Source organism: Hordeum vulgare, chromosome 1H (assembly GCF_904849725.1).
Source record: "Hordeum vulgare subsp. vulgare chromosome 1H, MorexV3_pseudomolecules_assembly, whole genome shotgun sequence".
NCBI lineage: Eukaryota > Viridiplantae > Streptophyta > Magnoliopsida > Poales > Poaceae > Hordeum > Hordeum vulgare.
Genome location: NC_058518.1, coordinates 174553165 through 174625253, shown reverse-complemented (window position 1 = coordinate 174625253; position 72089 = coordinate 174553165). Strand labels below are relative to the sequence as shown.

Genomic DNA, 72089 nt, shown 5'->3' with positions numbered 1-72089 from the left:
AGTACAAAACTCTCTCCGAGTGTGCACTAAACGTCACACTCGGGGACTTAGCTGCGGTCCAGAATCGCCTAAGTACAAACTCCCTCCGAGTGTGCACTAAAACGTCGCACTCGGAGACTTAGGTGCGATCCAGAATCGCCTAAGTACAAACTTTCTCCGAGTGTGCACTAAACGTCGCACTCGGAGGCTTAGCTGCGGTCCAGAATCGCCTGAGTTCAAAATCTCTCTGAGTGTGCACTGAAGGTCGCACTCGGGGACTTAGCTGCGGTCCAGAATTGCCTAAGTACAAACTTTCTCCGACTGTGCACTAAACGTCACATGCGGGGACTTAGCTGCGATCCAGAATCCCCTGAGTACAAACTCACTCCGAGTGCGCTCTACAAAACGCACTCGGGGACTTAGCTGCGGTCCAGAATTGCCAAAGTACAAACTCACTCCGAGTGTGCTCTACAAAACGCACTCGGGGACTTAGCTGCGATCCAGAATCGCCTAAGTAAAAAAGCTTCCTTCGACTGTATCCTAGAGATCCACTCGGAGGCTTAGCAGACCCTCATTGAGACTCATGTAGAGGTGAAGACAACTGACAATTACATGAGTAGAAACTCGCTCCGAGTGTGACCTTACAGTCGCGCTCGGGGACTTAGCTGCGATCAAGAATTGCCTAAGTAAAAAGCTTCCTTTGAGTGTATCCTACAGATCCACTCGGAGGCTTAGCAGACCCTCATTGAGGCTCATGTGGATGTGAAGATAACTGACAACTACATGCTCCGCATGTTTTCCATTGGCTTCACCAAGAAACGCCAAACAGAAACCACGAGCCAAAATCGTGTCAAAAAAAATTGGCGAAAGAAGAGCAAAATATTCGATTCGAATTCAAAGTTGGTTCAACGATAGTCGGCTCGGTGTAGATCAAGCTTATCCACACCGAACCACGAATGTGACGGCCAACAGCAGTGGCCAAAGATTGATACAGATACCACTCGGCATACCGAGGTAAAGTTTTTCAAGCGTCGTCAGGACTGGCACCGGGACTGGCAGGCTCCACAAAAGTGTCAAGGTCGATCCCGTCTGCGATGCGAGTGGCGGTCTCAAGGAAGGTCCCCATGAAATCTTCGAATCGAAGCTTCTTGGTGTTGGCGACCTGCAACGCCTTCAGCTTCTCTTCGCGAGCTTCGTTGCAGTGCACTCGGACCAGCGATAGCGCCACGTCCGCACCACAACGAGCGGCAGACTTCTTCCACGCCTGCACTCGGTTCGGGACGTCCTCCACCCGAGTCATCAACCCTTCTATCTCCCGCCGGAAATCGTCTTCGGGCCACAGATCCTTGTCGATTCGGCCGACGACTTCTCTCAGCCGGCCGATGAAAGGTCCCACTCTGCCAAGGCGAATGTGCGCTCGGAGCATGTCTCGATTGGCTTCGTCGCCGAGTGGAACGTTCGGAATAACCGACCGCTCAATGTCAGCTGCTTCAGCCTCAGCGTCCATACAAAAATCTGCAAAGACAAGACGAGCAGAAAGTAAGCGCAGAATGAAATACAAAGTCAAGAAGCACTCGGAAAAAACTTACCACCGAGCAGCGCAATCATCTTCCTTGCCCAATCGCTGACGTACTTCTCCTGCGATATGCACCGACTGTTCATCAACTTCATCTGACCCATCAGCTCAGTTCTTTGCTTGCCCATTTTCTCAATTTCGGCCACCAATGCCTTGTTCGCCTCACGGGACTCCTCCAAAGACTTCTCTCGTTTAGCAAGAGCCCCCTTCACACCAGCTAAGTCATTCACAGCTGCCTCCAATTCCGCAGCAAGCTGAATCTTTTCAGCCTTTAGAGCATTGTACACTGATCCCATTTCGCAAGTCTTCTGCAAATCAGCGCGAAGAGAAGATCGGACACATTCAACAAGGAAAACAATAAAAGCTCAAAGTTCTTCAGACCCCTGCCGACGCAAGCAGTCGACAGCGGTCTCGGGGACTACACCCAGTGGGTTCACTGAGAGTGACCCTACTGGCATGAAGCTCGAACAGGTCCGCCCTATTGAGCTACATAACAAAAACAAGCCTATGAGGCTACTACTACCCGACCTGAGTAAAATTACTCTCGGGGACTACTTCCAGTGGGTCCACTCGGAGTGCCCCCACTGGTACCATTCGGGCAGATCAGTTCTGATCCGATCAAGTCACGGAAAATGTATATAAAGACAACTGTCGGTGCAAGCACTCGACAGAAGTCTCGGGGACTACACCCACTGGGTTCACTCGGAGTGAACCCACTGCAAAATAATCCTACTGTATCCGAGTATATCGCTTAAACCCCTAGTGGGTTACAAGAGGAAAGCAAATACTTACTAGCGCACTTACTCGGATATCGTCTCGGAGCTCCAAGCTTCTCTTGTACAAAGATGCGATGGAGTCGTACGCCCCCTTGCATCACCCACCATCAACTCCACCTGCACCATGGCCTCCTTGGCGGCTCCCACTTGATCTTCCGGGAGGTGTCAGGGTCGTACTGGACGGTCGACAGACCCGGCACGACAGGAGACTCCTTGGGCATCCCAAGTCCCGTTCCAGTCGGTTCAGCCGCGAGGGGCACCGTCTCAGTCGATGGCATCGTCTCGGTCGGCGGCGCGTCCATGGCCGGAGCGGCAGCAGATGGAACAACCTCAAGGACAGGTACCAAAGCTTGCCCGGACCTCTTCTGGTCATCCTCCTCCAGATGAATCACCTCTGAAGGAAGCCCAACTGAACGACATGAGATCACAGAAAAAGGGCAAGATTAAAGACAGAATTCGCGAAACAATCATGCAAACTCTCGGAGTCATCACAACGTACCTTGCTGGGATGTGGCAACGTTATCCATATCCATGGGATCGTCTTCCTGGCGTGGCAGAGAGGTGGCGGAGGTAGCAGCTCCGTCGAGTAAAATCCACTCGACCAATAAGCATGAGTTCAATCAAATACTGAAAGAAGATAGGAGAACAAGACACTTACGCTGAGGCAATGGGAACAACGATCCTCATCCGAGGCAGAGCTTTTCGAGGCTTGGATCCACTTGGTTTGGCCACCTTGGAAGGTTGGTCCGTGGGCTCGGCAGCAGCGTCCCTGGTCCTCTTCGTGCTCCGAGCACTCGGAGCCACGGGAGGAGCTGGCGAGGCACTTGGAGCCACGGGAGGAGCTGGCGAGGCACTCGGGGCCGCTGGAGGAGCCGACGGAGTCACGGGTTCGTGACAGCGCTTAGTTCGAGGCTCTGGTGGTGGGGTGGCGAGCTCTGCTCCCCAACTTCCCCCTCCTCCTCTTTGGTCTCCTCCTCCGTCTCCCCACTGTCGGAGACGTACTCGACGCTGTCCACGCTGCCCTCCTGGCTGCCTTCCTCTTCCTCAGCCGGATTCCCGTTCGAGACGGGAGAATACCAGTTGGTCCATGCCTGCACAAGATACAGTCGACAACATCAGACGTCAGATGGTGATACAAGAAAAAGCGATAAATCTAAGAGGATTGAAAGCACTCGACAAGATATGCTCACCTCATTCGGAGGAGGGTTGTCAGCGCGGAAGGGCTTCACTTGCCGGGCTCCTCTGGGGTTATCGCAGGCGCCTGTGATGCTGCGGACCCACGTCGTCACAACCTCCCCGGTCACGCATTCGTGATGAGTCCAAGTGGAGTCCCCAGCCCCGCGTAGTGCCACATGGCGTGGTGTCGAGCTTGCAGAGGCTGGATGCGCCGACCCAGAAAAGTCTCCAGCAAATTCGTGCCGGTGACTCCCTTGTGGACGACATCTATCAGCGCTTCGACCAAAGGTTGGATCTGGATCTTTTCCATCTTCGTGAGCGCAAGCTGCCTGGGCGGAGCCTGTCGGTCTAGGCTAAAAGGTGGCAGCCCAGTTGCAGCATTCGGACAAGCGACGTCCTGGCAATAGAACCAAGTCGACTGCCAGTTCCTAACGGACTCGGACAACTGAAGAGCGGGGTAGCTACTTTTGTTTTTATTCTGGAAGCCTAAGCCCCCGCAGAGCTAGAGGATATGAGTTTTGTCGTCTGACTGGCTAAGTTTTTTGACGGTTTGGGATCTAGCGGAGAAGATGTACTTAAAGAGCCCCCAATGGGGAGGACAACCGATAAAGCACTCGCAAAGCACGACGAATGCAGAAAGATGAGCTATCGCGTTGGGAGGAAAATGATGGAGCTGCGCCCCGAAGTGGTTCATGATACCTCTGAAGAAGGGATGAGGAGGCAGAGAGAAGCCCCGGTACACGTGACTGAGCAGCAAGACGTGCTCCCCCTCCTGGGGTGCCGGCTCCGTCTCGCCCTCCACCAGCAGCCTCCACGACTTGTTGGCAATCATACCTTGCTCCACCAGCTCCAGCAGGTCGTCCGTCGTCACCGTGGAGGGGAGGAAATCCCCCTGGATCCAACCCGCCGGCAGTGCCCGCTGTCGCCGCTGAGCAGGAGCCGCCGCCTTCTTATTTTTCTTCTACGACTCGAGCTTGCTCGTCTGCCCCTTCGTCATGGTGGAGACTGCAGATCCGCAGGGGAGGAGAGGAAGGAGGAGGCTTGGAGTGCGCAGGGAGCTACGGGAGAAGCGGGGAGAGTGCGAGTAATCAGGAGAGCACAACGAGAAACCCTCGCTGGGGAGGTTTAAATAAACTTCCGACTGGGTCACTAACAGGTGGCCCCGAAATCTTATCCCCCGACCGGCTGCTGCGATATTAGTGGAGGAGATGAAGGCGCGGTAATCGAGGCGGTAGAAACTACTCGATGACGATGTCGTCATCCCCGCGAAGCGTGCGGCAACCGAAATTTGAGGATCCCAGAAAATCCGCCGCTGTCAGTTGACCGGTCACATCAAAAGATTCCGCGGAAGCACTCGGTCTCTGACGGTTCATTTCACGGATATATCCACTCGGATCACTGGTCAAGAGGATAGAACGGATCGAGGCAAACAACGCCAAAGTCGCACCCATACCAGTCGGATCCGTACTCCAGGCATCACTTCGTCGTTCCAACCCCGATCCATTCGGGGACTAATGATGGGGTTATAGTCCCAGGGTAGGGTCATAGGCCTGCCCTATAGGTCCTAACCAAGGACTAACCTTCATAAGGGACAAGGCCCTTAGTCAGTTCTGACTGAATTAAGGACTTCCCATCATCCGGTCGGTGACGATTCCCCCATCATCCAGTCGGGGACGAGCATTCGGAGCGTATTAAACTTACTGACTGGATTCCACTCTGTATATCGTAACCTCCCTGGAGGGCAACGGTCATATGTTTTCATGTACCATTATTAGCATTCAAGGCATACGTTACCTGTAACGTAGGCATTTATTCGCCACTACTCCACCCCTGTGCACCGGACCGTTGTGAAGGGCAGCGCACTCTATATAAGCCGCCCTTCCCCACTGGTGCAGGGGTTGGCATTCACTGTAATTCATATTCCACTCGACATCAAGCTCCCAAGAGCACTGAGACATAGGGGTTTGACCTCCTCCGTAGAGGGGCCTGAACTCATACAACCTCGCCGTAGCTAAGGCTCTGCCCATCCTTTCGTACCCTACAAATCTACTGTCAGACTTATACCCATGACAAAGGCACTATAAAAATTTCATAAAATTTGGATAAATAAAATTTGTACTTCCTTCACAATGCTCTCTATTGAATAGAATATTGGGAAAAATATTGAGGGAAACTGGCTGAATTAAATGATCTAAAATTCGGTGGAGTGAGTTTATATGGTCAGTTTCATTCCGTGGTAAATTTTCATCAACTATAAAGCAATATAAAATGTAGTTGCTTCACAAACTGAAAATACTACCAGAAACAAAGATTGGAAGATGAGCTCACATGGATTGTTAGATGGGGATAAAAAATTTGTGGAGAGCTATGTTTTGGGAACATAGAAGATGTGGAAAAAGTTCAACTCATCACGATATTCCTATCTAGTACTTCCTTCACAAAGTTGTTAGCTGAACACAGACTTTGGAAATTTGCTTAGAAAGATTTACTAGTCAAATGGTTACGAAAGTTTTCATGAGGCAATGATTTGGATAGGAAAGAGTGCCCAAAAACTTTGAGGGTAATCAAAGAAATAGAAATAGCACTTCCTTCACAAAATCCTATTCTGGACAGAATAGAAAAATGAATTTGCTGAATTATTTTTGAACCATGGAAGGCAGGGTTTTCACATATTTGACGAATATATGATCCAAAGTATTTATGAGAATTTTTCAAGAATTTTTGGAATGACGTAATAGTAGGTTGCTTCACAAACTAGGCGGGTTTTGCGCGTGACATAGAATGGACCCACGAGTGACATGTCAACATAGTTAGAACATGTTACAACATTTTTATAATCGTCCTAAAAGTTATGACGATCTCATATTATGCGGTTACGACTTTTTGACTCACATCGTCGTAATTTATATGTAGATTTGATCCCCTCAAATGGCTTAAGACAATCTCGAATGAAATCGTCACAGATTTATGACCAATTCATCAACGACGTCTTAAAAACGTCATGTATGAGCATATTTCTTGTAGTGATACGTATCCATAGTATCTACTTTTCCAAACACTTTTTCTTTGGTTGTGACACCTAATTTGCATGATTTAAATTAAATTAACTTGGAATGTTGTTGTTTTCAGCAGAACTACCTTGGTGTTATTTTTGTGTAGAAATAAAAGTTCTCGGAAGTGGGCGAAAGTTTTTGTTAATGATTTATGGCATTTATGATGAATTATGGAGTAAACATTTGTCGGTGAGAGGTTGCCAGGAGGGCACAATCCAACAAGGCGCACCCCAGGCTGCACCCTGATGGTTTCTGGGGCCCAAGTGGCTCCTCTGGCCTGAATTCGAGTCCTATAAAATAAAATCTTCAGAGAAAAAATAGAGATAAGTTTTCATTGTGTTTTACGAGACGGAGCCGTCAAGACCTCTTGTTCTTCCTCCGGAGGGCTGATCTGGAGTCCGTTTAGGGCTCCAGAGAGGGGGATTCATCGCTGTCGCCATCACCAACACTTCTCCATCAACACCGCCATGATGCTCACCATCGGGAGTGAGTAATTCCTGTGTAGGCTTGCTCGACGGTGGTGGAATTGGATGAGATTGACCATGTAATTGAGTTAAGTTTGATAGCGCTTGATCCCTAGTATCCACTATGTTTTGAGATTGATGTTGCTATGACTTTGCTATGCTTAATGCTTGTCACTAGGGCCCGAGTGCCATGATTTCAGATCTGAACCTATTATGTTTTCATGAATATAAGATTGATTTGGATCCTTTCTAGCAAGTTGTAGTTACCTATTACATGTCTTGATCCGCATACCCCAAGGTGACAATAATTGGGATTCTTTCCGGTGATTGCAGTAGTTTGAGGAGTTCATGTGTTCACTATGTGTAAATTCTTTGTTTTGGTTCTCTATTAAAAGGAGGCCTTAATATCTCAAGTTTCCAATAGGACCCCGCTGCCACAGGAGGGTAGGACAGAAGATGTCATGCAAGTTTTTACCGCAAGCATGTATGACTATATATGGAATACATGCCTACATTATATTGATGAATTGGAGCTCGTTCAGTGTCGCCCTAGTGTGTAAATGTTACATGATCAATGTCATCTAAATCATTATCCATCACCGACCCACGTTCCTATGCTTTACATATACTAAATCTTGCTAAGTTACTACTATTGCTACTATTGTCACACCTGCTACTTAATTGCTACTATTACTACTTTACCAAAATTGTTGCTATCAGTGTTACTATTATTACTAGTTCTGCTACTAAATCCTTGTTGTGGAGAGATATCCCAGGTACTGTTGAATTGACAACTCAACTGTCAAGGCCAATAAATATTGTTTGGCTCCCCTTGTGTCGAATCAATAAATTAGGGTCAAATAATACCCGTGAAGAATGTTGCAATCCGTTATATTTGTGGGTTATCAAGACCTTTTTCTGATGTCGTTGCAGGGGAGCATAGCTTTATTTATTGAGTTTACTTGAGGATATCCAATTTCCACTATGAAGAATCTGAAAGATAATCGAACTAATATCGTCCCCTCTAGCACGAGAGGAGGTAAGGAGGTGCCATCGAGCTCTGATTTTGATGCACCTAATGTTTTGAATTAGCTTGTAACACCACCACTTGTTAATTGTCTTGATATGTCACATGAACTTGATGATGCTACTTCTAAAATTAATCATAATACTATTTCTACACATGTTGAAACTGAAACTGTGCCACTGAGTGAATTACTCGATGCTCATATTGCTAGAGCTAGCAAACTAGAAAATTTTGAAACTAATGAAGACTTTGAACCACCTTCTACACCTCCTCCACCTAATAGATATGAATTGCCTTATGTACCTGAAGGTTATGTTATGGATGGTGAGTTAGATAGGGGATTTCTTGCTTGTGAAAATGGAGATAATGTAAAGAGATTACTATGCAAACTAAACAAAAGATCTATATGATGGAGAAAATGAAACATGATACTAAATTTGCTACTTCTCATATATTTGTCATTGATAAGGATTATGAATTTGCTATAGACCCTAAACTAATTCCTATAGTACATTATGATCGTTTCCATATGAAACTGTGGTCAAACACCTTATGAAACTGAATGATATTTCTACCTTGTTTACCAATGATGAAAATATATGCTACTATTATATCCTTACGCTTTTTCCCTTACGCACTGGAAGGTGAGGCTAAGGAATGGTTCCTTTCTCTTACTCCTAATTGAATGCGTAGTTCCCAGGATATGCTTTATTACTTTTTGGAAAACTATTTTCCTACTCATAAGAAACAAGCAGCTTTACAGAAAATATTTAACTTTGTGCAAATGAAAGAAGAGAACCCCCTCAAGCTTGGGTGAGCCTTCTCCTCTTACTTAGAGCTCTGCCTGATTGTCTTCTTCAAAAGAATAAAATTATTTTTGTATTTTATAATGGACTAACATATGCTTCTAGGGATTTCCTAGATAGTTGTGTTGGTTATGTTTTCAGGGAAAGAACCATTGTACAAGCTGAAGAGTTATAAAATCATACATTGCAAAATGCCAATGACTGGACACTCCCTGAACCACTACCGAAACCTATTCAAAAGAAGAGAGGTATTCTATTACTCAACCCTAAATATATGCAAGAAGCAAAAATATCTATGAAAGATAAAGGTATTAAAATTGAGTAAGTCAAGAAATTACCACTGATTGAAGAAATACATGGACTTGATACCCTGACACGGGTAGCGGAGGTAAACTCTCTCTCTTCCTATAATGAAATGATATACATTATGCTAAGAATCCTGAACAATGCATGGATGAATTTGATAATTATGTTGTTAAGCGAGAGCACTTCAATAACTATTTTAAGGCTCAATTGAAAAATAATGCAATGATGATAGACCGCTAAAGTGGCTTGATGTTTAGAATTTCTAATTATGTGAAAGTTCTAGGTGAAGATGCCTCTAGGTTCACACCCAACGAGATCAAGTAGCTAACTCACAAAATGATTTGCTTGCTGAAGTGATTAATAGAGTAGTGACTAGAGGATGTAGAATGACTCAAGAACCTCTTTGTCGTGAAGGTCACCCTAAAAGAATTGAACAAGATTCTAAGAGGATAAATGATGACGCACCTATCCCACCTAATATGAAAAATAAAAATAAAGATGATCAGACTTTGCATGCTTCTAGTAAATCTCTTATAGAAAAACCTGTTGAGAATCACAATGATGTTTCTATTTCTGATGCTGAGACATGATCCGATAGCGAACATGCACCTAGTGATAATGACAAATAAGATGAAAGTAATAAGGTGGATGTAGATGTTCCACCTTATAGTAATAAATAACATGATAATGATGTGGAGATAGAACCTGCTGAGGGTCTTGATAACCCACCTCCTAAAACTAGACGTTATGATAAGAGAAACTTTGTTGCTAGAAAACATGGAAGGTAAAGAGAACCATGGGTTCAAAAACCCATGCCATTCGCTCAAAAGCCTTCTAAAAGTAGGGGTGATGAAGATTTTGAACACTTGCTGAAATGATTAGACCTGTCTTTTTGCACACTGGCTTGACTGATATATTGAAAATGCATCTGTATGCTAAGTACATGAAGTATATTATTACCAACAAAAGAAAGATACCCAAAATTGAAATAGCTACCATGCTTGCTAAATATTCTTTTGATGGTGGAGTACCTAAGAAGTTGGAAGATCTGGGTATACCCACAATACCTTGTTCTATTAAAAGAAATTATGTTAAAACTACTTTATGTGATTTAGGAGCTGGTGTTAGTGTTATGTATGTCTCCCTTTATGAAAAACTTGAATTGGATAAGCTTACACCCACTAAGATATCTTTTGAAATGGATGATAAATCCACTGCTTTACCTGTTGGAATTGGATAAGCTTACAACCACCAAGGACATTCCTGTTGTGGTTGCAAATGTTACTATCGTAAAAGACTTTGTTATTCTAGATATGCCTGAGGACGACAATATGTCGATCATCTTTGGTAGACCCTTTCTAAATAATACACGGGTTGTTATTGATTGCAACAAAAGCAAGGTCACTTTTCATGTTAATGGCAAGCAAAATATTGTGCATTTTCCGAAGAAGCAAACTTTGGCTAACAATATTAATGTCATTGTGCCTATTCCCACGGTCATCATTCGACATTTTACAATCCCTCTACCTACTGCCAAGAAAAAGAAATACAATAATCTTATTGGTGGGGAGATGCAAATCCCCATTGAGGTAACCTAGTGATATACACAATTTTTTTTGGTTTCATGTTAATTGGAAATGATTATTAATAAGACTTGATCAACCTTATTAATGAATCATTTTCAAAAGACATATGATTGAGGAATTGAGTATTCACCACTCTCACTATCACAAGTTTGTTCTTTGTTATTATTAGTTAAGAAAGAGAAATTAGTTTGACTTTTCCTATTTTTTGATTTTTCCCGTGCAATAAAAAAATGACCTAAAAATAAAAAGACTCAGATTACTAAAAAATTCAACATGAATTTATCTGGAATATATTAGTATATATGGTGTAAACATAACAACAGGGAGAAGCACCGGCGGGCCACAAGTCAACAGGGAGCCCCCCCCCCAGTCTGTGCCATGATAGCTTGTGGGGCCCAGAGGACCCCTTTGTCGGGACCCCGATTCTAAGCCATAGGAACCCAGCCTGTAACACATCACATCCCTTTGCGGTCTCACGCACGGTTATCCCCTCGGTTGCAGCCTTACCTTAGCCGGGACCATTTGCGCCTTTTGACTCGCGTATGCAATTGTGTCGCTAGCATTCCAATGTCAAAGAACCCGGATCGACATGTATAGTCATAAACTCAAGCGGCAGTTCCGTACAGGGACAGACATACATGACCCAGCAAAGCAGGTGTCGGTCATCAGCGAGTGTAGACGAGTCGTAGCAAGCTACAAGGACTCCATTACACCACGAGACATTTCCCCAAAGGGACAGACACAACAGCTAAGAAGGACACATGTCGGTCAACCAATGTGTCCGGAGCAGTAGCGAACTACCATGGCTTGGTGGAAACACAAAGGGGCATTTCCCTGTAAGGAGTGCTACTAAGGCATACGGCTAGGTATTTGAACCCCATACATATCAGATACAACACAGGTACGCATGGCATATTGATATGCATAGATACATCGATGGCATCACAACATAACCATAAACATACAAACTTTATTTAGAGAGCTCAGACGAGCCACGCACATAATATTACACAGATAGGGGTCTCACGACCCATCATCACAAGTCATACAAAAGTCTTACAAGCCAGCGGAAGATTAAAACTGTCTGATACAAACAGATGGAAAGATAAAGGCACATGGCGTGACTATCTACAGACCCAACCTAGGGCTAGATCGTAGCTGGGACACCAGCTACTCGTCGTCGTCAACGTCTAGGTAGAACCCTCCATTAGGGTCATTAACAACCTCTGCAACAATTTATTAAGAAAATGTGAGTACAAAAGTACTCGGCAAGACTTTAGGATAATCTATCTACTCATGCAATGTATCAACCACGAGTGGTGGGGTTTCATGCAGAAAGCCAGCATTTGAATCTTGGCTAGAGAACTTGCATTTTTAAATAGTTTTGACAACTAAGTTTCTCGCACACGAGTCCACTAACACCACAATAATACTCCATCGTGGAATCATTCCGTCTCCCTACGGAAATGCCATCCACGACACTCACACTTATCTTAACAATTTTATGAGCAGCCATTATAGTTATCTATGAACAACATATGCTTCGAAGTAGTCCATATCCGCGGACGCGGCTATTCGAATAGATCATAACCTTGCAGGGGTGTACTTCTTCACACACACTCTCGCCATTTATCGCCATGTGCACGTCATGCACCTCGGCAACCTTCAAGCGGAAGCCCAGCGAGGGAGTCGGCCACGACCGTTAACCATGCTAATACTTAGTCCAGGTCTATCGCCTATCTGAGGGTAACCCGCACAGAAGTCTGGCCGAGGTTTCCGCCACGACCCCAAACGATGTGCGCAGGGTTCCCAAGCCCACCATCCGGGTGCCACTTGGTACACCGTGCCACTGCCGACCGCATCATAGCCCACATCTAATGTCAGCACCATGCACGGCCTCTAGCAGGACTATAAACACCAGAAACTACTTACAACTCCTAGACCGAGTACTAAGCGATTAATAAGTCGAGCGGGGTCATATTTCAGGGCCTAGCATGTGGTAGTATCTCGTCTTGGATTACATACACGGAACTCAGTTCCTAAGGACGGTTCCAATGAAACAACCCGCCATGTACTCCTACATAGCCTTTCATCGGTACCTTTACCAAATCAGGTTCAACACACAACCGTTATTAACTGAACACATTCTCACAATTATGTTCATCACCCAGATGACAAACCATACACAACTCTAAGCATAGCATGCATAGTAGGATATGGCACATCAAGGCTCAAGCATCTACCAGGTATGCTAGGTTGCAAGGTTCAGCTATTTACTGTGACAAGGACAGGTCATGCAAAGGAAGTGGGTTCAACTAACGTGGTAAAAGCATTGAAAGCATTTTGACCTAATGCAATAAGTAAGAGCAGGAGCGAGAACATGGGATTTATCGGGATAATCAAAATGGTTGCTTGCCTTGTTGCTCGGCAGAGGGGTGATATCCGTCAGTCGGATAATCAGATGAATCCGGAGGGGCGGAGCCTACCGGAATAACAACAATCAATCAATATCAAACATATGCAACAAAATGATGCATGAAATGCAATGTAGCATGGTTTAAGATGACTAGAAGACCCCTTTGGGTTGATCTTGATTTGAAATCATAATTCAAATATCATTTGAATTATAATTTATCAAATTCTTTTAATTGATTTGACCTGATAATGTTTTATAACTTTGTTTTTCATGCAAGAACATAGCACCATTGGATTCCTTGAATTTTTCCGATCATTTTACATATATTATTTGTCAAATTTGGAGTTATATTCAATTTTCTATGAATTTCCAAAGTTTTGAACTTATTCTGGAATTGTTTTTAAACAGAAAAGGTTTTATTGCATCAGCATGACATCAGCAGGTCAATCTGGCCGTCGAAAGTCAAACCTGACCAGTGGGACCCACTCGTTAGTGACTCTGGCCAGTTTTAATTTAGATTTAACTTAATTAGTTAATTAACATAGTAGGAACCACCTGTTAGTGTCTGTTTAAGTTAATTGAACAAATTAATTTTATTTTTATTAAACTTAATTAGACAGGGGCTGGCCCCACCTGTCATAGGCTCATGGGGGAAGAACCGACCGGCGACGAGGTCGATCTCGCCGGCGGTGAGCCTCCGGCAGCACCAAAGACGGCGGAGGGCATCGGAAACGCATCTCCGATGACCAAAAGCATGGGAGAGACCTCAGGAAGAACGGCCATTCGACAGCGCGCACGATGGAGCAGACCCTCGGGGCTGGGGTGGCCGGAATCGACGCCGGCGACGAGCTTGGCGGCGGCCGAAGCTCGGCCATCGTCGAGGTCATCGAAACAGAGAGCATTTCGCGTGGGGCTGGGCACCTAGAGCATCTACGCGACGAGCTGGAGCCATTGCAGGCCTCGGATGGACCAACCGGTCACCATAGGGCCACCGGCGACGAGCTACCGCGGCGGTCTGCAGTGAAACTAGGCCTAGAGCTCGAAATCGAGAGGGCAAACAAGGGGGAAGGCACCCTGAGCTCACACGAAGTGCAGCAGCGTCGAAAGCGGGCTCGGGGACAGCCTGAGGAGGGATAACAGCGGTGGTGAACGTCGGCGATCCGAGGAAGAAGACGATGGAGATCCGGCGGTGCAGGGCTCGGGGGCTTCTTTCCTTTGGCAGAGATGACCAGCTCGACGAGGCGGAGCGAACGGCACTCTCAGGGACGGGGAAGGACGGCCGGAGCGATGGCTAGCTCGAGCTCGAGCTCGCGGTCATGGCGGCCGAGGAAGAAAGAGAGGAGAGAGATCGAATGGGGAGAGGATGAGGTCGGGAATGGATCCCGGAGGCCTAATCCCTCCTCTCCAGCGCATCAGGGAGGTCCACGCAGACGCACAGGTGCGTGTCCGTGCCGGAACGAGCGACGGCCACCTCCTGCTACTCGCTGGCATGAGGAAGACGACAGGCGTCGGGATGGGCTCGGCCTCAGGTAAGCGTTAGATAGGGTTTTCTTATTTCTTTTCTTTTATGTTTCTGTTTTATTCTTTCTGACATTTGTTTCATTTTATTTTTGGCTCCAAACTAATTCTAAAATAGTTTGAAAAATACTAGAGTGTTAGTTGGAATATTTCCAACCACATATAAAGTTTTCAACATTTTTGGAAACTTTGAAATATTTGAAATCAAATATATAATTGATTTCAGTAGCTTTTAACTTAAATTTAAAATGCCAAAAGTATTTTGAAAATATGTTTCACCTCTGATATCTTGTTTTCAACATTTAACAGAAAAGATGAACTTTTCTAATGGCCATTTTGGGTTCATTGATTTGGCACTACTTTGGTTTTCTTTTGAATATAGGGTTTGTTGAGGTTTTGCTTTGATTTCATTTCCTTCCTTGAGTGCAATTCAAATTCTTAAGATGCAATGGAAGAAAACATGAGCTCAAACTTGCTAAACCCTAATGGGGATCAGGGATGTGACAACTCACCCCCACTCAAAAGAATCTGGTCCCGAGATTTGGAAGTCGTCGGGAATAGCGCGGGATACTCAAGTCGGAGACGATCCTCTCTTTCCCATGTTGCTTCTTTTTCGGAATGATTTGACCATTGAACTTTAAGAAACTTGAGGTTTTGACGTCGAGTGGTACGCTCAGCTTGATCTAGAATACGCAGAGGGTATTCTCGGTATGAAAGGTTATCTTGGAGATCAAGCGTTTCGTGGTCCACTTCACGGATAGGATCCGAAAAGCAACGCGTGAGTTGCAAGACGTGGAATACATCATGAACCTTGGAAAGATGCGGAGGAAGTTCCAATTGGTAGGCAACTTCTCCTCGTTTGGCAAGAATGCGGAAAGGACCGATATAACAAGGAGCCAACTTGCCCTTGATACCGAAACGATGGGTTCCCTTCAAAGGTGTAACCCGAAGGTAAGCCTTCTCATCAACTTCAAAGGTCACAGCCTTATGATGACGATCATATTGGCTCTTTTGTCGAGACTGGGCTGTTTTCAACTTTTCACAAATAACGCGAACTTGCTCTTCTGCATCCTAGATCATATCCGGACCAAAGAGTTGCCTCTCTCCGGTTTCTGACCAATTAAGAGGTGTTCGACATCTTCGTCCATAGAGAACTTCAAAAGGAGCTTTGCCCAAGCTTGATTGGTAACTATTGTTATAAGCAAATTCGGTGAATGGAAGGCACTTCTCCCAATTGATATCGAACGATATAACAGAAGCTCGGAGCATATCTTCTAGGATTTGATTCACCCTTTCTACTTGACCACTTGATTGAGGATGGAAAGAAGTGCTAAAAGATAAGTGAGTGCCCATGGCATTCTGAAAACTCTCCCAGAAGCGAGAAGTAAAGATACTTCCACGGCCTGAGTTAATCTCCAGAGGAACACCATGAAGAGACACTATTCGAGAGATATATAACTCTGCTAGCTGGCTAGCTGTTATACTCTCACAAACTGGAAGAAAATGAGCTACTTTGGAAAGATGGTCAATGACCACAAAGATAGCATTATTTCCTTTCTTGGTCTTGGGAAATCCGGTGATGAAATCCATACTGACTTTATCCCATTTCCATTCAGGAATAGCTAAAGGTTGAAGGGTGCGAGCAGGCCTTTGATGTTCTGCATTAACTCGACGACAAACGTCGCAGTTAGCAACGAACTCAGCAATTTCTCTCTTCATCCTAGTCCACCAAAACCTCTGGCGTAGGTCCTTATACATCTTAGTACTACCAGGATGAATGGTGAGAGGAGAATCATGAGCCTCCTTAAGGATTAACTGCCTTAGATGTGGATTCTTAGGAAGCACTAGACGATTCTGGAAGAACACAACATCTTGATCATTCATGGAGAATTCCTTAGCGTTTCCGCTAATAGTATTCCCACTACGGGAATTAGCTTCTTTGCCGTCTGCCATCACAGACGGCAAAGACAAAATCCCGGACGGCAAAGACAAAATCACAGACGGCAAATATTCTCACGACTGGCAAAATTTCTGCGTCAGCCTTGACAGCATAGGACCTTCTTTGTCGTCTGCCCCCCCAAAGCGGACGACAAAGCTCTTTGCCGTCAGCTTTCCTTAGGAGCAGTCGGCAAAGTTCTCGAGACGGCAGCCGACAGGCGTTGCCTCCGTTAGGGGTTAACGGAGGCTTTGCCATCTGCCTCCCCCTCCATCTTTGTCGTCTGCCTCCCCCTCCATCTTTGCCGTCTGCCTACTCCTCCCCTCCCCCCCTCCATCGTTGCCGTCTGCCTCCCCCCCCCCCCTCCATCTTTGTCGTCTACCTACCCTGGGGGCTGATGGCAAAGAGACTATATAGACACCCCAGGATGCACAGCTGGGTGCCATGTGGCACCTTTGCCATCTCCCAGGTGATGGCACAGGTCTTTGCCATCAGCTGGCAGACGGCAAAGAGCCCATATAGTACCTGTTTTTTTTGTTTTATATTATTTCACAATACACACACACACACACATATATATATATATATATATTTGACAGCACATTTATATAATTCACCACACATATATGATATATAGTTCACCACACATATACTTGCCAACACATATATATAATTCACCACACATATATGATATACATATAAATCAATGTACATCCCCATATATCCAAAGAACCAACATACAAAGTATTGCACTGTTTATCCATATATACATATACATATAGTTCGACATTGTTCATCCACTCAAATGAAAACTAGATGATATACATATAAAGTTCATCCATCGACATTGTTCAACTCCATGAATGCCAGCTTCCATGCATGTAGTACATCCAATCTGCAAAAATGTGAATAATAAAGTCAGAAGAAGAACAAAATATGATGTTTTCAGCTAATTATGTCATTTTTAGCGGAAAACAAGCTAAGAATATAATATTCATGAGCTAACCAAGGTTCTTATGCCATTTTTAGATTATTATGGCATTTTTGAGCTAAATGGGTTAATTAAAGCAAGGATAATATGAAAGAGGAAAAGAAAGAGGAGGAGGAGGACAAGAAGAAGAAATCAAGAAGAAGGAGGAGAAGGAGGAGGAGGAGGAGGAGAAGGACTAGAAGGTCCTTGGCCTTCTCCTCCTCCTCCTCCTCCGTCTCCTTCTTCTCTTCTTCTTCTTCTTCTTCTTTCTTTTCATTTTGCCTATTTCTTCTCCTCTTCTCCTCTTGTTGGAGCTAAATTACCTAATTATGTCTTTTTGGAGCTAAATGGGTTAATTATCCCATTTTAGAGGAAAACAAGCTAAGTATATAATATTCATGAGCTAACCAAGGTTATTATGCCATTTTGAGCTTATTATGGCATTTTGGTACTAAATGGGCTAATTATGTCATTGTTGGGGAAATTAAAGCAAGGATAATATGAAATAGGATAAGAAAGAGGAGGAGGAGGAGAAGAAGAAGAAATCAAGAAGAAGAAGGAGAAGGAGGATAAGGAGGAGGAGGAGAAGGACTAGAAGGTCCTTGGCCTTCTCCTTCTCCTCCTCCTCCTCCTCCTTCTCCTTCTTCTCTTCTTCTTCTTCTTCTTCTTCTTCTTTCTTTTCATTTTGCCTATTTATTCTCCTCTTCTCCTCTTGTTGGAGCTAAATTACCTAATTATGTCTTTTTGGAGCTAAATGGGCTAATTATCCCATTTTAGAGCAAAACAAGCTAAGTATATAATATTCATGAGCTAACCAAGGTTCTTATGCCATTTTTGAGCTTATTATGGTATTTTGGAGCTAAATGGGCTAATTATGTCATTGTTGGGTTAATTAAAGCAAGGATAATATGAAAGAGGATAAGAAAGAGGAGGAGGAGGAGAAGAAGAAGAAATCAAGAAGAAGAAGGAGGAGGAGGAGGAGAAGAAGGACTAGAAGGTCCTTGGCCTTCTCCTCCTCCTCCTCCTCCTCCTTCTTCTCTTCTTCTTCTTCTTCTTCTTCTTCTTTCTTTTCATTTTGCCTATTTCTTCTCCTCTTCTCCTCTTGTTGGAGCTAAATTACCTAATTATGTCTTTTTTTTAGCTAAATGTGCTAATTATCCCATTTTAGAGGAAAACAAGCTAAGTATATCATATTCATGAACTAACCAAGGTTCTTATGCCATTTGGAGCTTATTATGGTATTTTGGAGCTAAATGGGCTAATTATGTCATTGTTGGGTTAATTAAAGCAAGGATAATATGAAAGAGGAGAAGAAAGAGGAGGAGGAGGAGAAGAAGAAGAAATCAAGAAGAAGGAGGAGAAGGAGGAGAAGGAGGAGGAGGAGAAGGACTAGAAGGTCCTTGGCCTTCTCCTCCTCCTCCTCCTCCTTCTCCTTCTTCTCTTCTTCTTCTTCTTCTTCGTTCTTTTCATTTTGCCTATTTCTTCTCCTCTTCTCCTCTTGTTGGAGCTAAATTACCTAATTATGTCTTTTTGGAGCTAAATGGGTTAATTATCCCATTTTAGAGGAAAACAAGCTAAGTATATAATATTCATGAGCTAACCAAGGTTCTTATGCCATTTTGAGCTTATTATGGCATTTTGGAGCTAAATGGGCTAATTATGTCATTGTTGGGGAAATTAAAGCAAAGATAATATGAAAGAGGATAAGAAAGAGGGGGAGGAGGAGAAGAAGAAGAAATCAAGAAGGAGGAGAAGGAGGAGGAGGAGAAGGACTAGAAGGTCCTTGGCCTTCTCCTTCTCCTCCTCCTCCTCCTCCTTCTCCTTCTTCTCTTCTTCTTCTTCTTCTTCTTCTTATTTCTTTTCATTTTGCCTATTTCTTCTCCTCTTATCCTCTTGTTGGAGCTAAATTACCTAATTATGTCTTTTTGGAGCTAAATGGGCTAATTATCCCATTTTAGAGGAAAACAAGCTAAGTATATAATATTCATGAGCTAACCAAGGTTCTTATGCCATTTTGAGCTTATTATAGTATTTTGGAGCTAAATGGGCTAAGTATGTCATTGTTGGGTTAATTAAAGCAAGGATAATATGAAAGAGGAGAAGAAAGAGGAGGAGGAGGAGAAGAAGAAGAAATCAAGAAGAAGGAGGAGAAGGAGGAGGAGAAGGACTAGAAGGTCCTTGGCCTTCTCCTCCTCCTCCTCATCCTCCTTCTCCTTCTTCTCTTCTTTTCCTTCTTCTTCTTATTTTCTTTTCTTCTCCTTTCTCCTTCTTCTTCTTCTTCTTCTTTCTCCTTCTTCTTCTTCTCCTTCCCTTCCTTTTCCTTCTTCTTCTTCTTCTTCTTCTTCTCCTTCCCTTCCTTTTCCTTCTTCTTCTTCTTCTTCTTTCTTCTCCTTCCCTTCCTTTTCCTTTTAACCCCCCCTGTTTGTGCGCCACCACAACATAAGCCCCCCTGATTGCCTGGCTCCCTTTTAACACCCCAGTTGTGCTAACGATGTTGCTAATGGCCATCCTTGAGTTGATTAGCTCTACATTAAGCAAATAATAGCACCGACTAGTCTAATTATTTTCTGAAATGACAAAACTTCCCTCCCTCATCTAGTATAAGTCACACGAGCTGGGCAGAAGCTGCTCCCTTCTCTGCTCGTTCCCCTCCCTGACTTAGCCGCCCCAAGCGCTGCTGCACCTCGCCTCCGCCGCAGCTACCCCAGCCGCCCCATCTCCATTGTTGCTCCAAGGTAAGGCAAGCCTCTTCCCTTCCCTAGCCGCCCCATTGCTCCCTTCCAAGGTAAGGTTAAAAGGGAGCCAGGCAAACAGGGGGGCTTATGTTGTGGTGGCGCACGAACAGGGGGTGATAATCAATTCTCCCCTTCTTCTTTTCCTTCTTCTTCTTATTTTTTTCTTCTCCTTTCTCCTTCTTCTTCTTCTCCTTTCTCCTTCTTCTTCTCCTCCTTTCTCCTTCTTCTTCTTCTCCTTTCTCCTTCTTCTTCTTCTCCTTTTCTCCTTTACTAAACAGGAAACTAACCTAACTAAGGCCATGTTTGATAGCTTAGTATTTTCTAAGTATTATGAGAATACCACAGTTTTTCTAATATTTACAGTTTTGATTACTATGAGCTGTTTGGCTACCCAGAAAAACTGCGGTATTAATACTACAGTATCTCCAAAACCATGGTATTTTCTCAGTATTTAAAAAAGAACCCCTCACCTCTTGTTTAAAACTGAGCCACTGGAAAAAGTGAATCCACTCCATGCACGGAGCAAGGTGCCAAGGCCGTTGTTCTTTCCTATCTAATTGTGCGTCCGGTTTATTAGTACCTTCTGTTTGGCGATTTTACTTTCCATTAGGATCCTCCAATTATGATTAGACTCAAACAAAACATCCAAAACTGAGGTTGGCTCCTAGTCCAGTACATGAATAAAAATTGACATGGCAGGCTGGAGGCAGAGAACTAGCGAAGTCCGTGGTAGCTAGTTGTTAGCTAGCGTAAAAAATGGGTGTGTTTGCAACAATTAATGGCTAGTCAGCAATTTTCACGTCGATGCACAGGGTAGAAACCAAACAGGTCCTTTGTATCATTGATACTCTAAAATACTTTGATATTTAAAAACCATGATATCTTATACCAACGGGTTAAAATACTATAGTTTACCGTTACACCGATTTTTACAATACTTTGTTGTCAAATGCAGCCTAAACCTAAACTACAACTAAACTTAAACTAAACTAATTTAACAACCTAACTAACTAGCCTAACTAACCTAATAAACTAAAAAACCAACCTAACTAATTTAACATAAATAAAAATAAGGAAAAACAAAAAAAATGGGGGGACTCACCGGCGGGGGCGGCTGGGGCGTCGGGGTTGCGAGGAGGACGGGTGCGACGGGGCAGTGGGGCGTCGCCGGGGGCAGTGCGGCGGCGTGGCGGCTGTGGAGGCGATAGGGGCGACAGGGACGGCGGCGCGACGGTGGTGGCAGCGGCAGCGGGGGCGAGGTGGGGAGAGAGAGAGGGGGGCGGCGGCGGGGGCGACACGGGCGACAGGGGCGGCAGTGGGGGCGACAGGGGGCGCGATGGTGGTGGCGGCGGCCGTTACGGAGAGAGGGGCGCGCGGGGTGGGGAGAGAGAGAGAGGGGCGCGTGGGGTGACCGTTACACAGAGAGAGAGGGGCGGGGTGGGGGGAAGGAGCCGTTAACGGTGTTAGAGTATTGTCGTGTGCCTCCGGACTCTTTGTCGTCCGCTAGCAGACGGCAAAGGGCCGACTCCAGTTTGACCTAGCCACCCCGCGGTCAGGTGGGCCTATCTATATCTTTGTCGTCTGCCTTTGGACTCTTTGCCGTCCGCTAGCAAACGGCAAAGAAGTGACAGATGGCAAAAAGGCTTTATGCCATCAGCCTGTGCTTTGCCGTCTGTTTTGCTGAAGCTGACGGCACAGACACTCTTTGCCATGAGCTAGCAGACGGCAAACACTAGGCAGATGGCAAAAAACTGTTTTCCAGTAGTGTCCCCTTGATCCGTGATATACCCTTATCACGCTTCTGGCCAGCTATGATTTGATCCTTAAGAGTAGGCTTCGCCACCAGGTTAGAAAGGAATCCTTGAGGAACAATGTGAAGATTTAACTTCCGAAATTCCTCATAGAGATGTCGTTGACCTCGTTGTAGCATCAAGTTGTTACAATAAGACTTACGACTTAGTGCATCAGCCATAACATTGGCCTTCCCCGGGGTGTAAGTTATCCCTAAGTCGTAATCCGTGGTCAACTCAACCCACCGTCTTTTCCTGAGATTCAAATCCGGCTGGGTGAAGACATATTTCAGACTTTGGTGATCAGTGAATATTTCGCAACGATTACCAAGAAGGTAATGTCGCCAGGTTTTAAGTGCATGGACTACTGCTGCAAGCTCAAGATCAAGTGTGGGATAATTATCGTCATGTGGACGCAACTATCGAGATGCGTATGCAATCACATGACGATCGTGCATGAGAATGCAACGTAATCCTTGTTGTGAGGCGTCGCAGTAGATAACAAAGTCCTTAGAGAAATCTGGTGGTAGCAACACAGGTGTGGAAGTCAGGCGTCTTTTCAGTTCCTGAATACTATGCTCACACTGTGGTGTCCACTCAAACTTTTTATCTTTCTTGAGGAATTAAGTTAGAGGCTTTGCACTTGGAGAAATTCTCAACAAAGCGGCGACAATAGCTCACTAGACCAAGAAAACTCCTAACTTGCTTAACTGATTCAGGTTGAGTCCAATCAAGGACAGCTTGAACTCTCTCGAGATTGACAGCAATACCCTTACCAGAGATTACGTGACCTAGATAGGTCACTTGTGGTAACCAAAATTCACATTTTGAAAACTTGGCATACAGGCGGTGCTCTCGAAGTTTCATCAATACCAGCCTTAGATGCTCGGCATGTCCTTGTTTGTTCTTCGAGTAGATGAGAATATCATCGAGGTATACTACGACGAATTTATCCAAATACTCCATGAAGATTGAATTCATCAAGCGAGTGAAGGTGGCTGGGGCATTGGTTAAACCGAAGGACATGACGGTGTACTCGTATTGGCCATAACGAGTAACAAAAGCCGTTTTTGGGATGTTCTCGGTCTTGATCTAGATTTGATGGTATCCCAACCTCAAATCCATTTTGGAGAAGACTCAGGATCCAGCGAGCTGATCATACAGGTCGTTGATCCTGGGGAGCGGATACTTGTTCTTTATGGTGACCAGGTTAACTGGTCGATAATCTACAACCATCCGATCCGTTCCGTCTTTCTTCTTGAGGAAGAGGACGGGCCAAGCCCAAGGAGAAGAGCTAGGATGAATAAAACCTTTATTCAAGGCCTCATCTAATTGCTTCTTAAGTTTTGCTAGCTCCAGGGGTGCCATCTTATAAGGTCTTCTGGCTATTGGAACGGTTCCCATAACAAGGTCTATCACAAACTCTACATCCCTGTCAGGTGGAATTCCTGGCAGTTCCTCTGGAAAAACATCCGGGAAGTCATGGACTACCGGAATGTCTTCAAGTTCTTGAAGAGGGTTGGCATTGAGGGAATAGAGTTAACATTTGGCAGCACGAGTAGAGACATTGACTACCGGAATGTCTTCAAGTTCTTGAAGAGGGTTGGCATTGAGGGAATAGAGTTGACATTTGGCAGCACGAGTAGAGACATTGCCTATCTCACCCGAGGGATGGGTAAGCTGAACATTTCTAGAATGAGTATCAATCTTGGTATAATGAGCTGACATCCAGTCCATACCCAAGATGATATTGATATCTGAAGATTTCAGGGCTATCAAATATGCTAGAAAAACTAGCCTGTCTACTAGAATTTCATTGTCATAGGTTATCCTGGAGGTTTGCCACTTACTACCAGGGGTTTGGACAACTAATGGGATTGGCATATCACAGAAAGACATGTTATGCAACTGTGCATAACTTTCTAAAATGAAGGAATGAGATGACCCGGTGTCAAAAAGAACACACGATGGGTGATGATTAACAAGGAGCTTACCCAGTATAACGTCGGGATCCTCTGCCGCTTCTTTTGCTGAAACATAGTTCACACGGCCACGTGCAGGAGTTGGCTTCACATAGTAAGCTTTGCCCGACTTGCCTTGCCCAACGGACTTTCCGGGTTGCTTGGCACCCATATTCTAAGGACAATCTCGGGAATAGTACGCTGGTTCTCCACACTTGTAACAGATCACCTGATTGGCACGTGGTGCAGCATTCCTAGCTGGACCACCATAGGTTTTTGCTGGAGGGTTGGTCTGATTCGCCTGAGGCGCCACATAGGATGGCCTCGGGGTATATCTTGGCGGCAGTGAACTATTTGGAACCAGATGACGAGCCAGAGTCATGGGAGTGCTTCTTTGTGGCATCATAGTCGGTATGACCAGTCTCGGCAGTGATCGCCTTGTTGACAAGAGCTTGAAAGCTTGTACATTCGTGGAGGCGCAAATCACGATGAAGTTCAGGGCTCAGACCCTTACGGAATCTTGCTTGCTTATTGGCATCAGTAGACACCTCTTTAGTTGCATAGCGGGCGAGGTTACCGAACTCGTGGCTATAGGCATCCACGGTCAATTTTCCCTGGGTGAATGCACAGAACTCCTCTCTCTTTCTGTCCATCAGACCCTCTGGAATATGGTGCAGACGGAAGGCTGCACTAAAGTCTGCCCATGTGGTTGTTGGTCCGGCAGGACGCATGGCTTCAAAATTCCCCCACCACAGATTGGCGGGTCCTTCTAGAAAGTACGCCGCAAAGGTCACCTTGTCGGCCTCAAAAACATTTGCAGAGCGAATATTGCGCGATATACTGCACAACCAGTCATCAGCGTCGAGGGGATCGACGGAGTGGTGGAACTTCGGAGGATTCATCTTCACGAAGTCATTGAGGGACACTGTATCATTCCTAGGCTGACGAGCCGTATTTTTCTCAATACGCTCTAACAGACGGTTGGTCTCCCTTTTGTTTATTTCTGCCTCAAGCATAACTTCCGCCAGAGAGGGCGGGTGAGGCAGTTCCTCCTGCGATGCTTGACTACCCTCTCCCTGCTCATGATCAGGGGCACGGTTCAACCTAGTGAACACCATCGTGACAAACAAACTCACAGCTTAGACCAATATCAACATCAATACTAACTATGGATTAAGAATGCACTGAACACATGGAATGCGGAAATGAACATCGGAACAACATGGTAACAAGCAACTGCTATATATACACCATGGTTCATACACACCATTACAAAGTTCAGAACAACCTTAACCAAAGTGCAAACTACTAAAAAGATGACACAACTCATCAGAGGCCTTCCAAGCTTCCTATACATTATTTATATATGCCTCCGGAATTCATCTCTCGACATAAGCATACTCCACAAGACACACAGAACTGTGGAAGTATAACTACTACCATACTATCCTTCCACTCATGGGTCCAGGCATCCGCATAGAACATCTCATAAAGGTTGCCTCCATGGCCTGGAAGCTCAACCTGAGGATCAGGAAATACTCGATCCTGAGTACCCTGGGAACCGTAAGGACACGGATGTGGCCTTGGTCCCTTGACTGGTGGTAGTAGAGGTCTCCGAAGAGGGGTGACTCCTCCTATAGCAGGCCACTCAACATGAGCCGGAAGATGGGTCCTAACAGGGTTCAGCATACCCTGTCTGGACTACAGGTGCCAGCTGTGTCAAAGCCATCCACAGACGGGCACGTGTAGCATAGAGCTCCATACGAAGGGCACGAGCATCCATGTCTCTATTCTCTAGCATCTCAGCTGTGGACTGCAGCAGCGGATCCTCCATAGAGGAATCAAAGTAGACCCCACTGAGGTATCCTTCTTCTCCTGGCTGAGAGGCAGGAACATAGCAGAACTCTGAATTCTCCAACACTGCATGTCTGGCCCTCATGATGGTCACCATTGAATAGGTAGCATCTTGTACTACCATGTCAACAGTGACCCCAATCCATAAGACCAATGGATCGGCTCCTCAGCTCCAGAGTAATCTGGGAATACCCTAACAGTGCAGAGATACTGACTCTGATTAAAATCCCGGTACTTCTTCTCCACTGTGTACTCTGGGTACCAGCGGTAACCGGCTACTGACATCATCCGGACTAGCATGGTTGTGTGATCCGGCACATCAATGCACCTAGTCAGACAGACCACCTGACGAGAAGGACGTCCAGGCATCTGAAAATAGAGAGTAACGCAAAAGTATTAGAGCTCTCAAGACAAAATTTGGGCAGTATAACGGCTGTAAATGCTCAAAAACAATTTTGAGACACCCCACAAGATAGCATAGCATAACCACTCAACTATCAAGTTCAATTCCATGGTCATCAAAACTTACTTTCTTTTCCTTGAAATAAGAGAAACTCGGAGTAACTCTCGACTCGTTGTCCTATCATCTACCGATCAGAAAACACGAGCCTAAGAGAAAGATAAGTAACCTAGTCCTTAATCCCCACAGAAAAGACGAGGATGACCAGAATAGAATAATTTAAGAAGAGAAGCAAGAGTCTTACGTTCCCTTCCACAAACAATTCCCTTATATATTACTAAAGCAGTTCTAGACTCAACTTCGGCCAGTTTGGCTTAGTAATCCTACAGTCAGTCAGGCTCTGATACCAACGCTGTCGGGACCCCGATCCTAAGCCATAGGAATCCAGCCTTTAACACATCACATCCCTTTGCGGTCTCACGCACGGTTATCCCCACGGCTGCAGTCTTACCTTAGCCGGGACCGTTTGCGCCTTTTGACTCCCGTATGCAATTGTGTCGCTAGCATTCCAATGTCAAAGAACCCGGATCGACATGTCTAGTCATAAACTCAAGCGGCAGTTCCGTACAGGGACGGACATACATGACCCAGCAAAGCAGGTGTCGGTCGTGAGTCAGTGTAGACGAGTCATAGCAAGCTACAAGGACTCCATTACACCGCGAGACATTTCCCCAAAGGGACAGACACAACAGCTAAGAAGGACACATGCCGGTCAACCAATGTGTGTGGAGCAGTAACGAACTACCATGGCTCGGTGGAAACACAAAGGGGCATTTCCCTGTAAGGAGTGCGACTAAGGCATACGACTAGGTATTCGAACCCGATACATATCAGATACAACACACGTACGCATGGCATATCAATATGCATAGATACATCGATGGCATCACAACATAACCATAAACATACAAACTTTATTTAGAGAGCTCAGACGAGCCACACACATAATATTACACAGATAGGGGTCTCATGACCCATCATCACAAGTCATAGAAACAAGTCTTACAAGTCAGCGGAAGATTAAAACTGTCTGATTACAGACAGATGGAAAGATAAAGGCACATGGCGTGACTATCTACAGACCCAACCTAGGGCCAGATCGTAGCTGAGACACCAGCTACTCGTCATCGTCAACGTCTAGGTAGAACCCTCCATTAGGGTCATTAACAACCTCCGCAACAATTTATTAAGCAAACGTGAGTACAAAAGTACTCAGCAAGACTTTAGGATAATCTATCTACTCATGCAATGTATCAACCAAGAGTGGTGGGGTTTCATGCAGAAAACCAGCATTTGACTCTTGGCTAGACAACTTGCATTTTTAAATAGTTTCGCCAACTAAGTTTCTCGCACACGAGTCCACTAACACCACAACAATACTCCATCGTGGAATCATTCCGTCTCCCTACGGAAAATCCATCCACGACACTCACACTTATCTTGACAATTTTATGAGTACCATTATAGTTATCTATGAACAACATATGCTTCCAAATAGTCCTTATCCGCGGGTGCGGCTATTCGAATAGATCATAACCCTGCAGTGGTGTACTTCTTCACACACGCTCTCATCACTTATCGCCATGTGCACGTCATGCACCTCGTCAACCTTCAAGTGGAAGCCCAGCGAGGGAGTCGGCCATGACCGTTAACCACGCTAATACTTAGTCCAGATCTATCGCCTATCTGAGGGTAACCCGTACGGAAGTCCGGCCGAGGTTTCCGCCACGGCCCCAAACGATGTGCGCAGGGTTCCCAAGCCCACCATCCGGGTGCCACTTGGTACACCATGCCACTGCCTACCGCATCATAGCCCACCTCTAAGGTTAGCACCATGCACGGCCTCCAGCATGACTATAAACACCAGAAACTACTTGCAACTCCTGGACCGAATACTAAGCGGTTAATAAGTAGAGCGGGGTCATATTTCAGGGCCCAGCATGTGGTAGTATCTTGTCCTGGATTACATACACGGAACTCAGTTCCTAAGGACGGTTCCAATGAAACAACCCGCCATGTACTCCTACATAGCCTTCATCGGTACCTTTACCAAATCAGGTTCAACACACAACCGTTATTAACTGAACACATTCTCACGATTCTGTTCATCACCCAGATGACAGACCATACACAACTCTAAGCATAGCATGCATAGTAGGATATGGCACATCAAGGCTCAAGCATCTACCAGGTATGCTAGGTTGCAAGGTTCAGCTATTTACTTTGACAAGGATAGGTCATGCAAAGGAAGTGGGTTCAACTAACGTGGTAAAAGCATTGAAAGCATTTTGACCTAATGCAATAAGTAAGAGCCGGAGAGAGAACATGTGATTTATCGGGATAATCAAAATGGTTGCTTGCCTTGTTGCTCAGCAGGGGGGTGATATCCGTCAGTCGGATAATCAGATGTATCCGGAGGGGCGGAGCCTACCGGAATAACAACAATCAATCAATATCAAACATATGCAACAAAATGATGCATGAAATGCAATGGAGCATGGTTTCAGATGACTAGCAGAACCCTTTGGGGTGATCTTCATTTGAAATCATAATTCAAATATCATTTGAATTATAATTTATCAAATTGTTTTAATTGATTTGACCTGTTGTTGTTTCATAACTATGTTATTCATGCAAAAACATAGCACCATTGGATTCCTTGAATTTTCTAATCATTTTACATATATTATTTGTCAAATTTGGAGTTATATTAAATTTTCTATGAATTTCCAAAGTTTTGGACTTATTCTGGAATTGTTTTTAAATAGAAAAGGTTTTATTGCATCAGCATGGCATCACCAGGTCAATCTGGCCGTTGAAAGTCAAACCTGACCAGTGGGACCCACTGGTCAAGTGCCTCTGGCCAGTTTTAATTTTGATTTAACTTAATTAGTTAATTAACAGAGTAGGACCCACCTATCAGTGTCTGTTTAAGTTAATTAAACAAATTATTATTTTTTTTATTAAACTTAATTAGACACGGGTTGGCCCCACCTGTCATAGGCTCAGGGGGAAGAACCCACCGGCGACGAGGTCGATCTCGCCGGCGGTGAGCCTCCGGCAGCACCACAGACGGTGGAGGGCGTCGGAAACGCATCTCCGATGACCAAAAGCACGGTAGAGACCTCAGGAAGAACGGCCACTCGACGGCGCGCACGATGGAGCAAACCCCAGGGGCTGGGGTGGCCGGAATCGACGCCAGCAATGAGCTTGGGGCCGAAGCTCGGCCATCGTCGAGGTCATCAAAACAGAGAGCATTTCACGCAGGGCTGGGCTCCTAGAGCATCTACGTGACGAGCTAGAGCCATTGCAGGCCTCGGATGGACCAACCGGTCACCGTAGGGCCACCGGCGACGAGCTACCGCTGCGGTCCTCGTCGGGCTCCGGTGAAACTAGGCCTAGAGCTCGAAATCGAGAGGGGAAACAAGGGGGAAGGCACCCTGAGCTCACAGGGAGTACAGCGGCGTCGAAAGCGGGCTTGGGGACGGCTTGAGGAGGGAGAACGGCGGTGGTGAATGTCGGCGATCCGAGGAAGAAGACGATGGAGATCCGGCGATGCAGGGCTCGGGGGCTTCTTTCCTTTGGCAGATACGACCAGCTCGACGAGGCGGAGCGAACGACACTCTCAGGGATGGGGAAGGACGGCCGGAGCGATGGCTAGCTCGAGCTCGAGCTCGCGGTCATGGCGGCCGAGGAAGAAAGAGAGGAGAGAGATCGAATGGGGAGAGGATGAGAACGGAAATGGATCCCGGAGGCCTTATCCCTCCTCTCCAGCACATCAGGGAGGTCCACGCAGACGCACAAGTGCGTGGCCGCGCCGGAACGAGCGGCGGCCACCTCCTGCTGCTCGCTGGCATGAGGAAGACGACAGGCGTCGGGGTGGGTTGGGCCTCAGGTAAGCGTTGGATAGGGTTTTATTATTTCTTTTCTTTTATGTTTATGGTTTATTCTTTCTGACATTTGTTTCATTTTATTTTTGGCTCCAAACTAATTCTAAAATAGTTTGAAAAATACTAGAGTGTTAGTTGGAATATTTCCAACCACATATAAAGTTTTCAACATTTTTGGAAACTTTGAAATATTTGAAATCAAATATATAATTGATTTCAGTAGCTTTTAACTTAAATTTAAAATGCCAAAAGTATTTTGAAAATATGTTTCACCTTTGATATCTTGTTTTCAACATTTAAGAGAAAAGATGAACTTTTCTAATGGCCATTTTGGGTTCATTGATTTGGCACTACTTTGGTTTTCTTTTGAATATAGAGTTTGTTGAGGTTTTGCTTTGATTTCATTTCCTTCCTTGAGTGGAATTCAAATTCTTAAGATGCAATGGAAGAAAACATGAGCTCAAACTTGCTAAACCCTAATGGGGATCAGGGATGTGACACCCTTCCCTTATCCCTTCATCTCAGTTCAACCTCTACATCCAAAATATTTCCCTAGATCCCTCTCTCTCTCCCGTGTTCTTCCTGTGGAAACTGAGATTTTTGATCTCTTTGCTCGGAACTCTATTTTTGAAACAGTTTTGAGGAAATTGTTCCTTGGTATGTGACTCCTCCATCCCTCCAATTAATTATTGCTATAGTGTTTTATATTTTGGGTAAATTGCTTCATTTGGTGCTATAGAAAATGAGCTTGCATGTTAAATTCTTTGAGTTCCAAGTAGTATGAATGCTTGATATATCCTCTAGGTATCCATATGAGTAGTTGCTATCAATCTCATAAAGTTTTATTGAAATAAATTTGTGGCTCAAATATTTCAGAAATTTGTGCTTAGGAGAATGAACTTTTTAAGGAAAGGTTCTTCTAGCCGTAGCCCCAAGGGAGTTTCTGGGAGGACTCAAGATCGCGATGTCAATATGTTTTGCATTGTGGAGGTTAGGCCTTGTGAATGGGCACATTCACCTTTCATGAGTGAAGCTAGTTTTTATGAAGAATTCATGCAATTCATTGCAAATGTCGGGTTGACCAACTTGCTCGCAGATGAGTGTGACCAATACCATATCCTTAATAATTCCTTCATGCAAAACTTTCACTTCATAAACACGCAGTTTGCTCTTTATGCAACAAACTTTGAAATGCCTTTAGATGAATTTTGTGAGATTTGATTGCTCCCCTCTCACGGGGGGATACGTGAATCTAAGACTGAGGAATTTGAGGGTCTCCTCATCACCTTAACTATGGGGGAAACTAGGGGCAAATCAAACGCCAGGGCTACTAGTTTGCATTTTCCTTATGTGCACTATTTTTCTGTTTTATAGTAAAATGCATAACTGCTATGGAGGAGGGTGGTGGTCTGAGTGCCCCAACCTTGGCTATTTTGCGCCATGCTCTTTATGGTGATAATACTTACAACCTAGGAGCTATTGTCGCGTGACGCTTACATATTAACCGAACCAAAGGCAAGATTCATGGTGGTGTTTGTGCCATGCACTTGGCAAATCTCTTAATGTTGATATACGCCCTTCTGATTACTTGTTGCCTCAGGTTTATCTCGACCACCAGTCTATGTTAGAACATCAATTCACCGCGGAAACTTAGCTATCGCAGGGCATCCACTATAACTTAGTATACAACAAGAGCACTCGCCATATTATTGTGTTACCTACACCCTGTTTGTTTGATTTTCATGCAAGGAACGGATACACCAGCATGCGAGAAGACATAATTGCATACCATGATGTGTTGGTTGTTGTGGAGGCCGAGGCCCGGGATTGGTATGCTCAAGTGCCGCGGGAGAAACATTTTCCAGTGGTGATTACCAAGATAGGCAATAGCCTAAGCTTGGGGGAGTACGTATTTTCACCGACATTTCATTCATGTTCACACACTTTAGAGAAATTGTCGGTGTTCACCCTCTTCCATTGTATATCCAAGTTAGATTTATTTTTCTCCATCCCTCTTCTGTGTTTGAAAAACTTTGAAAACCCAAAAATATTTCTCGTTTCTTTTTTATTTTCTTTTTTTGTCTAATTAGCTGTTAGTAAAAATAAAACCCAAAAATATTTCCTCTTGCATGTTGGGACCTTTCCCATGTAAATAGTTTTTCTCGTTCTTGTTTTCCCATAGTTTATTTTGCTTGCTTAAGAAAAACAGAAACTCCAAAAATATTTCATTGTGTTTCTCCGAATTTCTTTTCCTTCTTGCTCAGTTGTGAAAGGATAAATCCATGATGAAAATGTTGAATGGCTCCTCTATGCTTTATTGTCAATATAATAATGAGCAAATATTACCTTGTCTTCTCCTTTGTATGCAATTGCACTATAGATTCTAGCTTAGTCCATGGTATTCTTCCACTATTATTATCACAGCATTCGATCGTGTAAATGAAAGGAAATAATGATGATATTTGACAAAGTGATAGTGGCAAAGGAAGCTGGTATGAACTCTTCTTGTTTTCCATCTTTGTAAATATGTTTAACAAGTTCGATGTTGATTTAGTATATCATGAGTAAACATGTTTCTTATTACAATTAAAGATTATAGTTTCTTATTCCATTCTTAAATAGCTAGGAGTGGATAATGATTTATCTTGTGTGTCAACGTGCATTAAAATGGTTATGGTGTGATATGCTAGTATGGTATTTCCTTCTGAATAATTCGAGTGGTTTGACGTGGCCCATGTGCAAACATGTAGTTGATTCAAAACCAATGTAGCCTTCATGATATTTAAATTCAGAGTGTTTATATGCTACTCATGCTATGTCCAAAGTTGATTATTTTCAATGCAGGCTTATGACCATTTTCGGTCTCTAGTTGGTCGCCTCCCAATCTTTTCCCGGCCTTCACATGTACTAAGCGGGAATGCTGCTTGTGCTTCCAATATCCTTAAAACCAAGTTATTCCACATGTTGCCACCATACCTACCTATATGCAGTATTACCCAGACGTTCGAAGTAAATTTGCACGTGCCACCTCTAAATATTCAAATAAACATCTGATTTGTGAACTCGTCTTGCTCATGGAGTGACAAGGCGGTCGATATCTTCCATGCTAAGTGAGTTATTCTCAAGACGGTCGTTTATTTGCTATCATTGCACGAGAGAGGCTAGTAAAAAGGATGCCCGGTCCTACATAATCAAAATGAATTAAACAAAACTCCTTTGGACAGTTATATGTTGGTAGGCGCCCATGGATTCCGTTAGCCATTGTTTGTGTATGGATGGTGGAAAGGAGTAAACTTTAGAATTCTGTTTGGGAAACGCCAATAATGAGTTTAGCATGGCAGATACAGAAAACCTTTGTTATAACATTAACAAGAAAAACTCACCTCCCAAAAACTTTACTTTCACTCTTGTTTTAAACTTTGAGCTCTAGTATCCCTACAAATCAATGCTTCACTCTGTGAAGGGCCTATCTATTTATTTTCATGTGGAGTCGTCACCTTCTTACCTACAACACCATATTGAAGAGCACTGTTGTCATTTTTTATGCATCGAGTCTAGTCAATGTCGTATATGGGCATGACTAGGATCTATTCTATTCTGAATTATAATGTGTAGTCACTGCTTGAATCTTAGAGGTGCTCCGCATTTATGTTTTGCGGTCTCAGAAAGGGTTAGCAAAATACCATGTCACTATATTGTATCATGATTATTTTGACAAATTATTGGCATGTGAGATATCTTATTATTGCTTTCTATTTAATTATGCATTGCCATGAGTAGATGAGATATCTATTTGTTATCATGGATGTGGTTACTTATGATTTATGTTGAAGTCTTGAACACTAGCTAAGCATGTGTATAACAACGAGAACAAAAGAGTTTGGAAAAGTTTTCTTTATCACTTTGAGTTAATCAACTGAATTGTTTGATGACAAGCAATGAGTTAAGCTTGGGGGAGTTGATACATCTCGAACATATCTAGTTTTCCAAGAACTTGTGCTCTAGTTTTGACCTCTAATTTGCATGATTTGAATGAAACTAACCCGGACAGACACTGTTTTCAGCAGAACTACCTTGGTGTTATTTTTGTGCAGAAATAGAAGTTCTCAGAATTGGACGGAGCTTTTGTGAATTATTGGGATTTATGATGAATTATGGAGCAAAGATCTACCGAAGAGAGGTTGCCAAGGGGCCTCAAGCCAACAGGTCGCCCCCAAACCACGGCGTGATGGCTTGTGGGGACCATGTGGCTCCTTCGACCCTAATTCAAGTCCTACAAAATCACATATTTGAAGAAAAAAAGTGAGAGAAGTTTTCATCACATTTGACGAGACGGAGCTGTTGTCACTTCGTGTTCTTCCTCCGGAGGGCTGATGTGGAGTCCGTTTGGGGCTCCGGAGAGGGGGATTCGTCGCTGTCATCATCATTACCCCTTCCCCATCAACACCGCCATGATGCTCACCAACAGGAGTGAGTAACTCCTTTGTAGGCTTGCTGCACGGTGGTGGGATTGGATGAGATTGACCATGTAATCGAGTTAAGTTTGATAGGGCTTGATCCCTAGTATACACTATGTTCTCACATTGATGTTGCTATGACTTTGCTATGCTAAATGCTTGTCGCTAGTGCCCGAATACCATGATTTCAGTGTTGGAAATATGCCCTAGAGGCAATAATAAATTGGTTATTATTATATTTCTTTGTTCATGATAATCGTTTATTATCCATGCTATAATTGTATTGATTGGAAACACAAATACATGTGAGGATACATAGACAAATCGCTTTTCCTAGTAAGCCTCTAGTTGACTAGATCGTTGATCAAAGATGGTCAACATTTCCTAACCATAGACAAGTGTTGTCACTTGATAACGGGATCACATCATTGGAAAAATGATGTGATGGACAAGACCCAAACTATAAACGTAGTATATGATCGTGTCAGTTTATTGATATTGTTTTCTTCATGTCAATGTATCTGTTCCTATGACCATGAGATCATGCAACTCCCGGACACCGGAGGAATACCTAGTGTGTATCAAACGTCGCAACGTAACTCGGTGACTATAAAGGTGCTCTACAGGTATATCCAAAGGTGTCTGTTGGGTTGGCATGGATCAAGACTGGGATTTGTCACTCTGTGTGACGGAGAGGTATCTCGGGACCCACTCGGTAATACTACATCACAACAAGCCTTGCAAGCAATGTGACTAAGGAGTTAGTTACGGGATCTTGTATTAGGGGACGAGTAAAGAGACTTGCCGGTAACGATATTGAACTAGGTATAGAGATACCGACGATTGAATCTCGGGCAAATAACATACCAAAGGACAAAGGGAATAGTATACGAGATAATATGAATCCTTGACATAGAGGTTCAACCGATAGAGATCTTCGTAGAATATGTAGGAACCAAGATAGACATCCAGGTCCATCTATTCGTTATTGACCGGAGAGTGTCTCAGGTCATGTCTGCATAGTTCTCGAACCTGCAGGGTCTCCACACTTAAGGTTCGGTGACGTTTCAGTATAGTTGAGTTATAGGTGTTGGTAACCAAAGGTTGTTTGGAGTCCCGGATGAGATCATGGACATCACGAGGGTTTCCAGAATGGTACGGAAATGAAGATTGATATATAGGTTGTTTGGAGTCCCGGATGAGCCCAAGGCATGATGTGCCTTGAAAAGCACATGTGCAATATGAATGTGTAGGTGTAGGAATGCACTTGTGAGTGTAAGATAGTGGTGTGTCATATTTAGCATGTGTAGGTGCTTTCTTGCTTGTGCTTGATGTGTGTGGTGTGTGGTGATGTGCTATGGCACACATACATGAGGTCTAAACCCTCATGTCACCATTGGACTTGTGAGAGTGTGCATATGCTTGTGTAGGTTTTGTTCTAGTGAATAGCACATGTGATGATGCACTATTCACTATATGTGATTCCATGTAGGAATTATTTTCTAGTTTGTGCACGTTTGTTCTATGCAAGCACATAGGTTTTATATATGTTTTTGGGGTAGAATCATCCCAGGAATCCATTGGTGAAGTCAGTTTTGCCTTTGGAACACTTTCTGGGAATGTCATATTTCAGTTTTGTTCTATGTTTGGAGCTTGGTTCCGTGAGATGTGGTGAGCCCAAGAGGTTGATTCTTTGTTGTGGCGGTAGAGGGTGACCCCCTCTACCACATGTTGGTTTTGTTTCATGCTTAGGAGTTCGTACGTGCAAGTGGTGCCTAGTCAAAGTAGGCATGTGGCTGAAATTCCAGTTTAGTGAAAAACTGTGATTTTCACCAAGTGTGAGAATCTGCTTATATTTTCTTCTCCTCTTGTTGTGCTTGTATAGGTCCATGTGTTGTGAATCAGCGTTTGCTATCAACTGGAAAGTTGTAGCTTTTGTGTTTGTCTAGCTCTTTGTAAATTTTCATTCCATTTGGAGTCCTTTAGATATTATTTTGGGTGCTGTCAAAATGCTTCAGAGCATAAACAGCTAGTGAGAATCTGGAATTTTCACTAAGTCCCTGAAAACTGATATTTTTGGCCAAGTTAGCAGTTGTGTAACTTTCTGTGTGAAACTCCTTTGTGTGATATTTTTGCTTGTGCTTGAAGTACTCTTGGAAAGCTTCTGCCACATATCTTATTTGGCATATTTGGGTGGTTGTAGGTGCTTTGCATGTAGCCCTCAAACTGCTATGATGTTGTTTATGGCAGCATATATAGTTTTGATGTTTTGATGCTTGTGAGTGCATAGATGATGGTGTGGTGATATTCCTTGCACCACCCCATCCATGTTGGTTTCTTTTATGTCTTGGCAACGTGAGAATACCAGAAGTATGCCATAGGTGTGTGTTGTGATGATTTTGACACGTAGGACTTCATTTCTTGTTCCGTTGTTTCCCGTTCATCCGTAGCTCTGTTCGTAACGATCTTTATATATTTTTGCATCGTTTTCGCGTGACGCATCTGTTCATGTCATCCTCATGCATATCAAGATATCTTAGAGTGCAGTTATGTCCAGGAACTTGTATTTTCTTCTCATGCTTGTGCAAGTAGCTAGAGTAGTGATGCATGTTCATTTTCATCTCATGCATCGTGTGTTTGTTGCATCTTGAGGTGTTGTTGTTCATTGGATGATATTTTTATGTTGGGTAGCACCGGGATCAGAGAACGAGTACGTGGATCCAGGAGAGTACGTGCAGGACGAACAAGAGCAGTCCCAAGCTGAGGACATCACACGCAAGATGACATGATCTTGATTCCATCTCTAGACTTATTATGCTAGATTATGTTTCTTCCATCGTATGCTCGCTGCCTACCACTGAAATATTTGCCTCCTGAATTGCCATGAAACCCAAACACATAACCCTTCCTAGCAAATCTTGAATGGCTAAGTAGGCTTTGCTCAGCTTCTAATGTTAGCGTTGCTAGTTGCAGGTGCAGTTGTCTCATGTGATAACATGAGTTTGATATCATTATGTTAAATCTATTATTTAATTAATGCACCTATATACTTGGTAAATAACGGAAGGCCTAGCCTTTTTTCGGGTGTTTTATTCCGTTATTGCCGCCATAGTTACCGGCTACCGGTGTTTGTTTCCATAACTGATCGCTCCTAACACGTTCGGGGTTGTTATGGGGACCCCCTCGATAAATCGCGTAGTGTTAAGATTTGTCCGGTAGGACCCAACCTTGGTGTTAATTTGCTAATCACTTAATAATAATCTGCATAGGGAATGGCCTCCCCAAGGAATTTAATCTACAACCCGGGCCAGTGATCCTCATGAGTGTTGGTCCAAAGTGGACAGACTGCGGGGCCACCACACGGAAACTTGAGGTTTGGTTCCTGTAGGCTTTTCCATCCGTCATGTCCTGAGACTGAGATACGCGGCTCTTATCGGGGTCGTCGACACGACAGGAGGTCCTGCTAGAGTTGTCTTACCTTAGCGATATATCTTGCGTATAGGAATCCCGGTGAAGCTTTGGTTCTCCCCAGAGTTGAGGTTTTCCTCTAAGGAATCCGACGAGATCACGAGATTCGTGATAGAGGATTACTTTGCGTCTCATGATCGTTTGTGATGGACTAGTTGGAGCACCCCTGCAGGGTTTAATCTTTCGGAAAGTCGTGTCCGCAGTTATGTGGCAACTTGGAATATTTGTTAACATCCGGTTATAGACAACTTAAACATAACTCTAATAAAATTGCCAACTGTGTGCGTAACCGTGACTTTCCCCTTCGAAGACCTCTCTTCAATCGGGAACACGGTGGGGTTATGATTGACGCAAGTAGGTGTTGAGGATCACTTAGTGATCAGCTAATCATCGACCGCTAGTATAGACCACCTTCAATACTTATTCTACGTAAGTTAGCCACCATATATGCTTAGGATGTTGCAACCTAAACACTCCACCTTCCTTACCTAATAACTTGACTAGTTCTGGCACCGAGGTCATAGATTGTTGAGTCCCCGTGGCTCACAGATTCCTTCACAACACCAACAGGTTCAGGTACCCCCGAGACAGGTGATCTCGACGGCACGCAGCTGGCATGGCAGTACGATGAGGAGAACGACCGCCTATACGTGAACTATCCAGAAGATTGAGGCGTGGTCATGATCGTGGGCAAGCATGCAGGGTAGCATAGTCATTTCTCATGTTGTGTAATCGGTAGCGGAACTACCTTGTTTGGATGCGTGATGTAACTCTGATATATTTATGAGATGGCATTTGAATCCCTTATTGTCATTCTACTATTATTATGTATGTGCTATGTTACCGTGCTTGCGAAACGCTTAGATGCGCTTCTTTCCAATTCGGGGCCTCGTTCCCTAAATCGGAAAGGACCGCATCTTAGTCGTTACAGTATCCCAGAAGCTTGGGCTTGTTGCAAGTGCACTCACACGAGGTTGTGCCAAGGGTCACACTTGTTTTTTGCTCCCCTGTGGTGACCCTTAACAAACTTTGCTCGCACACTAACTTCCCATTTATTCCTAAGTGCATCTACCTTCCTGCACCCATGTCTTTGTCGGACGGCAAAGGCCCGCGGACGGCAAAGGCCCCCGGATTTCGGACACGGCAGGCATGGGGCCCACGCGTCCCCTTTGCCGTCTGCCCTGGGGCTCTTGGCCGTCTGCTGGCAGACGGCAAAGGACCCACACATGGCAAATAGTATTTTTGCCATGTGTCAGTTCTTTGCCGTCTGTATTGTGTCAACTGATGGCAAAGAGGTTCTTTGCCGTCAGCCAGCAGACGGTAAAGAACTGGCTGACGGCAAATTTCTGGATTCCAGTAGTGCATGTCTTTGTGACTTCTTTGCTTTCTCATCAAGATGTCTTTGCATCTTCTCAGACCAGGGCTTTTTCAAATCAACTAGTGTATTGGCAACGGTGACTCTGTCTGCAAAGTATGACACAGTCCGGTTCCAAGTTTCATCAATTAGTGATGTGATAGGTAGTGCCCTCACCCCTTTAAGAACACCATTGTACACCTCGGACATGTTGCTTTTCATTATACCGTATCGAGTGCCAGTGTCGTGAGACTGCGCCCACTTGTACAAATTGGGACAATTTTCACTGATCCACTGGCTCAAATTTATTGTTGTCTAACGACCCCTCCGGTCTTCTCTCGCCGGGAGGGATGCGCGCTCGATCTCACCATTGATACCTGCCCATATAGCATTCATTTTTGCTACAGCTTTCTGCATGCACATCCTCTTGAATAGCTTGAACCAATCTTTGTTTTTGAATTTCGAATAAATATTAGCTGCCAAATGCCTCATGCACCACCTTGTCTCCAGATCCTCGCCACCCCCAATCTGGATCTTGTGAAGCCTTAATTATGTCCAGCACGCTTAATAGTCCAGTGTTGCGATCAGACATGATGCAAACCCCTTCCCGATCTTTGATGACCCCCATCTTCAGGCAACATGGGAACCACGGCCAACTATGTTTGTTTTCACTCTCGACTAGTGCATAGGCAATAGGAAGAAGTTGATTGTTTGCATCAGCTGTCATCGCCACTAAGAGTGTGCCCTTGTACTTTCCAGTGAGAAATGTACCATCAATTGATACAACCGGGCGACAATGCTTGGATGCTTCTATAGTCTGGGCGAATGCCCAGAATAAGCGGTCCAGGATTTGCTCGTCCGGGTTCAATGGATTTGGACGATCTTTCCAGAAAACTTGAGTCCCCCTGTTAGCAACTGAAATCTGATGCAGCATTCTGGGGGCAAAAGAGTACGCCTCCTCATAGGTTCCATACAACCTCCGAAATATCTTTTCCTTTTCATGCCGAGCCTTGCTGTAGCTGACAGGGAAACCAATCAGATCAGATGCAGTTGCCCGCAAAGCCCTAATATTAATATTAAGACTTTCCTGCACAATGGTTTGCATGACATGTGTCACGCCCAAGATGCGACCCTATCCTCAATTTGGCACGAAGTCCTCGCCAGGGATAGAAGCGCATCTCGTCGTGTCGCAAGAATGGATATCGTTACAAGTACATGTACTGAAAAGAAGAGATATATATATAGAATTGGCTTACACTCGCCACAAGCTACATCAGAGTCACAACAGTACATTACATATTCATCAAGAGTAAGAGCAGGGTCCGACTACGGACAAAAACAAACGACAAAAGAAGAACGACGTCCATCCTTGCTATCCCAGGCTGTCGACTTGGAACCCATCCTAGATCGATGAAGAAGAAGAAGAAGAAGCAACTCCAAATGAACAATCAACGCGCTCGTGTCAAGTAACCTTTACCTGTACATGCAACTGGTGTTTGTAGTAATCTGTGAGCCACAGGGGACTCAGCAATCTCATTTCCAAAGGTATCAAGACTAGCAAAGCTTAATGGGTGAGGTATGGTCAAGTGGTGAGGTTGCAGCAGCGTCTAAGCACATATTTGGTGGCTAATCTTACGATTACAAGAAATAAGAGAGGGAAGATCTATGCATAACGGACGTGAACTACTGTTGATCAAAAGAATGATCCTAAACACCTACCTACGTCAGACATAACCCCACCGTGTCCTCGATCGGAGAAGGAACTCGCGAAAGAGACAGTCACGGTTACGCACACGGTTGGCAAGTTTTAATTAAGTTACTTCAAGTTATCTAGAACCAGTGTTAAACAAAATTTCCACGTTGCCACATAACCGCGGGCACGGCTTTCCGAAAGATTTAACCCTGCAGGGGTGCTCCAACTAGTCCAATCACAAATTACCACAAGCCGCATAGAAATCCTCGATCACGATACTCGCGATCTCGTCGGATTCCTTAGTGGAAAACCTCAACTCTGAGATTACCCAAAGCATCACCGGAATCCCGATGCACAAGATATCTCGTCAAAGGTAAAACTAATCCAGCAAGGCCGCCCGACGTGTCGACGATCCCGATAGGAGCCGCGTATCTCGTTCTCAGGACACGACGGATAAGCGAAGCGTACGATGGCCTGATAGAAATCTCCCGAGTTGCCCCGGGTTGGCCCCGCACGGTGCTCTGTTTTGGACCAGCACCATCAGCACTGGCCCTCCCTGTATTATGTAGAATTACTCCTCGGGTAGCGCTAACTCCCTATGCATTTCAAATTAACAGAATTATTATGTTGGGCAAATAGTACCAATGTTGGGCCTTGCCAGACCAGCTTTAATCTAAAACGAATTATCAAGGGGGTCCCCATAACAACCCCGATCGTGTTAGGAGCGCTCAAATATGGAACATAACACCGGTAGCCGAAACTAAGGGGGCAAAGGTGGAACAAAACACCAGGCTAGAAAGGCCGAGCCTTCCACCTTTTACCAAGTATATAGGTGCATTAAATTATATAGCATTAATATGGTGATAAAACAAGGAACCCATGTTCACATGGAAGCAACTGCACCTGCAACTAGCAACGCTAACACAAGGTTAAGCAAGCGGTAACATAGCCAATCAGTGGTTTGCTAGGTTGAACAGGTTGAAGGTTTTCATGGCATTGTTGAGAGGCTGATATTGAACATGTGGTAGGCAACGAGACATAACGATAGAAACGGTAAAACTAGCATGGCAATGATAGTAATGGTATCTGGGGAAATGGTCATCTTGCCTGAGATCCCGCTTGGAAGAAGAATGACTCCGTGAAGCAGACGAATCGATGAAGTCGAACGGGTCCTCACAATCCGACACGCTTGCGGAACTCTATCGAGACGAAGCAACCCGGAAACACAAATCAACACACGATATTCACCACATGATGCACAACACATATGATGCATGAACAGCTGAATACATGCAAATCACGGCATGACAATTCACGTCAATCAAACACTACACATTAAGTGAAGTTCAATATGCAACGAGTTGCATATTGACGAAACTCCACGTTAATTATTTAGTTCTATCCCGATTAGATACACGGAAATATTAACTGTGGTTAAACATGGAAGGAGGTGAAGCGCAATTAATCTACCTATCTAGGCATTTTAAATGAGGTCGGTTGTGACATATAGCACCTCCAAGACGACCTGACATGTTAATTTTCAATTCTGTCCAGATCTGAACTAACACATTTAATTAGTTGTTAAACATCAAAACAAATAGGTTCACGTGATTCTACGCGTCATTTCAAGCAATTTACACATAGAGATCATCTCCAACGGAGCTACGGATCAAAAGATACGGACACCGCAAGATATGATGGCATGAATACAATATGTGTGCAAGGACGGTCATGAGCACTTCAAAACACACAATCAGCAAGGTAAAATGAAACTACATGAGATTCTAAGCAAGTTCCATGTAGGACACGATCAAAACGGAGTTACGGATCAACAACTACGAGCAAAACAAGAAATCACTACAATCTGCCAAAATCAGCCACATAGCATTTTCTACACCCCACAACTACGAGCTACTCAACTCAAATACAAACAATCAAGGCATGACACGAAAGAGGTCAAGAAGCACTACAACAAACAGCTAACAACAACTAGCATGGCAGCAAGGAACACTAGGAAAAGAAGACACAAAATGGCATCTCATACACTATTTCAGACTTAGTGAGAATTACACTTCATGAAAGTGCAGTTTTCAATATGAAGCCATATTGACAGCAGCAAAACCACAAGCTACAGGACTCCAAATGGCATGAAAATTCATAGCATGCTAGAGAATCCCAAAGTCTACAACTTACTCCACTGCACCAACCTCAAAAGAGCTACAGATCACAAGATAGAGGCAAAACAAAACAGCAACAAAATATAACAGATCTCAGACTTGGAAATATTTCAGCACCTCCAAAACAGCACTATTTCTAGCAACTTGAGAGCAAGAAAACCACACCTAAACATGCATTTCTATTGCAACCAAAAATACAAGGGGCTAGAGTAAACATCCAAGAACAACTCCCTAGTTGACAACTCCTTCAAACGAAGCACGGAATAAATCCGACGAAATAGACAAGAGGGCAACATGGCAAAATATCGCGCGAACTAACTTGCTCTAATGCTAAAACTAATTGCACAGAAAAATCCTATTCCTATGGATATTTCTACCCCGAAAACATATAAAATATGTGGGGTTGCACAACAAAAATATTGACACACGTAAATGCGAGATAATGCCCTAAGCACGGAAAAAAAACTAGCGGCAAATCACTACGCGCAAAAATACCAACGGCTACTCTAAAATTCATGGAAAAGGGGTTCGTGAAACATGGACATTTAACCTAAGGCATTCGGGCAAACCGGACACGCACGAGAAAAAAATCTACGGGACGAAACAATATAGACAGCACACGTTTCTAGGCATACGGCTTGCTAAACGACGTCAAACAATTATCCACATGTTATAATCGGATTCTACGCGTAAAACTACACGAAATGCATATGCTACACGCCTAGTTCCGACACACGGAATTAAAGTTACGGACATTCTAAATATCGCCTAAATTCTGGAATTTAAATAATTCCGAAAATTGGCCTAAATTAACTAATGGGCCTACTACGTGGGCGCAGTTTAGCATATCCCGCCTCGGGCACGGAATAGAGGCAGGGGGAACTCACCGGGTGGGCTCAGCCCATGAATGAGGAGGCGGACTAGAGGCCGAAGGGGAGGGAGGCTGGTCGAGGCCCTGAGGCGACCTCGCTGGGCCACGCGGGGCGCGCGGGAGGAGGCCTAGCTAGGGCGCGTGTGGGTTGTGCAGCTGGGCCTCGGCTGCCGCGGGGCTGGGCCGACCTACCAGCGAGGGCAACGGCGCCAGCGAGCGGGACGCGAGGCGCTCCTCCTCCCGATGGAGGAAGCGGCCATGGCGGCGGCCTAAGGCGCTGGCACGGGTCGCAGGGAACCCGAGGGGCGGCAGGGCCAGCAGGGGGGCGCGGCGGCCGGATCTGGCGTGAGGCGGGCGTCGCAGGGGCTTTGGCAGCGAGCGGCCGACCACGGGAGGTCGTGGCCGGCGACGAAGGTGGACATGGCGGCGGCGCTTGAAGGTCTCGTCGGCGGCTCAGGCACGGGGCACGGGGCAGGCCGGCGACGAGGGCTCCTAGCCGGGCGCTAGGCACAGGGGCATGGGAGCTGCTGGGATCGGGAGCAGGGAGGAGCCAGCGCGGCGGGGTGATCCGGGCAGAACGGGGCGGCGGCGGCTCGGGCCCGGGCGGGCCTGCGATGGGCTCCGCGGGCCCGCGCGGGAGGAGAGAGGAGAGAGGCTGGAGGTGGCGGCTGTTGGGGTAGGTGGGTGCGGATCCCGAGGTAGGGCTAGGGTTTGCCTGAAATGGAAGGCACGGCGTCTATTTATAGGAAGGGGCTAGGTTATAGGGTATCTGGGGTTTTTTGACCCTCCGATCGCGATCGTACGGTCCGATTGGAGAGGCGGGTTAGCGTTTGCTGTGAAGAGTAGTTATCTGGAGACGAGGGGGGAAACGGGCGATGCGGCAACATTTTTAAAACACCGACAAACGTCCGACGATAGACTGAATACGGTGCCGCTACGGTCGACCGTTCGGGTACCAGACGGACTCCGATCGCGACGAAATTTGACAGGCGGCCTAGCTATAACTGAATACGACCGCATGCCAAGTTTCACCCCGATCAGAGAAAGTTTTACGCACACTTCGAAACAGGGTTTTGACGATGCCGCGGGCGCGTGCGTGTGCGGTCGGGCTCAAAACGGACAACGACGTGAACCGGCAACTAACAACGGATGCATGTCTTGAAAACTGGCGGCAACGGGATGCCGATGCAATGCTGATGATGCGCATGATGCGATGATGATGCAACAAATTAAAATAACCACACGATGAAAACGGAATAGAAGGGGAATCTTCTGGGGCGTCGGTCTCGGGCTGTCACAACATGTGACACATATTCTGCACTCACATTGCGGTGCTCTGAAAGAGTGTCGGTTTGCTCACAGCCATGTTGCTCTATTTTTGTGACATGCCATGGCTGACATACCCCCGGCTTGTGGCGAGCAATAACTCTTCCGCGGCAACCCGCTTCGCGATGGATGCATATGAGCTTCAACTCCTTTTTATCATACTGCTTCACTCTATGTTGCTTGTGTATGGCAATTGCATAGCTATGTATTGCTTGTTTAGCAGATTTCTTATCTGAGAAAATCTGTCCAACGGCCAGACTTCCCGCTTCTAGGCCAGCAACAGAGTGAAATTCATTGGTGATGCTCATAACCTGTAAAAACTCTGGGTTCATTGGTGCAGCGACCGCCTTCTCAGGAGGAACAACTTCATCATCATCTGATTCCGAAGAGGCAGAAGAATGACCATCATCGTCATCATCTAGTGCATGTGGCAATCCTCGACATGTTCGCTCATGTCAACGACCGCAGACCAATATCCCGTGTCATACACTTGTTGGCCACCTGTTGGTTCCGATGGGCCGGCGTCGGGGGCTACAGTTATGGCCACTTGTTGGCCACCCCTTGGTTTCGATGGGCCGGCGTCGGGGGCTACACTTATGGCCAACTCGGCCTCACCGGCACCGCTACTGCACTCGGCGACATCACTGGCAGAAATGAACTCCACATAAACCATGGGTTGTCCATACATTCAGTTATTGGGATTGCTTGCAAAACCCATGTACGACGCCCATGCTCTTTCACGAGTAACCCGCCGCAGAACCCAACGATTTCCTTCCTCAACCACCAAAGCCTCCATGGTCATTTTTTTCCATTCATCGCTGAACCAAACACCGCTCGGATGCACCTTCTAACTGCCGCATACTCTATATTAACCATGTCTCTCACTACAACCGTAGTCATCCCGTACCTAGACACATCCACACCAGAAGGACCCTCACGTACGATGTGCCCATAAAACACTAACAAATTTTCCATAGTACCTAACGAGCAGCCATATTTACATCGTTAGTCCATTAAAAATCATATTATTATATTTATATTGTAATAACAACATCCATTACTTATTTTTTTACATATAACAATTTAACAAATACTCACAGACGACTGTACATCTACGCATAATAATTTATATTGTATCATTTGTCGTGACACTACATCTATAAAATAAATACAAGATAAATTACAATATGTCATTCATACCTCTGGTTTAATAAGGATATCCTTCCGAATACAAAATATCACCAGTATAATATCAGCGAATTCCACCTATTATCATATGAATAAAAATATTACACACATAATTATTTCCGTGCTAGCAGAAGTTTTAAAATACATACTGCATGCATATATATATATATATATATATATATATATCACGAGTCATATATCTACGGGGTTGACAAATTATCACATAAACAAATATATTACACACACGTCTTGCATCTAATAATACTAATGGAGTTAACATATTATTACATGTTTTTAACAAAAATGCTAGTTACACAGACATTTTTTGGCTGCTTTCTAAATATCAGTTGCATGCAAACACGAACAAATCACCGGTAATATATGAACAGAGTCGACCTATTATCACATGAACACAAATATGAACAGAGTCTCATACCTTGATCTTCAACTTAGTAGTTTATATCGCATGACAAAATAGTTCCACAAAAGTGATAATACACTCCCTAAGACAAAAGATAAACACATACTTAGAAACTAATCAAACAAAATAAAACATCATGCATCCAAACACGACCAACAGAAATGTAAAGCTCTTACCTTGATCTATCTTTTTTTCAACTACAGCGTCTTCAAAATAGTTCCACAAAAGTGATAATACACTCCTTAAGACAAAAGAAAACACATACTTAGAAACTAATCAAACAACATAAAACATCATGCATGCAAACATGACCAACAGAAATGAAAAGCTCTTACCTTGATCTATCTTTTCTTCAACTGCAACGTCTTCAAAATCTAACTTTAAACCATCCAAAATCACAACTTAAACCTTCATATGGAGTAGTTCTTGAGAAGAGAGTGAGAAAGAGAAAGAGAAGAGAGTGACAGAGATGGCAACGGCAGGAGAAGAGAGTGAGAGAGGAGACAGCGACGCGGTTCGTTTATAAAGAGAGTGAAGAGGAGGCAAACCACCACGAAGTTTTACACTGTTTCGTCGGTGAAGAGCGAGAAAATTGTGCCACTGTTTCGTCGGTGGAGACTGTCTCAGCGTAGGAATCAACGATCCTGGAAATCAGCGCAGTCAGTGGAAATCAGCGCCGCAACAGTATAGGTCGCTTCCTCCCGAGGCGGCAGGTCCCGCCTGGCCGCCAGTTGCCGAGGCGGCAGGGCCCACCTCTCTGTCGCCGTTACGTTGCCGCGATGCTGGAACGGAATCGTGCGTCGGCCGGCTGGGCTCGTGGCGGCAGGCCCCAGCCGCCTCGGTCGGTGGCGGCAGGTGGCACGTGTCGCCTGGCGCGCCTGCCGCCACGGACGGGTGGGGGTTTTTTCCGTAGATTTCATCCACATGTGGTCCTTTTCGACAAATGCATTTGGCTAGAGGTCCTTTTGGACAAAAATTCAAAATTTTTGTCTTAGATTTTTCTATGTATGGATGCATGTAGATATTCAAATGTGACTAGATACATTCATATCTAGACAAATCCAAGACAATAATTTTGGAACGGAAGGAATATTTACGACTATGTATGTGTCGTGCTTCCCGTTCCTTGTTCGTCTTGCTTCCCTAGTTCATGTTCTTGCCAATCCTCCTATTCTTGTTCTTTGATGTGCATCCATCATGGTTTTTTGTCTCAATTTCAGGATTGCTCTCCACATGTGCGAAGAAAATGTGTTGGGATGACGTTTGTCGTTGTCGCGAGGGCCATGCCAGAACCAAGCCGCCATGGACTGGTGTTGGAGTTCAAGGCAACGCGTTGCGTGACCATATGCCAGCGGTAGTCCTGCACCCCCGTGCGGCACGCACGCTAGTTCCGCGTTGCCCTGAACGAGACCAACCGTGAAATTTCTCGAGAGCGTGCTCGCGTGCCACACACGGGCCTACCTCAACGTGAAATCGCTCCGCCGTAGAGCGTGCTAATGACGTGTTGAAGAAAAACGAGAGGACAAATAATGGAAAACCATCTCTTTTTTATCAGTCCGATACATATATGTACATCTAGTAGGGATGTGTTGTTTCAAAGAGACACAACTGGACATCGGTTGGTTGTAAAGAGAGAGAGGCAAGAGTCACATCCCTTCCGAAGGGTAAGGATATGTACAATAGTTGATAAGATAGCCATATCTTAAGTCCTGCATGTAATTTAAAGATGACAAAAAAATGTCTTATAATGGGTCACCTCTTAGCCTTAACTTCAATATCTAGTTATTCCTAAAAAACATGATGAGACATGTTAAAAGATCACATCTTAGTTCTCTCTTAAATAAGAGAAGACAAATATTTTCTTATGAATTCTCTCTTCTCCACCTCATCATTTATCCTACATGACCACATAATTTTGACCCATGACCACATAATTTCGACGAAGGGGTCGTTCCCTCCTCTCCACACAGATCCGCCCCCTCCCCGGTGGTGATTCTCACTTACCGTCAGCTACGCGATATTTGGTGACATATTTTTCAGATTGATTCAACAGCAACTACTACAGCTCCGGGGTATAGAAGCCACCACCGTCGGCTACACGATATTTGGTGACATATTTTTCAGATTGATTCAACAGCAACTACTACAGCTCCGGGGTATAGAAGCGGCGGCACCGACGTGTCAACAGCTCATTCTAGTATCAGATCCTTTCGTCAAAAAAATATTCATAATCCGTGTTACATCGCGAATTGATATAATCACAATTTGCAGCATGTTTGACTTCAAGTACAAGAAAAGCACTCCAGCTTGGACGTAAGGTATTCCTGGGGGCATTCATGCATCACACCAAGCTGGCAAAGTACTCTTTTCATCAACAGGATCAAAACCAACTGAACAGGAAACACCCTGAATGAAAAGAGGAATTAAATGGAGAACCAGCAAATCTGATAACCCAAGAAACAAAAGAACATTTTGAGCATACCTGAGATCTTCATTGACCACCACCGTCCAGCAGCATCCGGCCAGGACCGAAGTCATAGCCCTCAGCATTCTGAAATTCTGCAGGACAGGTTGTGATACAGTACAGTACAAGACCAAGAAGAAAGACCAAGAGCAAGAGCAGTACAGTACAACACAGGCCTGCGAAATTCCGAACAAGCAAATATGATTCAGACAAAAAATAATAAGGGCCACCTTATGCTAACCTGACACTTCACAGGACCACCACCGAAGCAGCAGCATTCCACGCTAAGACTCCGCTTGAAATCCGTGTATTTTTCTACACCGGTATTTAATTTACAGGAGGTTTGTATCTTTTACAGGTGTAAAGCGATGAAAAACAACAATCCAATCAGGGCCTAAGATGTGTCCTCAGTGTTTTAAAGATCCTCAGGACAGATTGTGGAACATCATCAGGTATACCCTGCATATAGAACATGAACAAGATAAGTACATGCCTGTAAACTCAAGAACCAGCAAATCTGATTCAAAAAAGAAAAACAAGGGCTGGCTTATGCTAACATGGGATCTCAGATATCGGACAAAAAAAACAAAAGGATCCAAACAGAACTTCCACAAAGTCCAAACCATGTACTACGTCACCCTGGTTGGAATTTTACATCAATGATTCCAACCAAACACCATGCAGAAAGTCTACACACAAAAAAAGCAGCACAACTGACACCAGATCATTTCAAAGAGCACAAGCTATACCACAGATCAACATAGAAGTACAATAATCAACAAGATACAAAACAGGTAAGAACATAAACTGAACACATGGTACCATCATCCAACAACATAAAAAATCATTCAACAATCTCAAAATAACTGACAGATAACAAAGCAACTGAATGAAAAAATGATTTTCTTTTCTAGATGTGGACTTTGTACACAGAGGGAGCTTATGTCATATGTTACAGAAGCCCTGCCTATGTTAGCAACACTGATTCTACAGGGGCATATCAAGCAACGCATGTTTGCAGCTAGCAGCAATCTTGCGGTAAAGCTTGAAACCTAACCTGCTCTAGGGCCAGTGAGATTTATCTCTACTGGCATGTCTCAAAATGGAAATGCCCATGCGCATGTATTTATATCTATGAGAAAGACAGTATCCTGTTAAGCACTAAAGCAAGTATTGCAATCCCAGAAAGAAACCATCCAGCTGCAGCCTTGTGGAAGTCTAGTTATATAATCAGACCGAATGTGTTCTGCACAATTGCAGTAGACTATGGACCTGAGGCAGTCTTTCTTTGTTCCATAATCTGAACCGCCCAACAGAGCGCCATCTGATGATCTGATTGGCCTGCCGTCAATGGCCTATTGTTGCAACATGCCATCCAAACGCCTACCCATTTCACGAGGAATCCTCTCGTTGTGTCAATAGCAATTCCTTCTCCTTAACAAAACCCACCAAGGGTGTACATCTTTCAATAGGTGACGCACACGCAAAGATGAAGATAGCAATGCATTGTCTTCAGACTTCTCGCCTAGAACCATTAGATGAATTCGGCCTCCTGGCCACTCCAAACTGTAAACTTTCTCTAGATCTATCACCAGAGCGTCCCAGGTCATCCAAATTCCGGTAACTGGCATTTCTTGGAACAGAGTTAGCACGCTCTTCCTCATCGGCCTTCATGCCAACCCTGGGGTCCTGAAGCATGTCCAGATGCCTAGGTCTTGGTCCACCTGTCCTCAAGTTCCTAATGTTGTTTGAAGAATTCCTTCCTGGAGTGTTGGAAGAGATCTTCATGGCCAGAAAGTCCTTGGGGATGCTATCCAAGTCCATGAAGCATTTCCTGGCCTTTGCGTCTGCTACCAGCGCCGCCCAGTCCTCTGACTGCATGAGAGCACTGGCATTACCAACAACCTAGAAAACGACGAATAACTATTAGTACAGTAGCATTTGATCAGAGCATGTTTGAAGTAGTAGTACAGTGGTCCTGATGCATTTTTTTAAGGAGGACAGACCATACCCATAGAGCTCTCCTAGCTCGAGTAAGAGCAACATTCATGCGCCGTATATCTGCAACAAAACCCACACCATGATTTGAAGCACGGACACATGACATGATAATCACATCACGCTCCTGGCCTTGAAAAGCATCTACTGTATTTATGTAGATATCTTTCCCTTCCTCAGTATTCATGACCTCCTCAAATTCCCGCTGAAGACACTTCAACTGCAACTTATATGGAGTGATTATACCAACAGATGCCTTCTTACCACCATTAACTTTCACAAGTTTCTGAAGATGCTCATATAAACGCAATGCAAACTGAGCTTCATGAACATTCTGGTATGAAGATGATCCCCCTCTATGAGACTCACGACCATGTGAGATGTCATAAAAAATGTAAGGTGCCATTAATGCATCTTTGTAATACACCTCATCAGGCAGTTTGACAACGCTTTCACTGTCTGTAAGGCAGCCTTGATAGAAGTATCGTGATGGAAACTCTCGGATCTGGGGATGCATCCGATATTGCACTGACAACAAAATGGTAGGGCAACCAGCCTGCTGAAACCTCTCAAAAAGGCTCCTGCTATAGAGTAAAGTTCCAGCCGCTTTACTAATAACAGTGGCAGGGAGCTGCTGCGGATCACCTACCAAGACACATCTAGCGGCACCAAGTGCAAGTGGAGGGAGGACTCCTACTTCACTGGCCTGAGCTGCCTCATCGATAACAACCATATCAAAACCATGACTAAGGCGAGAAAATAACTTGCGCCCACTGCTTGACACTGTTGTAAAAACAATTTCTGCTTCGTTGGCAAAACTGGCTTCCAGACTAGACCTAGCATCTTCCAGATTGAAGTTACTGCCAACACGGAACCTGCTTTCTAATATCAGCAGCCTTGACATCTCTACAAGTACTTTATCCCTGCTTTCCACAGAGGCAGCAAGTTTTTGAAGCAGAATGTCACGGTTACGATCCCTGTGAGCAAGCACATCAGGATCTACCCCAACTGAACCATGGGATCTACCAGCTGCTGCAACGATATTAAGTTCCCTCTGTAGAAGCCCTATCTCATGTGATAACTGCTGCTCGCGGCCTTTTAGCTGCTGCAACCACCCTATTACTTCATCGCGGCCCTTCATCAAAAGCTGTTCCGTTCGTCGCTCAACTGATACAGCTTGGGCAGCACGAGACTGTGTGTCAACTCCAACACGAGCAACATCAGGGCGGTAAACCTTCATCTCGCCATCTATGAAACCTCGGTCAAGAACACGAGAAAGCAGCTCATCTGTTGCAGCATTTGACGGGGCACACACAAGCATCCGTGGTTTGGGACAAAGCTTGGGAAGAGTGCGGAACAGGTTCTGATCCATGCTCTGCAGAACTTCATCAATAGACCCCGCGGCAAAAGCCTCTGAGCTGCTGTTAGTGGTACTACCAACTTGCTTGTAACTTTCAGGAGCAAGTTTCTTTAGCAGAGCAGCATAGTAATGTTGATACTGAACAAGGTGAATAACATTTAACATTCCCCACACAGTATGGGTTTTCCCTGTCCCTGGAGGACCTTGTACCAATGTGAAAGGCCATGGTTCTTGTTTCTTAACCACTCCATTGCTTGTGCCAGCAGCTGTGTGCATTGCAGCCCAATGAATCGCTGATAGTTGAGGCCCATTGAAAGTACGATTGAGATGATCAGAAAAACTTGGAGTGAAACAGTCAGGCATAGCAGGCGGCTGCTCTTGATATTTTGGGAAGTGCTCTGGACTTGGTTGAAGAATTGCGTTTTGCATCTGATGGGAAGACTTTTATCAGCATCAAGCAAAAATGTTAACCAAGAAGGACAGATAAGAACCAGGTGTAATATGCATTACCTGCACATTAAGACGGCGGAATGCATGCAATGCTACATATTCCCTTTGTGTTGTTGCAAGAGAACCAAGACCCGTTAGGTACCATGTGCTTCGAGGTTGCAGTTTCCTCAGAACACTAGTCTCACTAGTGCATCACAAAAAAAGACAACCAAAAGGATTCAGTATAAACAATAAAAAAAGGTCAACCATAGTGTTTATGAATCGAGTCAACTTAACAAACTAAACTAAACCTAACAGTCTGGTAGGTAATATTCTCAGAAAATTGTGCCTATGAACCTCATAGCACTAAAAAAGTTTATGAATCGAGTCAACTTAACAAACTAAACTAAACCTAACAGTCTAGTAGGTAATATTCTCAGAAAATTGTGCCTATGAACCTCATAGCAGGTCCTGTTAGGATAGGGGATTTTCGCTTTTTGAGTATAGCTTAATTCATAAGATGGTGATGTTCTCAGCACTAAACAAACCAGAACTAGGAGAAAATTACATTGCAGATGGTGCGCATGTGTAATGTTCAATGTAACTGCGTGTGAAAAACCCAACGACCTTAAAAGCAAAAGGCAAACTGACAAGTTAGACAAGCTGCTGTATCAGTGAGTACTGCTCACTCCAAGGTAAACCTTATCATGCAGTGCAAAATTCATCTGCTCACTCCAAGGTAAACCTTATCATGCAGTGCAGAATTCATCATCTCAAGTACGATACATTCCAAAGTACAGTTGACTAAAATAAATTTGGCATGCAACTTCTATCATATTTGTGTGAACTGTGAAGCAAACAATCATATGCCGGTGATAAAAAGAACTAAGAGAACTTCCAATAACAGTTGATATAGTATGAAGGGAACAAAGTGGACAAAGTCATACTGAACTCAGCACAAAAACGTGGTCTTACCAAAACATAGTGTGGGACAACTAAAAAACAATGATATCACTAACACTGGATTACCTGCTACAATCAAATGAATCCCCAGCATAAAAATGGATAATTGCGCCAATGGGATCACGCGTATCAATAGGCATATGGCGTCTGACTGTACCTACAAGCCGTCCACAGTCAGCTTCAGCATCTTCATTTGAAGCAGCGGCCTTCCTATTAGATCTACTTGATTGGGCAGCTTATAAATAAACAAAACAAAGGTAAGTGAACACAGCTGTCAAAACATATTTGTTAAAGCAAAAGAAAATCTTGATAAAAATAAGGGATATTTTCAGCATGGCTACCTGAACCAGGCCGGGGGGAAGACAAAATTGCAACTTCACCTTCTTTGAAAGTCCATTTATATTCATTTATTGGCAAAACAACAACATCATACCATCCTGAATGCAGAAAGCATATTTATGTTAGGTGATTACAATGGGTAACATCATTTGTTATGATTGTTCTACAAAAAAGGGGGCAATAAAAATGCAGAAAATGTACCTCTTTCGCGCCTATCCACACTTTTCAAGCGCACCATTACATGTGCGTCCCTTGATACAGCCTCAAGACTCTCCTCATAGGAACTATATAGCTGAGCTCTGCATTCCTCAAAAAGCAAAGGCTCAAACACTCTAATGTACTCCTCAGCAGAATCAAAGCTTCCAGGAACACACTGAAGTTCTTCCTCCTCTGTTCAGATAACAAATATAAAACTTGCCTTGTCAAACTAAGAGTGCTCATGCACACACACAGTGGTTTTACAATAGAACGAAATCAAGCAAACACTGACAATGCAATCATTAGACACTCAGCATGCATTCACCCAGAAAAATCAGTGCAACTGTACCAACCATGAGAGAAGAACATAAAGAGCAAACTAGAACAGTCTTAATAAATACAGAACACAGGCAGACATAAAAAATAGTACAAAGTTTATTATTTTTGTAAAATAGACCATATATGTCTAGAGGACTGTAATCTTATAAAGCATGCAAGTGACCCTTATGTTCTGCAAGTCACTAAAACAGAATAGCATTTCTAAGGAAGTAACACCAGGCAAATTTCACAATCGCATAAACAAAATGTATTGCCTCAGCACAGTACAGAATTTTCCAGATTAAACAATGGCGTCAGTACCAAAGATATCCAAAAGAAACAGGGTCAATGCCGAAGAACTAACCCGGATTGTGCCAGAACTTGCCATTTGTCACTTCCCGTATAAGTCGCTCAACAGATGTGTCATTATACTGTGTGTTATTAACTGAAGCTTGCTTTTTTGGAACAAGAGACCTTTTGTTGATTGGCTTCTGATCTGCAGTATTTTGTCCTGTTAGAACTGCTCTCTGAGAAGAGACTGGTCTGCCCTTGAACTGCTTGGAATCTGTGGGCTGCTTTGGAAAAGGCTGCCTTGGGACAGATTGTTGATTACAATCTGAGGGCGGGTCTTCAGCATTCATTTTCTTTGACCTGCCATGAGATCCCAACTCAATATCACCATTAGATTCTCCATTTTGATCACAAGGATCAGCAGAATTACTTCTTTCTGAACCAATCGTCTCGGATTGTCTCTGATCCCTGATGACTGGCTGACTCTGCTTGTCTGCAGCTCTTTCACCAACACCACGAGTAGCTTCCTTCACGGTACGTGTAACAATTGGTGCTGGAAAAGATGACTGTCTCCTTGGTGTAATTGTCTTCATTGTGCCAGCTTGTTTTGCATCCTCAACATTGATGAACACAGTCTGCCTGGCTCGCTTTTTACCAAGCATTGCAACTTTGTGTTCATCTAACTTAGGTCTCTTTGCAGGGTTGTTCGTGCACTTCAATGCATAACTGGCTTCTACTCCTCGGACATCCTTTGACTTATTGCACTGGTCCATATCATCCCCAGGTTGATTTCCTTTAGATTCAAAAAGTTTCATGCTCTCAACTCCTGTCGGACCACGAAGCGCTGGAACTTTAGACACATCAGCCATTTCAGTGTCACTAGGTTCAGCAGCAATGTCATATTTAACCACATCACTAGATTTAACAATAAGAGGTCCACTCTCTTGGGATTCTCTTTTCACTTGAGTACCTGCAGTACCAGCAGATTCTTCTCTGTTGCTGACACTGCTTCCTGCGGTGTCAGAAGCACCATCTGCATCAGACCACTCTCCCTCTTCTCTTTCAACTGATTGTGGACCCTGGTTGGAGGGCCCCGTACAGTGTGCAACACTATCAGACAAAGATGTAGAAGCGGCAGTAGCATCCATATTCTCTTCAGTATTCATTGAATACTTCACATTTTGTGAATCTGTACTTCTCACAAAAGGTTGAAAACCTGAACCAGAAGATGCATGATTAAAGGCATGGTTGTTCAATATCCCTTGCGACCAAGGCGCTTCTTGTGGTGGAAACAAATTAGAGGGATACATATTGGGAACAGGAAGTTGAGGTTGGGACACAACAATAGCAGCTTCTTCTTCGTCAGCTTCTGTTGGGAGCTCATTGAGGTCAAATAACATCCTTCCACGAGACCCCATGTCATGTGTATATGCATATAACTTGAATATTTAACTGGTGGATTCAGTAACAATCTTCTAGGGCAATAGCACCTACTTGAAGAGAACTATTATTGACCTTCTTATATAACAAGAAATCTGCAACAACCAGCGTAATATGTTAGTAATATACAATCACAAACAGGGTGTTCAAGGGGTGCCTGGATGCTTCATTCCATTAGTGAGATGGCCCGTCAATAAGATGCGGAAGAAGAGCTGAACAAGGAAGTGAACAGTTACAGCAGAACCCTCATTGTCCAGTACGCTGGATTCATTTCATGTTCAGACCCAGAGACCACTTCGCCCTCTTGTGGTCCACCTCATACCCATCTCAAGAAATTGAATTCTAGGAATTCAGGATCTCAGCATCCAGACAGACCCTTTACACACAACGTAAATAAGTATGTGGAACATATCAAGCAGAAAATGAGTGTGCTGCATGGTTGAAAAGGTTAACATAACTACCTAAAGCAAACGGGTTGGATTTCAACATGACGTACAGAAATATATGATAATTGCTACGGCCAAAAAAAACGGCAAGACTAGCATCAATTTCACCCAAACTAAAAAGGTGTTCACTATCAAACAGAGGATACATTAATGGCTGCAAAAGGAGAGTGTATCTCAATAAACAAGCCTAAAAGATTCGAGGCCCTTCCTAGTGCTAAGGCTGCCCAGGTACGCAAAAAATCTGATGTGGCAAGGTAATTAAGAGGAGAGAGAGGAGTTTGACAACCTCCCAAAGAAACGATGCTAGGTTCGCGTTCCTAGACAAAAACACAATTTACTGTCTACAACTCACTAAATGAAGAAAGCTTAGCAACAAGCAGCTAAGCACCTATGCATTGGAGAGTTTAGTTGCTAAGCTCTATCATGCACTTAGCACCTCATCTAAGCAACATATGCACTGGGAGAGGTCCACGTAGCCCTAGGGTCTAATCCAGTAATAATTTCCACCCTAATCCCAAATTTAGTGTATACACATTACAATTGAATTATAAAATAGTTACCAAAGCTATACTGGCACCATCATTGCTTCTTGTTCCTCTTATTCTCCACCACCATCTCCTCCCTCCTGCTTCACCGCCACCTAAAATTATTTCAGCCTCTGGCAGCGCTGCCTCCAGTTGCCTTCTATTCTCCCCCACCCTCTGGCAGTCCTCACTATTCCCCAGTTCCTCTTATCCTCATCCACCTTCTGCTACCTCATGCTTCAGAGCCACCGCCACCACAATCCCGGTTCTTCTTCTTACCGTGCCCCTGCTTCTCTACTTACGCATGCCTCCCTGCTCCTCTTTTTATATTCAGCTTCTTCTCCAACCCTGGCTTGATTCCTCTTTGTGTAGATTTGCCATTTAATCCAAAAAATCAATCAAACTCCTAAACAGTTTACCAGTAGTATAAATGACTGTCCAAGCCTTCTATCTGACAAAAATAGCTTGATGACTACTATATACAACATAAAAGGAATATCAAACTTGACATTCAAGTCTACTTCAAGCATATTAGAGGATATGTGCTTCCAATGAAGTCAGAAGGTTAAGCGTGAACTATATTTAAAAGCTACCCAAGGAGGAATTTGATTTATAAACTACAAAAGTAGCCCTCTTTATTACAAAAAAATTGACCAAGGCACGACTATGATTCACTTATACTCTGAATTAAATGTTACAACAGAAGTACACATACGACAAAATCCCACCCGAATCCATACAAACCATACGCGTCGTCTGAAAAGCAATGGGTTCTAACAAACAAACAACAAAACATGATGTTAAGGCAGCAGTGTAACAAAGCTGCCAATTCTACTCACCAAAAAGTCAAAAACTAGGTTGACAATGAACTACAACGTAGCAAGTGTTCAAATTAGATGAACAATCCACTATTTGAACAAAGCAAATGAATCTAACATGCGCTCTATTATTTGACTATAAACGGATGATGAACTAACAAAGACCTAAACAAGCAGGAGCAACCCAATGTAGCTCCGAACCCCTATGTCAAGTGCTAGAAATCACTATTTGAACAAAGCAAATGAATCTAACATGCGCTCTATTATTTGACTATAAACGGATGATGAACTAACAAAGACCTAAACAAGCAGGAGCAACCCAATGTAGCTCCGAACCCCTATGTCAAGTGCTAGAAATCAATTAGCAAGAGAAATTTAATATACGGCAGGACATGGCCGAGAAATAAAGATCGCGTACCCTCTTCCATTCGTTACTACCACTAGCATGACATAGCCTGCTTCTGCTTGCTCGATCTACCAGGATAGGGTATTTATCGCACTGTCTTAAATCAGGAAATCCCATGGAAATTTTCCAAAATCCATAAAGGTCCCTTGGAAGCCGTCACTAGATTTGGAGAATCCCCCGTACCCTGATCCCCATTCCGTTTCCAGATTCGGCAAACTCACCTCGCACAGTTAATGTCCGAATTAGGCTGCCTAACTTGGAGAGAGATGGGAAAAAAAGAAGGCTCGTCCCACCCACGCGCACCAATCCTAGGGTTTCGTCATTCGACCGCCGGCCCGTTCAATTCGTATCGAAACCGCGTGACGGTGGGGTCCTAGGGTTCGTAGCAGGCAGGAAGAGTCGTGAGTTGGCGGAGATCTCCGTACCAGGCGATCGTTGTCGGCGTCGGCGGCGGAGGAGGAGGAGGGCAGATCCGTCTCTGTTTGACTAGGGTTCCCTTCCACCCTCGCATGTATGCCCCCGCCTCCCACCTCGATGCGTATGTGTGGGTGTTCTTCTCCAAGAAGAAAAATTCTTTTCCTTTTTGGTTTGGTGGCCTCGGCCCCTGCCCCTCTCTCGCCTCACGAGCGGTCTGTGTGCAGGTGACGAGACTACTACAGCTTTCGCTTCTTTTCTTCTGGAGAAAGAGGAGGAGAGGTGGGTGTGAGGTCCAGATGTGAGGGAAGAGGCGATGGGTGAAGGCTTATTTATAACCCATCGGGCGCCAGGCCCAACAGCCACCGGCTACGCGGACCAAACCGTATAGCCCCAACCACGGTATGTGTCGCTGCCTTGTGGAACCCAGCTGTAGGTCCGGTGGCTGCGTAAACCGGTGGAAGGGGTGGTGGGCCCGATCGCGCGTGGGGTGTGCGCTCGCATCTCGGACGGATGCAGTCGCATCGCAAGCACCAGGTTGGAGCCAAACTCGTCGGTTCTCTCTCACTCCTCATACTCCAACTCTATTAAGAGCGTCTACACCACGATCCTTCAAATCCGACCTCTCAAACACCTATGGACGCGTTCGCATCCGCGCGCGTCAGCGGACACTGATCGGTCACGTCTCAAATAATACAGTCTATATAGGACATCTCATATTAAGGTTTTTAAATTCATATAAAAAACATGCAAGAAATGAAACTTACGTACTACGTACAACCTATCTACTCCTTGTCGAAGATGTCAACGATCTTCATGCCCTCTCGCAGATAAATGGCCGCCTGCGGCAGCTCTATCCCCTCTTGCGGCCTCCTCTGCCTCAATCTCCCCCATCTCGTCGAAGAGGGTGTCGGCCTTCGCGTGCCTCTGCGGGATGAGTCGACGGTTGGCCTCCACTTCGGCCTCATCCCGGATGGAATCCAGGATGGCCTGCTGCTCCGTCATCTCCTTCGGTTGGGCGACGGCGAACTCCGCCTCCGCCTTCGCCATGCTCAAGCCGGGAGCCTCCTCCTCCATGGCCTCCGGCTGCTCCTGCTGCTCGTCCTCCTCCTCTTCCTCCTCCTTCGTCTTCGACGAGTCCGGAGGAAGACCCGCATCGATGCGAGTGGCACGGCGAGCCCGGATCTCCGCCTCGATTTGAAGGTGTCGTTCCGGAGTGAGCTGCGCGTACGTGGTGATGAGTCGCCGGACCATCCTGACGGAGAGGTGTAGGATCAAAAGTATGTCTAGAGGGAGGATGATTAGACTACTTGACAAGATAAATTTTTTGTCTTTTTCCAATTTTAGTTGAGAGGCAGCTTTGACAGTTATAGCAAGTCAAATACACCCTACACATGCAGTTCTAAGAGTGTAGCAGGGGAAAGTAAAACATGCAAGTGTAAAGTAAAGGGGTAGGGTATGGAGATCAAACGCATGAGGTTGACATGGCGATTTTTTGCATGGTTCCGATAGGTGGCGCTATCGTACGTCCATGCTAGTGGAGACTTCAACCCACGAAGGTTAACGGCGGTGAGAGTCCACGGAGGGCTCCACCCACAAGGGGTCCACGAAGAAGCGGCCTTGTCTATTCCACCACGGCTTCCGCCCACGAATGACTAGCCTTACTCACGGTAGATCTTCACGAAGTAGACGATCTTCTTGCCCTTACAAACATCTTGGTTCAACTTCACAACACGAAGTAGGAGGCTCCCAAGCGACACCTAACCAATCTAGGAGGCACCACCCTTCAAAAGATAATAGATGTGGTAGATCAATGAACTCCTTGCTCTTGTGCTTCTAAAGATAGTCTCCTCAACACAAAATCACTCTCTCACAAAATATGCATGGGTAGGAGAGATTGATTTGGTGGAAAGTTGTTTGGGGAAGCTAGAGAACAAGTTCCAAATGGTTGGATTGGAATATCTTGGTCTCAACACATGAGTAGGTTGTTCTCTCTCAGACAATGAATCTAGCAATGAAGTGTGTGTTCTGAGTACTTCTCCCACGAGTGAGAGGTGGGTGGATGGGTATATATAGGCAGCACACAAAATCCAACCATTACACCTAAAGTGGCAAACTTGGTGACACCAAAGTCATAAACTCGGTGGTATCGATTCACACAAAGACAGTAACTTTTGAAACTCGGTGCAACCGGTATACACAACTCGGTGGCACCGAAAAGGTGGCTAACGGTGAGATGGCCAAACTCGGTGGCACCGATACTCAAACTTGGGAATTTCGATTTTGTGTACCGAGGCAACAGAATGTTGGTCACCCAAACTCGGTAGCATCGATATGGATTCGGTTGCACCGATTTGGTGGGAATGGTTAGGGTTTATGTCTGGGGTCAAACTCAGTGGGTCCGAAATATGAAAGTTGGTGACACCGATTTTAAGTATGTGGAATTGGACAGAATGGTTATGTGGGGAAAATGACTGAGTATTTTGGTGGCTAACTTTGAGCACTTTGAGCAATCAGTTCATTTTACTACCTCACCCCAATTTAATAGCATTGGCTTTCCTATGGGCTCAAAAGTGATTTCTCACAAATATAAAATGAAGAATCTTCTAGCTTGAAGCTTGAGCCAATAGTATTCCTTTTTTACATCAAGGAGCATCTCTACATAAGCCTTTAGCCATAGTATCTTTTGAACTTTTCTGAAATATACTTGGAAAACATATTAGTTCAATGATGCATATGTTGTGATCAATTATCAAAACAACCCTAGGGAGCAATTGTGCTTTCAATCTCCCTCCTTTTGGTAATTGATGACAACATATAGATCAAAGCTTCGACAAAAGATATAATCAATGATTAGTGATGTTTGTTGTGTATCCCTGGCAATGGCGCCAGAAATACTTCTGCTACTGCAACAAAAGACCCTTCCAACGGCGCCAGAAATAGGTATGTCGACGACACCAGGAATCCTTCTGCTACGGCTACGCCTTAAGGGACTTCCTAGGCAAGTATGCAAATGATTTCCCCCGTGGCCTTGGAGCCTTGCGTTGGTGTTCCCTTGAAGCGGAAAGGGTGATGTAGCGTAGCGGTAGGAAGTATTTCCCTTAATTTGACAACCAATGTATCAATCCAGTGGAGGAATATCTCAAGATCCTGCACAAACACAAAACTTGCTCCCAACGCTATGAAGGGGTTGTCAATCCCTTATAGATTGTTTGCCAAGTGAGAACTGAAAGCAACAAACTAACAAAGCAAAGTAAAAGCGGAGGTGTAAACGATGGATGTGAATAGACCCGGGGGCCGTAGTGTTTACTAGTGGCTTCTCTCATGAAAGCAAGTAAATGGTTGGTGAACAAATTACTGTCGAGCAATTGACAGAACCGCGCAAAGTCGTGATGATATCTATGCAATGATTATTTCTATAGGCATCACGTCCAAAACAAGTAGACCGATATTGTCTGCATCTACTACTATTACTCCACACGTCGACCGCTATCCAGCATGCATCTAGTGTATTAAGTCCATAAGAACAGAGTAACGCCTTAAGCAAGATGACATGATGTAGAGGGATAATCTCAAACCAATGATAAACCCCCCATCTTTTTACCCTTGATGGCAACTACTTGATGTGTGCCTTGTTGCCCTTACTGTCACTCGGAAAGGTCACCACATGGCAGAACCCAAAACCAAGCACTTCTCCCATTGCAAGAATCATAGATCTAGTTGGCCGAACAAGACCCAAGACTCGGAGAGACTTACAAGGATATCAAATCATGCATATAAGAAATCAGCAAAGACTCAAATATATATCATAGATAATCTGATCACAAATTCACAATTCATCGCATCTCGACAAACACACCGCCAAAGAAGATTACATCGGATAGATCTCCATGAAGATCATGGAGAACTTTGTATTGAAGATCCAAGAGAGAGAAGAAGTCATCTAGCTAATAACTACGGACCCGTAGGTCTGAAGTGAACTACTCACGAGTCATTGGAGGGGCGATGATGATGATGAAGAAGCCCTCCAACTCCAAAGTCTCCTCCGACAGGGCGCCAGGAAGGGTCTCCAAATGAGATCTCGCGGAAACAGAAGCTTGCGGCGGCAGAAAAGTATTTTTGAGGCTCCCCTGATTTTTTGCGGAATATTTGGGAATTTATAGGCCAAAGACCTAGGTCAGGGGGTGGCCAGGGAGGCCACAAGCCTGCCCACCGCCGCCTCCCCCTGGTGGCGGAGTGGGGCTTGTGGGATCCCTGGAGCCCACCTGGCCTAGCCCAAAGGCCCCCTGATCTTCTTCCGTTCGGGAAAAAAATTATTTCAGGGTTTTTCTTCCGTTTGGACCCGTTCCAAAATCAGATTTGAAAAGAGTCAAAAACACGGAAAAAACAGGAACTGGCACTTGGCACTGGATTAATAAGTTAGTCCCAAAAAAGATATAAAAGGTACATAAAACAACAAAAGAAGACAAGATAACAACGTGAAACCATCAAAAATTATAGATACGTTTGAGACGTATCAAGCATTCCCAAGCTTAACTCTTGCTCGTCCTCGAGTAGGGAAGTGATAAGAATGAATTTTTGATGCTTTCATGCTACCTAGCATAGGTGTCCTTTGTAATTCCTCTTATGTGACGTGAATGTTCAGATCCATTAGATTCAAAACAATAGTTTGTTATTGACGTGGAAACAATAATAATTCAAGCAAACTAGCAAAGTAATCACGAACTTTCAAAATAACAAGGCCAAAAGAAAGTTATCCCTACAAAAGCATATAGTCTGGCCATGCTCTATCATCGTTGCACAATGAATTTAAATCATGCACAACCCTGGTATTGGCCAAGTAATTGTTTCACACCTTTACTTTCTGAAACCTTTTCAACTCTCACGCAATACATGAGCGTGAGCCATGGTTATAGCACTATAGATGGTGTGGAATGTAGTGGAGGTTGCAAGACAAAAAGGAGAAGATAGTCACATTAACTAGGCATATCAATGAGCTGTGGAGATGCTCATCAATAGATATCAATGTGAATGAGTAGGGATTGCCATACAATTGATGCACTAGAGCTATGAGTATGTGAAAGCTCTTAAATAAAACTAGTGGGTGTGCATCCAACTTACTTGCTCACGAAGACCTAAGGCAATTTTGAGGAAGCCTATCATTGGAATATACAAGACAAGTTATATAATGAAAATTTCCCACTAGCTATATGGTGGTGACAAAACGAGAGACTCTCAATCATGAAGATCATGGTGCTTAATATGCACAAGTGTGGAAAGGAGATAGTAGCATTGTCCCTTCTCTCTTTTTCTCTCATTTTTTTGGTGGGCTCTTTGGCCTCTCTTTTTTTGGTGGGCATCTTTGGCCTCTTTTTGTTAATGGGCTTGGCAGGCCTCTTTTATTTCCTCACATGGGACAATGCTCCATCAATGATGATCATCACACTTACAACTCAAAGCTTAGATCAATGATGACTCTATCTGAAATGCCTTCGGTAGTGTACCGTGGCAATGATCTAGCATGGAATAGACATCAATGGAAACATCATGCTAGCTATCTTACGATCATGCAATGGCAATGTAGACGTGGTGGCACATGTCATGGTGGTAGTTGCATGGCAATATATCTCGGAATGACTTTGAAAAAGCCATAATAGGTAGGTATGGTGGCTGTTTTTAGGGAGGCTAATGGTGGGTTTTGTGCACCGACGAAAGTTTCCCGGCACTAAGAAGATAGTGATGGTGGAAGGTGAAAGTGCATCTAGACCATGGACTCAACATTAGTCATGAAGAACTCATATACTTGTTTCAAAAGTTTTATTAGTAATAGAAACAAAGCATTCAACGCATACTCCTAGGGGAAGGGTTGGTAGGTATAAACCATCGCGCGATCCCGACCGCCACGCAAAGGATGACAATCAATATACTAATCATGCTCAGATTCCATCACATAGCGGTTCACCATACGTGCATGCTACGGGAATCACTAACTTCAACACAAGTATTTCTAGATCCACAACACCTTACTAGCATGACTTCAATATTACCATAACCACAACTCAAAACTAATTGAGATGAATCAAACTTCTCTAACTATTCAATGCACATGAAGGTGGAAGTTTTCGTATCCCTTTGGATAACTACCCCTTTTGAGACTACTTTCAAAGCATAGATCAACTACCAAGCCACGCACCGCCGTGCTCTAAAAGATATAAGTGAAGCACACAGAGCAAAAGTATCTAGCTCAAAAGATATAAGTGAAGCACATGTGAGCTGCAATTGTCTACCAAAGGATATAAGTGAAGCTCGACAAAATCACGGTGTGTGCATGTCTCTCTCTCTAGGTGTGCAGCAAGGATGATTGTGACACAACAAAAATAAAAGACTCGTACGATACAAGACGCTCCAAGCAAAAACACATAACATGTGGTGAATAAAAATATAGCCCCAAGTAACGTTACCGATGGATTGAAGACGAGAGAGGGGATGCCTTCCCGGGGCATCCCCAAGCTTAGGCTTTTACGGCATCCTTGAATCTCTTGGGGTGCCTAGGGCATCCCCAAGCTTGAGCTCTTGCCACTCTTTATCTCTTTGTCCATAAGAACTTCACCCAAAACTTGAAAACTTCACAACACGAAACTTAAACAGAAACTCGTGATAACATTAGTACAAGAAAGCAAACCACCACTTCCTTAGGTACTGTAGAAAACTTAAATTCTACTTGTGCTGATGTTGGATTACTGTACTTTCAATCTTCCATAGCTAATACCCCCCGATACTATCCATAGTTTCATCAAAATAAGCAACCAACACAAGAAAAACAGAATGTGTTAACAGCAGACCAGACTGTAGCAACCTGTCTATTTCGTATACCTCTGGTACTTCAAAAATTCGGACAAATTACGAAAGTCTGAAGAATTTGCGTAGCAATCAGAAGCAAAATGAATCAACTCAAAAGCTCGTACAGAAAAAAAATGAAAATTATTTTCGTGAGCAGAAAGTTTTTGTATTTTCCAGCATGACCAAACGATCATCTCCAAGACTAATCATAACGGTTTTGCTTGGCACAAACGCAAAAAGAAACACAAAAGACACAATCATAACAGAATTATGAAAGTGTGGGAAACACAAAACATAAATAAAAAGGATAGATTCGTTGGGTTGCCTCCCAACAAGCGCTTTTGTTTAACGCCCTTAGCTAGGCGAAGGTGATGGAATCACGTATAGTCATCTTTGGTGCTCAAACCGTAGGTGGTGTGATAATTTATCATCTTAAGATTTTCATCTTTATTGGATGACTCACCACTAGCTTTAAGAACAAAAGCAGGTTTGACGGTCTTTTTGAGAGTAAGATTTGGAGTATTTTACACAGCGGCAAAAGCGGAACCCAAGTTGGTTATGACATCTTCTAGTTTGCCAATTCTAGAAGAATCATTAACTATAAGTTCCTTCTTTAATTTTTTTTTAAAAGTTTCCCACTTTGGATCCGTACTGAGAAATTTGATTGTGGATCTTTCTATCCAAACCCTCAATAAGTTCAACTGTGGCAATTTTGTTTTCAATAGCGTCAAGCCTTTGCATCACGTGTTCCAAGGTCAAGATAGTTCCATTAACCATGAGCGGGGGTGAGCCTACCAAATTAATGATAGCTCTATAGGAGTCAACGGTATGGCTCCCCAAAAAGTTCCCGCCTACAATGGTATCAAGGATATACCTATTCCAAGGAGAAATTCCAACATAGAAACTGCGAAGGAGGACGGTAGTGGATTGCTTACGAGTAGATCTACTTTAAGCATTGCAAATCCTATACCAAGCGTCCTTCAAATTTTCTTCCTCATTCTGCCTGAAATTGAGAACTTCATTTTCAGGGGTGTCGTTTGGAGTGGTGGGTCTAGCCATTGATGAACTATCTCACGCACAAACGAGCAGGAAGAGAGAATGAAACGGGCAAAAGGAAACGGCGAAGGAGGAAGGCAAATGAAAACGACAAATGTGAAGTGGGGGAGAGGAAAACGAGAGGCAACTGGCAACAAAAGTAAATGCAAGAGAAGAGTTTGTGAGACCTACTTGGATAGATCTTGATTTCTCCTCCCAGGCAACGACGCCAGAAATACTTCTAATGTTTGATGTGTATCCCTCGCAATGGCGCCAGAAATACTTCTGCTACTGCAACAAAAGACCTTCCAACGGCGCCAGAAATAGGTGTGTCGACGGCACCAGGAATCCTTTTGCTACGGCTACGCCTTAAGGGACTTCCTAGGCAAGTATGCAAAGGATTTCCCCCGTGGCCTTGGAGCCTTGCATTGGTGTTCCCTCGAAGCGGAAAGGGTGATGTAGCGTAGCGGTAGGAAGTATTTCCCTCAGTTTGAGAACCAAGGTATCAATCCAGCGGAGGAGTATCTCAAGATCCTCCACAAACACAAAACTTGCTCCCAACGCTATGAAGGGGTTGTCAGCCCCTTATAGATTGTTTGCCAAGTGAGAACTGAAAGCAACAAAGAAACAAAGCAAAGTAAAAGCGGAGGTGTAAACGATGGATGTGAATAGACCCGGGGGCCGTAGTGTTTACTAGTGGCTTCTCTCATGAAAGCAAGTAAATGGTTGGTGAACAAATTACTGTCGAGCAATTGACAGAACCGCGCAAAGTCGTGACGATATCTATGCAATGATTATTTCTATAGGCATCACGTCCAAAACAAGTAGACCGATACTGTCTGCATCTACTACTATTACTCCACACGTCGACCGCTATCCAGCATGCATCTAGTGTATTAAGTCCATAAGAATAGAGTAACGCCTTAAGCAAGATGACATGATGTAGAGGGATAATCTCAAACCAATGATAAAACCCCCATCTTTTTACCCTTGATGGCAACTACTTGATGTGTGCCTTGCTGCCCTTACTGTCACTGGGAAAGGTCACCACATGGCAGAACCCAACACCAAGCACTTCTCCCATTGCAAGAATCATAGATCTAGTTGGCCGAACAAGACCCAAGACTTGGAAAGACTTACAAGGATATCAAATCATGCATATAAGAAATCAACAAAGACTCAAATATATATCATAGATAATATGATCACAAATCCACAATTCATCGGATCTCGACAAACACACCGCCAAAGAAGATTACATCGGATAGATCTCCATGAAGATCATGAAGAACTTTGTATTGAAGATCCAAGAGAGAGAAGAAGCCATCTAGCTACTAACTACGGACCCGTAGGTCTAAAGTGAACTACTCACGAGTCATTGGAGGGGCGATGATGATGATGAAGAAGCCCTCCAACTCCAAAGTCCCCTCCGGCAGGGCACCGGGAAGGGTCTCCAGATGAGATCTCGCGGAAACAGAAGCTTGCGGCGGTGGAAAAGTATTTTCGAGGCCCCCCTCATTTTTTGCAGAATATTTGGGAATTTATAGGCCAAAGACCTAGGTCAGGGGGCGGCCAGGGAGGCCACAAGCCTGCCCACCGTCGCCTCCCCCTCGTGGCGGAGTGGGGGCTTGTGGGCTCCCTGGAGCCCACTTGGCCTGGCCCAAAGGCCCCCTGATCTTCTTTCCTTCGGGAAAAAACATTTCGGGGTTTTTCTTCCGTTTGGACTCCGTTCCAAAATCAGATCTGAAAAGAGTCAAAAACACGGAAAAAATAGGAACTGACACTTGGCACTGGATTAATAAATTAGTTCCAAAAAGATATAAAAGGTACATAAAACAACCACAGAAAACAAGATAACAGCGTGAAACCATCAAAAATTATAGATACGTTTGAGACGTATCAATTTTCATAGAAGCTTTGAGAAGTATGTGAAAAGCAAGAGCTCCCCCTAAATTTGTGCATTATTTAAAATTTGCGCGCAAATGCACAATAGATTAGGATCATGGGTTACTCTTCCATGTCACACACATCTTGGTGGTGCGCATACAAGATAAGAATGAATAGTAATACACATGACACCAACAAGATAAGTGAATGTTCATCACATAGATCGCTAAAAGGATAATAACGTAGCATCAACCAAGCAAATCGTATGATCAAACACAGATAACGAGATAAAGTCATCCAAAATACCAAAGTTTTAAAACCAAATGAGAGCAAATAAAGTCAAAAGTTTTCTCTCTCTCTAAGTCTATGATCTACACATTTCTCCCCCTTTGGCAACAAGTTACCAAAAAGTTCAAAAGTATAGAACTACTCGTCTCTCTGGGCAGCTGATGACAGAGTCAACAGAAGAGCGTCCACGAAGGCATCTCTTGAGTGTCATGTAGCTGGAGGAGTGGATATTGGAGGTGCTTGAGCTGGACCTGGTGCTGAAGGTGTTGATGCTTGAGCTGAAGAAGTTTGTCTTGTCTCCCGAGCAGGAACAACAGCTGATCTAGGCCGGGTGCTGAACCGTGTGGCAGTGAGAGGAGGTGACTCTTCTTCATCGTCATCTTCATCGTCATCATCATCATCGTCATCATCATCATCTGAGCATGGTATCTCCACTGAGTCGACTTCATGTTGAAGTTGTTTGACTATAGTGGTCAACTTAGTTACCTTCACATCCATGTCATGAAACCTAGTTTCCACGACTCTCTCAAGGCTTTTATGACTTTGAAGTATCTCTTGGATGTTCTTATCCATACCTCGGATAGAGATAACTAGAAATGTCATTTGCTCAGCTTTAGTTCTGAGTTGTGGAACTGGTGGTGGCTCATTTCTAGCAGCCTCAGCTTCTGTTGCCTCTGTTGCCATTCTTGCTGCAGCTGAGGTGGGATCATTTTCATCCATTGCCACAACATTGTCTTCAAATTCTAGCTGAAGGGGTAGATGGGGAAGATCAAGGAGATATGCACGCTTACCTAGCTTGGCATTGATAAGCATATGAATGTAAGGGGCATATCCACAAGATCTTTTCTGATCAGCAGCAGTCCTCTGAATAGTCTCTACTATCAAGTCCATCACTATGAATCTAGTGTGAGAGTCTAAATGGTGCGGTAGATTGATGGAGTGTCCTAGAATCATCCTATCATCACCTGATTTAGGCATCAAGGTGTGTCTCATAATGGTGTTAGTGATGGGTATCCCTGCTTGCAAGAAGTATATTGAGCCCATTTTGTGACTAGCCAAAATACTTGTGAGGAATTGGCTTGTACATATTGGCCATGGTGTTGTGGCTTTAGAGTACACATCCACATCACTCTCTTTTTGCTTGGGGGCACCAATAATAGTGGCCCGCTCATCAATCATAGACTCATATTTGTTATCATTTATCATCCATACCAAATATCCATCTCCATAGAAATGAATACTTGAGTAAAATTGCATGATCAGCTCATCATTCCATGGGGTCATCTCTTTTACAACAAGTCTTCGTGTCCACTAGCCTAAAAAATTCTCGGACATGGGTAAAGAAATTTTCATTTTCTTTGATGTATTCCCAGTCAACATGTCTCATATCATTGATGGCTCGACTCTTGTCAAACAAGACAGTCTCATAAAAGTCTTGTTGTTCATTGGTGTGAAACCTTGGATCAACAACAGTTCTCCTCCTGACAACATATGGATCAACAACTCTCCATTTTCTCAAACCTGCATCTTTCCTCTTCCTCATATCTTCTGCTACTGGGTGAGCAGCATTGTGTACTGGAAGGGTTGGTCAGAGCTTCATGAGAATAGGTGCATTCTCATCTTCCTCCTCCTTTGCAGCAGGGGCACTGGAAGCAGGGCCTTTATCCTTGGCAGTTGCAGGAATATCCTTTGTAGTCTTTCTACGAGCTACAACCTTCTTTGCCTTGGATGGAGGCTTCGGAGCAGATTTGATGGCATCAGCCACAAGCTTCTTCTTCTTGGGAGGAACTGGGATATCATCTTCACCATCATCTTCTTCACGGTCCTCATACATAGAAGTTTGTCTCCCCACAACATGAACTATCTGCTTTCTGGGTCTCTTCTCTCAAGCCTTATTGGCAAGTTTGTCAGTGGAAAGTGATGTGCTCCGCCTTGCAGATTCAGGTGCTCTAAAATGAGCAGGTCTTGCGTACTCTTTCCTCACAATCTTCCTTGGAGCCTTTGGAGGAGCTGAAGTTTCCTCCGGCACAAACTCCGAGTCCTCTTCATCTGAGTTTAGTTTCTTCCTCTGCTTGGGGGCTGCCTTGGGCAAGCCATGGGAGCTATAAGATCCAGGGTCAGAGTCGGTCTTCTTTGGACTAGTGCCTGAGTCCATCTCAACACTTGGCTCTCTTGTGACGCCCTCGATTTGATCATACGCTAATCATACACGCAAATGCGTATGACCAAGCTCAATGACTCACGGGAAGATATCACAACACAACTCTAGAAACAAATAAAAACATACAAGCTTCGTATTACAAGCCAGGGGCCTCGAGGGCTAGAATACAGAAGCTCAATAAACACACGAGTCAGCGGAAGCAACAAATATCTGAGTACAGACATGAAACATGATAA

The 72089-nt window shown here is 44.3% G+C and overlaps 1 protein-coding gene across 6 annotated transcripts; it reads right to left on the bottom strand.

Annotated features, from left to right (window-relative positions):
- Positions 1–49426: 49426 nt before the first annotated feature.
- On the bottom strand, positions 49427–59931 carry LOC123428060 (uncharacterized ATP-dependent helicase C29A10.10c-like). 6 transcript variants are annotated; one of them, XR_006622474.1, is made up of 11 exons: positions 59654–59931; positions 58041–58455; positions 55668–57129; positions 54989–55177; positions 54790–54885; positions 54515–54683; positions 53567–53690; positions 51710–53485; positions 50756–51603; positions 49717–50157; positions 49427–49640 (listed from the first exon to the last, which is right to left on the bottom strand). XR_006622474.1 is itself a non-coding variant. In XM_045112230.1 (8 exons), exons 2-8 carry the CDS (start codon positions 57010–57012, stop codon positions 51211–51213), a joined length of 4092 nt encoding a protein of 1363 aa, XP_044968165.1. In that variant the 5' UTR covers positions 57013–57129; positions 59654–59931; the 3' UTR covers positions 50585–51210. The 6 variants fall into 6 exon arrangements, 1 of the variants encoding a protein (XP_044968165.1); XR_006622475.1 differs by having other exon boundaries at positions 58041–58366; XR_006622476.1 differs by lacking the exon at positions 58041–58455 and having other exon boundaries at positions 49717–49793; positions 49940–50157.
- Between the last annotated feature and the right edge of the window lie 12158 nt (positions 59932–72089).

Excerpts from the sequence above, each read along its gene's own strand:
- LOC123428060 (XM_045112230.1), bottom strand. The coding sequence starts at position 57,012 with ATGGGGTCTCGTGGAAGGATGTTATTTGACCTCAATGAGCTCCCAACA. Across the intron at positions 54,886-54,988 it reads TGTGGATAGGCGCGAAAGAG|GATGGTATGATGTTGTTGTT; the intron begins GTACATTTTCTG and ends TTCTGCATTCAG. Across the intron at positions 51,604-51,709 it reads GAGCTAGGAGAGCTCTATGG|GTTGTTGGTAATGCCAGTGC; the intron begins GTATGGTCTGTC and ends GTCGTTTTCTAG.